Below are 72,089 nucleotides of genomic sequence, written 5' to 3' on the forward strand. Positions count from 1 at the left end.
GGTGAAATATTTTGTCGAGTATATTATGGAAGCTCAGTGATCTTTGTAGACCTACCTTCAAGACTGGGGAAGGGCATTAAATTCCTTAACAATTATCATTTATGATTTTAGGTTAATTTCTTGGACTGGAAGAAAGATTGATCCAGTAGGCATTGATTATATTCTTCAAAAATTGGCCTTTCACCATGCCAGGACTGCTATTCCTAAATGGCTTCAGAGAGGAGTGATGGACCCACCGGACAAGGTTCTGTCAGTTATTATCAAAAAGCTTGGTACTGCACTACAGGACGAAAAGGTGAAGAAAGGAAAAGACAAAGAGGAGCATTAAAAAAGTAACTTAACCTGTGAACAAATTATGATTGTGTCCGTTAAGTTTTATTACACTGGCATCTTTTTTAAGTACAATTTTAAATATGACTTTAAAATAATTCTAATTTTGTGGCCCTTATATTAAAAGTTTGTGAGTTAACCTGTTTATTCTAGTTCCACCATTCTGTGTACAGTGAAGTATTGCACGATAATGTAAATTTTTGGAAAACTAGATTAAATATAACAATTTCATTAGGGTCTATAACTGTATTACATGCTGTATAATTCCTGCATCTTTAAAATATTTGTAGAATAACTGTGAATTTTTTGTTATGGTCCATAACTTTTAGAAAAAATATTGATAATGTGATGAGGGTTATTCATCGCCTTTTCTTTTTTCAATGTATCCTTGGAAAAAGACCCATCTGTATATAGTTTGAGTAATTGTGATGCACCACTAAAATATTGTTTGTAACTATTGTAATAAAGTCACAATAATGGTTTCAGTCCATAGTTGTTTTGGGCTCTTCTTATCCTTTGATAATTTGCTTTATAATTATCACATTAAACAGTTATCACAGGTTCTCATAGATGATTATTATAAAATTTTAGACACACAAAAATGCTTGTAATACTTATGAAAACATAGCTCAGGAGTATATAATCAAGGAAAAGCATATCGGAGCCTTCGGAAATGTTCTAGTAGTAAATACACAGCTCTTTGTTTTTATTTCTACATTTTATTCTTTTGTGCATAGTCAGATTATATATAATGTATAAATGTTATATATTTGTTGTATATATATATATATATATAATGTACATGTATACATATATTAAAAAGAATTTAAAGGAACAGGAAGATCTAAAATAATCATTAAATCCCTAGCACCGAAACAAATAAAATAATATTCGTATATAGCTATAATGTTAATGGCAACTCAGTTGGAAACTTACACAAGTCAGTACACTTTAAAGAATGGGGAAACAGTAGAAATGAAGAATCTAGAGCTAGAAACACCTCAAGAAAGCTCTGGCACAAACCTTAGATCAATAAGGCACTGTTACCTCTGGCATATTAAACAACTAAAGCCCCCCGGAAAAGCCAAGATTCTTTGTCAAGGGCATAAGTCTAGTAAGGGTAAATAAGAGAAAGAAGGTTTGCTGTTTTAATATCACGTGGCTGTTTATTAACACAACTAAAACTCTAGATGGAGACCTAATTTTGTTTTCTCCATCCCATAGTAATTTGTCATTTCCCTGAGCTCTGAATCCTCCCCTACTTATCCCTAAAATCAATTGGGTCATTTCCTGGGAAGATTGTTGCCATGCCGAGAATACGTGTGCCTTCTGCACACTGAGAGCTACATGCCCTGAACCCATCTCCCTCCTGTCTGTTAGAGAGAATCTCTCTTGTTTTTACTTTTGGAACCTAATACATAGAGTATCCTCAGATAAAACTGATGGATGGCTACATCATCCTCAATTGGCCAATACTCAGTAAGGTTTTCTTGTATGTGTTTCATATGTTTTGCCTGTTTAGGTCAGAGTCTAGCAACTCAAGGGCAGAAAAGGCTTTCCACTCCAGTTCACAAAGCTTGCTCAGTGCCATGGCAGCAAACTCGTAGGAGAATTCTCACAAAAGCAGCCAATGCTAGAAAGCATTTTTGGTGCTGTTAACAAGCACTAAAATGAAAGTATTGTCAGTAGTAATTCCAGGTACACCCAGATTGTTGGATGTACCTCTGTATCTACATTTGAGGAATAGCTTTACGAGTTACTCTAAGAATACATAAAGATTGGCTGGTCAGATCATCAGATCACTCACCAAGTGCAATGGTAAGCGTGATCAAAATATACAGAGAATGCTTAAATTTTAAAAACGTACTTTTGCCAAAGAGGGGCCAAGGGATGGAGGCAGGGGTGGAAAGAAGAGAAAGGGGATCAATGGAAGAGTAAATATGGGTTCCGCACATCCACCAACACCCGATGAGGAACGTAATGGTTAGGTCCACCAGCACGTACCAAGAAGGATGCATCTCCAACTCACTGCACTGAAAGACACCTTGCCACTAGTCCACCTCAAAACGCTCCTTGCTTCAAACACGCCCCATCACTCTTGCCACCTTCTCAGGCAGTTCTAAAAGCCCTCTTTTGAATCTTTGCAAAAGATCAAAAACTGTGATGAATGCTGCTGTCCAGTCCCATCCAACAAGCTTGTAAAACATTCTGGATGTCCTCATTTGCCTTGTTCACCAGATCTGGCGCTGTGTGATTTCTGCCTCTTTGCCAAAGTCAAAACGACCATGAAAAGTAAAGGTACTAAATCAATTCAGGACACTGAGGTAGCCATGATGGCACAACTACAGACGCAAAAAAGAACTTCCAGAACTGCTTCAGAAAGTGACAAGGACGATAGGATAAGTGTGTTCAAAGCAAGGGGGATTATTTTGAGGATTAGCGGCAATGCTTTTTACTGAATTAATTTTAAAATTTAAACATTCACCATTTTCAATCCTGCCTTGTATTCTTTGTGTCCAATTCTGCAGTCTAGGACTCTTAGTATTCAGCCAGGGTTGTTTCCACCAGGGAAACAGTTGTCCCATTAAATTAGAATTTGAGCCTACCATTCTCATTTGGGTTTGAAGATGTCAGCTGGTTACACTGTTAAAAAGTTGTTGGATAGGTCAGGGATTTGGCTCAGTGGTTCCGCCGCCTGCCTCGCAAGCACCAGGTCCGGAGTTCAATCCCCGGTACGAAAAAAAAAAAAAAGTTGTTGGTTACAGTGACTGGTTCTATTCATTAGAGGGAAATAGGGTTGTGGCTGTACGGTGGAAGCAGGCAGAAGCATGGATGGCTCTCTTAGTCCCTCTAAATTAGCGGCAGAGTATGCAGAGCAACAATATGCGTGCCCGATAATATTCATCTCTCCCAGAAACAAAGTTTATGTTGGGGGATATTCTCCATGGGTCTAAATTTCTGCCAATCTTGCAAGTGAAACACTTAACTGCCCTTTCTCAGGACGGTATTTTCAAGGATATTTGTATAGCTGACAATCTGAAAATACCATTGTATCTCCCCTCCAGAGGCAAATTTCCCTACTGGAACACACAGTATCTCCCTCTATTGTAGAAGATCAGAGTTCCCTAACCTGTGTTCGGAAACACAATCCAGTGTGTGCACAGTATTCATGCAGAATACTGTATTCACGTGGAATCCAAGTGCTGCCTCCATGAGATTTGGGGGTATAAACATGCTGATGCTCATCTATGAATAAGAGATTCCTTTGTCTCCGACACAGAGATCTCATTCTTCTGCCAACATCCATGAATTTGGGGAGGGCTAACTTTAAAGCTTTCAAACAGACTAAAATCTCTTCACAGTTCTCCCCGTCACACTTCTTGATAGATTATCCCACTGAGGAAAAAGCCCCAATCATCTGAGATACTAAGAGAAAACTGATATGGAACAAGTGTCTCAAGAAGTACATCTTCTAGCACCCTCCTTGTAATTACCTGCAGAAAGGAAGATTCTACAGCCATCCAAATTTTCTTCAACTTCTGTCATGGAAGTTTGTTATGTCAAATTCTGTGACAAACATTTAAAGGTTACTTTAACAACTTTAGTACCAGTGCTTATTTACATGTGAAAGAAAATAAGTTATCCAAGCATTTATTGAGTAAAATACTGTTTATACTACTGTTAGTACTACTGTTTATAACTGTCAATTAGTCTATTCCTCCCAGTGAACTATCAGCAGTGGATACCATGCTCACTTTGCAGATAAAGAAACTGAGACACTGAGGGCCAGGTCATTCAACTAAGTTTATCTTTTTCCACATCTTTAGCAGAAGCCTTCTTAGCTTTCAGAATCCTATCTGAAATATCAACCCTTTTACCTATAAATATGATACATCCCCCCTTTTCTGGTGTTTTCTTTATAGCAGTTCTTCCTAAGGTACCACAAAATGTTACTTATTTTTTCATTGTCTGTTTCTCACACTGCAATGTAAGTTCCATGCAGGACAGGACTTTTATTTATTTTTTTTTCATGGTTGTATATCCCTAAGGCCTAGAAGAGTGGCACATAATACTCAATACATTATTGGGTGAATTAATGATTGGCTGAATAAATGCATAGCTGAGCCTGAATTAAAACACTACCCTAACCAAAAATCCAGGAAGATCTGTTACTGGACTATTGTACACAGAACTGTAACTGAAGTGACTTGGGAAAAGAGTGTTTTGACTCAATCTTATGACTAAAGACAAAAAGCCATTAGTCAGTAAATCTTTTTCTTATATTGGTATAGATGAACAAATCTCCAGCTACTATATACTCTAACAAATAAATTTTTAGATATAGCCAGATTTCCCATTGTCAAGAAAAACACAGGCAGTTAAGAAAGCTAAATAAATGCTATGGCATTGGATTGCAATCAGAGGAATAAGTACAAACTCATTTTTATGTAGATAGGAAGATAGAAATAGAAATTAATATACACAAATAACATTTTCCTAGCTGTCCTTTGGACAGGGGTACCAAGAAGTAAAAACACCCAGTGTCCAGATCTTAATATTTAAATCCTGTTCTTCAGTTAAGATAACCACAGCTTCTTGGCCAGTTTTAGGTCTAAGGAAGGGGAAATGCAAGTGTCTTATAGTATCACAAAATAAAGAAATCCTTTTATCAAAAAAGAGGAGAACATTTCAAAAGGATAGAGCAGCTTCCTGATGGTGAAAGATATCCCAATGATGAAAGTTGGATAATTCAAACAGCAAAATGAATGACTGCATTGGATTATACCCCATAAAACAGAGTAGAAAAGTTTATTGAGAGGTATCTCCTGAGAGACAGGAGGGGTTTCAGAAATGGGTTGCCACAGAGCCCCTTTATCAGGGGCAATTTATACAGCAAAGTCATAATGTGGGTACAATGTGGGTAAGAGTTCAGTGAGTCAAAAAACTTGAAAGCCTCAATAACAGATAAGATGAAGCAGAAGAATGAATATCTGAACCTGAAGACAGGTTTATTGAAATTGCCAAAAAAAAAAAAAAGGAATGAAGAGAGCCTTTGAGATCTTTGGGCCCCACCAGGCAGTACCAATGCCCATGCCACAGTTATTATAGGCAGCTAAATTAGACAGACATTAATATATAGTCAGAGAGGGACTGGGCTCTCAAGGAGGTTAGCACAAAGAATAAAGAGATCTGAAGTGCAGCTGGAAGCACATCTGAAGAAGACCGGGCCTCAAGAGAAAGATGAATTACCAGGCCTACATTCCTCCTTGAGGGCTAAGCAATAACTTTAGATTATACTATAATTGGTATCAACAGGTCCAGGAAAGTCCAGCTAGGCATCAGTCACCCAGGTGGGTGGTGACCAGAGCATCTGAACCCATCCCTTTCCAAAATGCCTCTGTTTCTTCCATGTGTACCCTTGCTACCTTACCTACTTCCCTATTGGATCAATATGACCCGAGGAGCTATACTTCTGATCCCATAGGTCTATTATAGTTTGAAGCAAATTTTCCCTCACTCCTTTTAGTCCTTGAGCCTCTAGTTCCATTCGTTTTCTCTCTTTACATTTGATCCTAATGAAATTACATTTTGTACTCAAGTTTCACTCTTTATACACCTTTGCAACATTTAAATGTTTTAATTTCCTATAATCAAAAGGCTCTAAATGCTAAGAAAAAGATGTAGACTGAATTATCGTTACAATTATTAATGGGAACTTGATCGCAATGCAATCAACACATCTTGAAAATCACTAAAGAAAAATACTTACTAAAATGCGTTGCTTAATGAGAGGAATGGGTCTGTTTTTCTTGAAATTTCACGTATTTATGGGTGGATTAACCTTTTACCATTTTAACAATGAGCCATCAATTCTTGCCTGTTTTGTTCCTTCTTTTTTAAAAATAAGATTTAACTCTTAGGAAACTGTATCCATATAAAAAAGTAGATGGTCAATAAAATTTTGTTACAACGTCACTCAATTCTCTGAATTCCTTCCCGGTTACACAGTAAAACTTGGCCAGTGATTTAGTATTTAAAATATTTTAAACAATCTTTTAAGTAACCTTTTGATTAGGTCGGTCCTCTTTCAATTTTCATGAAAGTGAAGAATTCAAAACAGCCACATTGGATTTGTCACCCAGACATGAGGCTCTGTTGTGCCCAGATTGTGAAGTCCCAAAGACCACCAGGAGGCCGTTTCCGATGTAAGCACATGAGGGTCGTTTATTCAAGCTTAAGCAGGGACTCTCAATTGTCACCGACACAGCGGATCGAGATTGAGAGCCCTGAGTCCCAAACTAGCAGGGTTTTTATTGAGAATACAACAAGCTTTGGTTATTAGTAGCCAGGTGATTGGTTAATACTTAATACATATGAAGTGTAGGGTTTTGGTTGGCTAGGCTTTGGGGGTCGAAGGGGATTACGTATTGGTTTTTGTAAGGGAGAAAGGGGCAAAGATTAATGGCCGATTGTCACATACTGATCGTTAGCAGACCCACTGACTAATGGCCGCATCTATCTTGTGTGGATAGTTAGCTCATTAACTGCTTATCTTATAGATAGTGTGCCTGGAACGCTCTTTCCCCGGGTACACAGGTGGTTGGGTAATAAACTCAGGAATTTCAAGTGGTGAATTCCTAGTTTAAGCACAAATTTGAGAGAACAAAGGAGACGGCTCCAAAATGGAGTCATTTTGGTCCCACAGCTCATTTGCTCTCAGTGCCGAACTTGCGTCCTTGAATGATTCCTTTGGCTCCTGGAGCCAAGCTTCTGCAAATCTCTGGTGTTTTCACGGGAAGGTCACTGAGGACAGGTCCTGGCCGGGGGATTTTCTCGGGTTGTAATCCGGACGTAAAGTGAAGGGTGTGCTTGGAACTGCTGTCACACAGGCACCTGAGGTAGCTCCAGACACCTGGGTAAGGATGCCCTACAGACAACTGTGGGGCAGGTAACCGTCCTCTTCCTCGTGCTGCTCCATGAAGATGGCCCGAGGCCAAGGGAGCGGTGCAGAGGCCCAACTCGGTGCTTTCACCAGACTTCTGCAGCTAGCAAGACTGCCCACGTGCTCAGAGCCGGGTGGCCAGTGAACGCAGACAACGTCACAGAGACCGCGAATTTGCGTCCAATCGAGTGTCTCCCCCCTGGGCGGGGCACTGGGTGGGTGGTGACCACGCAGGCGCAGGCGCGTGGGTGCGGCAGGGCTAGGGCCCTGGAGACCGTTGGTGACTGGACAGCAGGCGCCGGGGGCGGGCCTCTCAGGGCCACCTTTAAAAGACGCGCCTGGGCCTCGGATTCCAGCCAGAGGAGAGCGGTTGGCGCCCGAGTGTGCGATGGTGGCGGCAGGTGGCAGCCAGCGAGCCTGGGGTCTGAGGCTGGGCCTGGCCCTGGCAGGCACCCGTGTGCCCGCGGCTCCGTCCCCCGGACACGGAGGCGAGGGGGTCCTCAGTGAGTGGGGTGGCGCTAGAATTGCAGAAGCCAACACGTGCTGCTGCCGGGTCTCCTTTTCCTTGCCCCTGCTGCCGTCTCCCGCAATCCCGGAGTGGATGCAAGGGTTTCCCCAGACTGCTGCCTTTTCTTGCCTCGTTGTAGTCGAGTTTGGGAGAAAAGAGTTCAGTATTCATTAAAACTCATACAGCAAGCATGAAATCAGTTAGAGGGATTTGGCCTCCAGTTATGTGTGTGTAAAAGCTATCTATGGGAAATCAGGGTTTAGGCTTCTTTTGTTTCTCCAGAGTGTTCTTCGTATGTGTTTTCATTTTCCACCCATCTTATGATTTGTAGGTGAGAAAACTGGCAGCAGTGATTGGTTTCAGGGGTCGAGGGGCCCCAGCTTTGCTCAGACTCAGACATTGAAAAAGAACTTGCCCATTCAGCCAGTGGTCCAGATGGAAACTCCACCTGCAAGACGTTCCTCTGAAAGTGGCAGCCTGTCAGCTATGGCATCCAAGGTCACACGAGTGACGGGTATGCTTGGGTATGCTTTCTATGCACTACAGTAGTGCCTTAGTGCTTCAAGGTTCTGGGAGGGGCAGTATGTTCTTTTGAGCCCCAGGTTTAAATGTTTCCTGGATGTACTGTGTATACGTTTCCCTGCGGCTACTTCACAGCTGGAGAGGATCTGACTTCCGACACTGGGGGTCCGGTAGAACTCACGCTCACATAGTTTGTTACTACCTTCACTGCTGAAGGCTTCAAGTGTGTTTTGTCTTTTTGATGTGAGGCTTTAGAGAAAGGACTGGAGTTATGTGAATTTGTATTTCACACATCATTTAGCCTAGTATTAAGTACAGAGCAGGGACACATACTTAAAAATTCTATTGAACTTGAATCACACCAGTCGATTTGTGACCCCTGAGTATGGTGGCAGTGTAAAATAGTGGATGAGAGCCGGAAACTAGATTTTAGTGCCAACAGTGTCTTTTTCTGTTCTAGGCCTTAGTAACATCATCTGTAAAGACTTTGACATTGCTAAAATTCCATAGTTTTTAAAAATATCATTAATGATGTAATAATAGTATTGCTTCTTTGGAAAATAGCCTTAGTATGAGGAAAGACATACACAGTAATAGACTGTGCTTATCATGTGTGCCAAAATTATTCAACAGAAAAACACATATGACTAAGTTTATCTTCCATTTTCAAGGATTTAGTGCTTTTTTGCTCAGTTTTGAAACTAAATTGACAATGTAAACATGTTTAGGTAATTTTCCAGAACCATTGCTTTCCAAAAGTCTTTCATCCACTTCAAATCCTGCCCTTCCTCCAAAAGAAATATCCAAGAAATTTATAATGAAATACAAACGTGGAGAGATAAATCCTGTGTCGGCTTTACACCAGTTTGCACAAATGCAGCGGGTTCAGCTTGACCTTAAGGAAACTGTTACAACAGGCAAGTACAAAACTATGACAGTACTGGGAAATATTTTTCCTTTAGAAGCAGAACATTGAAGTGATGTTACCTTTGGTTATTGCATGGACTGGTAGGAATAGATAAATACCAGTTTGACAGATGTACTTAAACTTTTATGTTTCTGCATTAGGCCTTTGGAGCCTCTGAAAATAAATATATAAAAGTTTTATTGTCATCAAATTGTAGCTTTTGTGTGTGGTTGGCCAAACTGAAGTCAGTCTCCTGGATTATTTGGGGGTCTAAATACTTCTTGCACATAAAACATGCTTTTCTAGTGATATTAAGTATTTGGACTATGATGATCTTAAGAGGATTCTATGATTACAATGCCTAAGGAAAAATATCATTAAATATGGCCCTTGAAATTCAAGGGTTTGATGTGAAAAGAGCACCTCCGTAGTTGGTACTGTTTGTAGACTTGTCTGTTAGGGTTTCTACCATTCTCCTTTCAACTTTGCAACCTTTTTCATGGACCTGTGGAAGCCTATTAAAATGTAGATCAGTAAAATGTCTGAAGCAGCTTCTGATCTCTTCATGTTATGGCTAGTAATTAAGAAGAACTTTAGCCAAGTGGAATAAAAGAATGAGGGCTTTTAAGAGACATTGACAGGTTAAAGCTAGGGGTCAAAAAAGTCTTTAAAAAATCTTTGTGTGTATATGTACCTGCAAGTAGTTTGATTTCTTTAATTTTCCCAATAGTGTTTTGCCAGTATGGATCTTAAAGCTAGTATCTTTGCAGAGGAATTTAGACTGCTTGATTTTAGTAAAGATTGTCACAGTGATAGCAACTTTCAGTTTGTTGCTTTGAATAAAATACCAATAAATTTAACAGTTGACGAAAAATAGGGTCATTGTGTAAAAGGTGTCCTCTTTTTAATATAAAAGGTGGGCTTCATCGCTAAGTAATTTGTTAATTTTCCTGTATTAGTCTCAGAATGCCCCTGGAAAATGTAAGCTATTGGACATTGTAAGAAAGAAAAAATTTATGAAAGAAAATTTTCACTACTCTGAGCAAAAACCACTCAAAAACATGCCTCATTGATTATTAATGGCATTCATTTTAAATTCAAAGTGTGATTGTATAGGCAGGGTATTGAGACTAGGATATCAGTATTAACAAGTTCTGCATGTGATTTAGAATCATATTAATTCTTGAGAACCCTGATAAAAACTGATTGAAGCCAATACTTATCAGGAAATATGTGCCATATCTCCTACATGAGAATCAACTGGGTCCTCTGTTAAGTATACAAAATGCCCTCTGGCTTAGTAAGTGTAGATTGGAACACAGATCTTCACAAAGGAAGGAATTGAGGAAACTGATGTCTTAGATGATGGGAAGAAAGTAGTACCCAGATGCAGACAGGAATTTTTGATAAAACTTTGCTAAATGTTTTTAACCAAAGATTAGGCCTGTGGAGAAATAAGATGGTAAGGGTTTATGTGCCGTGACATTGTAGCTAGCTGTCCATAACCAAAGTGTGGATATTTAGGCTGTTAAAGTCCACGTACCAACAAGCAAAACTGAAATGAGGATCTGTAACCCATAAATTGATGAGATTATTCTATTTCATTTTTTATCCAAAAAAATGTGAAAGTAATTTTGGAAGAATGGACTTTCAGTTTAATTCCTTTTCATTGTTGTTTATATTTTGGTTTTCTTTTTGAGATCCCCCTCCACCTTCCCTAAGGTATAGTAGATTGTAGTTGTTTGCTGTGATTCCCTGATCAGTGCATGGGTTTTTCAAAGGAATTTCTTATGTTTTGGAATTTGTAAGTGTTAGAGTCATCCAGAGATTGGAGGAATTCAACTTTATTTATCCTAAAGTTTAAGGAAGAGAAATGTTACCAGAAGTCTCCTTATTTTATCTCTTTCTGGTTGTCCAGTAGATTGAGTGCTGAGCATTATATTAGAAACTCACTGTTACCCTCTGTATGTATGGCTTATGCAGTATTCTAAAGCTGTTTCTATTGCGCACCCTGAATCTGGAGCAAATGCAGCTATTTGAATCCTCAGAACTGGAACAGGGCCCCACCCAGCTTTGGTTTCAAACCCTGTTGGACCTACAGACAAACTGGTGTTTTAGAGTAAATTGTTTTCCAGAATTTTTGTTCTGGAATGTTTTCCTATATACAGACATTATTTTCAAGAATATACTGTGAATTATTGTCGCAGTCATTCTGAGTCCTTTTTCAAGGTAATGTGATGGGGCCATATTTTGCCTTCTGTGCAGTGGTGGATGGTATTCAATATAAGACTGGACTGGGACAAAATAAAAAGGAGTCTAGATCCAATGCAGCAAAATTAGCTCTTGATGAGCTTCTACAATTGGATGAACTTGAACCAAGAATTTTAGAACAATCAGGTAAATATTCTTGATTTAAAAGTATTGAAAAATGTATCGTTTTCCAAAGGGAATCATCTGATTTATATTAATGAAGTCACTTGGCAACTGTAAGATAGAAGTTAAAGGAGTTGAATAATTTCCTTCAGTTTCTCTCTGTTGATGTATTTAGTAGAAGTTAAAATGCTCTTGCATGTTACAGTATCAAAAGATAAAATCATGTTGGTAAACTGCCTAATTTATCAGATTATTAATGAGTTCAAGTTTTAAAATGTGCTTTTTTGGGCATTTATTAAATTCTTATTAAGCACAGAACCCTATCCATTTAATACTAAGGATTAAATTTGTGGGCAATTTTGGTAAAATGTGCCTGTGTTAAATTCAGTAAATAGCAGTTACTTGAAAAAATGATGGCCAAGGGTACCATAAAAATGTTAAGAATGTAAACCCCAGAATCCAATAGCTAAGGCTGAAATATTGACCCTGGCAGACACGGTATTTGTCCCTTCCACCTAAGTTTCACCTGTAAAGTGAGGACAGTGATAGTAACAGCTGTGACCTATGGCTGTCATTAGGATTAAATAAGTAATACATCCAAAGTTCTTCACCAAACCAAATGATGGCTGCTATTATTAAATATTAATTAATTTGAAGAATATGTCAACATATACAGTACCAATTTTGGCCATTATTAATTTCACGTTAGACCACAGTTTGGTTTACCTGTAAATGAAACAACTTTTTTTTAAACTATACAATTCTTTTTCATTTGTATATGTTTGCAGTACATGCAGTTTCCAATCATTGTGGGGAGGGGGAGGGGTACGTGTACATAATATAACCTAGTTTTTTTGAATACCTTTCCCTCCCTGCTTCTGTCTTCATCCTTTAATTCCCATTTCCTTCCCCATTTTCATTCTTATAGAAATTAATCTTAGCATATATTTATGGCAAATAACCTTTACATTCTTTGAGGTTGTTAGGTCCCCAGACATGGTATATCTTTATTCTACTCATTTCCTTTTCCACTCCCACTCAGCACTTGTCCTTCATCTCTTGGACCCCTTCTCATTTGAAAGAGATCCACACACAACCTTGTCTCCTTCCATTCATGTTTTATTTGGTTTGTTTGTTGCCTTGCTCAAATGAGGGATACCATATGGTATTTCAACTTGTGTGTCTAGTTTTTTTCACTCAATATTATATTTTCCAGGTACAATGTCTCAAATCTGAGGCAGTCTTTTTTTAAAGGAAAATATTTAAATTTGATATTAAGCAGTGACTGTAAATTCATTCTTTTTAAGTACAGATCTTCACTTTATTCTACTCTTGAGTTGGTTTTTTTTTAGTCCATTAACTTCATCTTTATTTTCATTTTTTTCCTAACACTTAAAGTCTGTATGTACTTTCTGTAGTTGAAATCATATTTCAAATATTTTTGTTTTGTTACTGTTTCAAGCAATTATTTAATAATCAAAAGTGACATTTTGCCACTACTCAAAATTTCTGAGATATAGTTTTTCTCATTGCTTTTCCAATGGTTTGTTGTATTTTGGATTTAATAGATAGTGTGTTTTACTAATTTTCATGTTATTTTCTACTCACTACTATTTTTGCAGTATTATTAATATTTTAGGGCCAGGTATAATTTTGTCTCTCGGAAGTGTTGGGATTATAATTTCCTTTTTATCTTTATCGTATTGTAATACTTTGATTTGTTGCTTACATGGTATTTGACCTACAGAGAGTATAACTGTGATAGGGAAAAGCTTTAGATAACTTAATAGATTGAATATTAAGGTGGTTGTAGAAGCACAATAAGTAATGTGTTCTATTAAGATTTGCTTTTCCCCTAACTCCTTGTTTAAGGTGAGAGTTATCTGACTCTTTAACCAGTAACTTCTTTAACCTAACAAAGTTACCATGCCAGGGTGAATTTACAATATATATGTGCCTGCCTTGTGCCTGTGACTTGTAAATAGGAACTGGAATTGTATTTACACATCAGAGACCACTAGGGATGAGATAATGGCTAAAAGGATATAACAAGGAAAACGCTGAACAAAGGGGGCAGGGATAGGACCAGACTGGTTTCTTGCGTTCCCGCCCGCTCTTCAGAAGAAATTTTATTATTTTATTGGAATTCTGTGTCTCCGTGTATTTCTTTCCGAGGTTTCTGCAACAGATGCACTGGTTCCACTCTGTTATAAAATATACCTTTTTAAATTCAATATAAAATTAGTTCTTTTGTCCTGTTTTACACATGTAGATAAATAAATCTGTTGGTCTTTTTTTCTAATACTAATAGTGCTGTTTTAGGTCGTTTGTGTGTTTGTCCAATAACTCTTAATTATCTTGTTTTGATTAAAAATGTTTTCTATAAAGTATAATATTAGTTTATTTTATATAATCAAAGAATATTTTAATAGAGAAGTTTAACGTTTGTATTTATTGCTTTAATCGTCTGATGTTACCTGGCTTCTTTGCTTCTTTCCTTTTTTATTATGTACACATTTTCTTTGACTTTTTTTTCTAAATATTTAAAGGCCCAGAAGCTCATCTTTCCAATAAAGTTAATTTTGAGTCCTAATTTTTATCATCTCATAATTTTGCTATCTCTGCTAACTTTTAGGTTTGTTCATGTTTTCAGCTATTCATTTTTAGGGGCTGTATTATGCTCTGCGTGAACAGTTACTCCCCATGTGGAGCTTAATGACTAGTGACTTATTCAGATTTTTTTTATAGATATCTTTGCCTGTCTAGAGTATTTAACAAATTAATGTAAAATATGGAACATATGACAAATAATAATATTAAGACTTTCCTTCAGTTTGTTAATAGAAGTCTTTTCTATATGATTATTTCATCAGCTATCAACTTACCTAGGTGTATTTTGTGCCCAGTGATATTTTCTTAGTTTCTATCCAGTCATAGAATTCAGTAGGATCAGTAAATCTGTCTTCTAGGAACTGTAATATGTACTGGATAACTAAAATTAAGTAAGGCCTGTCTTATACCCTCTATGAGCTAAAATACTTTGTTGAAATCAAGTTAAAATATACCTTGAGCATGCAATGTAATTATTAGAAGTGAATAATTGTAATTGGCTTTTTTTAAAAAAAATGCTTTTCCTCTGAAGGTTTTAAAAATGTTTGTCTATGTAGGGCTAGAAAATGTTTTCCCTGGGAAGCTACAAAATTTAATTTCTAAACATTTGTGTTTTCTCTTCTTTGTGAAAAGTAAGGTAGCATTTCTGCAGCTACCACTTTTATATTCCTTACTGTTTCCTCAAAAACTGCCAGTAGTACCTTAATTACAGTGACAAGTTTTTGACTAATGTGTTTTATTCTTGGTCTAGAGCCTGGAAATAATTTATCATCCTTTCCCCTGTAATGTGCAACAGTTTCTTCTTTCTTTGTTCTAAACAGTTAAAGGTGTATTATTCTTCAGAGGAGATATAGAAGGAAAATAAGAGTTGAGTATTTCTTCTCTTGGTTATCTGTTAGCCTTACATGGTTTGTTAGTCTCCTTATACTTCTTTACAACATACTTAGAAAAATTTCCTTTAGTTTTTCCATACTTCACTTTCAAAATAGTTTAGACTAAGTATTTTTCATGTATCTTCTTTCATATTTTTTATTTTAGGTATAATTTTTTATTAACTACATAAAATATTTTTCAAGAGTGATGTGATTTATAATGCTATGTTAAGTTGTGAAAATTTTTAACAAATGCTACAATGATGTAAGAATCTGGTTTTTATGTTTATTTTACTTGACTACCTCTTTTTTAATCATTTCAAAAATTTTCAATTGTACAATACACATAACAAAATTTACCATCTTAACTATTTTAAGTTACAAGTCAGTAACGTTGAGAACATTCACTTTGTTCTGCAGCTAATATCCACTCTTCATCTTACAAAACTGAAATTCTGTCGTTAAATAATAGCTGAGAAATGTTTGTACAACTTGTTTGCTCATTTTTCAACTGAGTTTGGTTGGGTTTTGTTGTTAAGAATTCCTCTGTGTCCTGTCAAACCCTTGTCAGATATGTAGTTTGCAAATACTTTCCCCATTCTGTGAGGTGCCTTTTTATTCTGTTGTAGTGTCCTCTGATATACAGAGGTTTTCAATTTTTATGAAGTCCAATGTGTCTATTTTTCTTTTATTTCCCATGCCTTTTATTTATTTTCTAAATATCTGTTTCCCCTTCTGTGGAAAGAAATCATTGCCAAATCCAATGTCATAGAGTTTTTCCTCTGTTTTCTTCTAAGACTTTTATAGTTTTAATTCTTACATTTAGATCTTTATTCCATTTTGAGTTAATTTCTGTATATGATGTTAGATAAGGGTCCAACTTCCTTCCGTAACACAGATATCCCAGCATTATTTATTGAAAAGAATTACCTCAGCACTCTTGTTAAAAAATCATTTTACAGGCAGGGGATTTAGCTCAGTGGTTTCTCCACCTGCTGCACAAGCGCAAGGACCTGAGTTCGATCCCTGGTACCAAATAAATAAATAAATAAATAAATAAATAAAATAGAGTTTAAAAAAAATCATTTTACCATGTTTGTGAAGGTGTCTCTCTGGGCTGTCTGGGCTGTCTTTGTGCCAGTCATACTTTTTTTTATTAGTATAGCTTTAGAATAAGTTTTGAAATCAGGATATGTGAACTCCCCAGAATTTTCTTCTTTTGAAGATTATTCTTGGCTATTTGTACATGGTGTTCTAAAATACAGACCACTTTGGACAGTATTGTTTTATTTTGTTGAGATTATCTGTGCATAATATACAAGATTTAATAACTTTAATTTTCCTTCTACTTGAGTCATACTGACCTGAGTAAATGGAATTAAATTCATCTTTGTCTGAGTTTTTTCTCAATTTCAGGAAGTATGTATTTAACTATAGTTAGCTTTTCTTCTAATAATATGAGTCCTAAGGCTACATTATTACTCATTCCTTGCTCATCATGTACATCTAACTAGTTTCTCAAAATTAAGGCCAGAGTAGTTCTTTTTTGCTTCCTTTATATGAATAACTCTTAAGAGAAATCCCTGTTTTAGTTGGGAATCTTAGCTTCTGGAGCCTCTTCATTTAAGTTTTCCTGGTCTTTTCTTTCCCTTTGGTTTAGTGTCATATTCTTTATACTTTGGAGACTGAATTGAAAAGCATTTGCAAGGAATGAGACTTAAAGTCATTTAAAACTTTGAATATAGCATTCCCTGGGAAAATAGTATTTAAAATAGTAAATTTTTATTCATTAATTTTAATAGCATATTACTTTTAATGTTTATACAGTATTATAAATATAGTAAGTCCCTGACTTACGAACATTCAAGTTGCAAACTTTCTCAGGTGTACTGTATAAGGCTCACTTTGTTGGCTTACAAATGAATTCAACTGATGAACAATTCTCGTGAAACAGATCACGTTTGTAGGTCAGGGACTTATTGTACAAAATTGTTCGTGTATATCTAGAAGAGGGCTTTATTTTAGCTGCTTTACAGAAGATTGCATCATTTACGAAGCAAGCCATATAGTCTTATAAGATTAGGAAGAACGGGCCGGGGATTTAGCTCAGTGGTGCTGCTGTCTGCCCCACAAGCACAAGTCCAGAGTTTGATCCCTAGTACCAAAAAAACCAAAAAAAAGATTAGGAAGAATGTACTTGCATAAGTAATACCAAAATAGAGAAGACTTTATCAGGGCTGAAAGTTAAGATTTAGATCTAGAATATCCCTGAAAAGCCTCATGTGTTTAGAGGTGTTGGGTGCTGAATTCATCCTCTGATGAGTTCATAGCTGAACGTATGGTTAAGAGATGGGGCCTGGTGGGAAAAGGCAGGCCATTAGGGGCACGACCTAGAAGTGTGTAACACTCTTCTCCCTTCTCTGGGTGCTCCTTGGCTGCTGAGGCATTGGTAGCTGTCCTCCACCCAGGTTCTCGTGCCACCGTCTTTTTGCCTTGAAGCCATCTGGGCATGGGCTGAAAGCATGAGCTAAAATGTGGGATTGTTGCTGTGAGTATACCTGATCACGTAGTTCAGATATCTTTGGAAGTGGTTCATGAGAGGAGCATAGAACAGCTTAGAGATGCCAACCAGAGATAGGATGCTATAAACTGAGGTTGGTTGGAGATTCTGGTCTGAGCTTAGAAGAGGAGAATGCTGACAGAAATGCAAATGGTCAAGGTCAATCTCAGGAATTTTCAGCTGGAAACAGGGCTCCATTGGCAGTTGGCCTACAAGCCATGTGTATTACAGTCTGGCAGAAAATTGGTCTTCCTTTTGCTCATGTCCTGAGTTTTTGCAGGAGACTGAGATTAAACGTGGTAGTCTAATTAATCTGGGAGAGAAAATTTCAAAGCTGTCCAACATCCAGGCTGTGGCATGGATACTGCTGGCAGCTTTTAGCCAGGTCTGTAGTGAAAATCAGGGGTAAAAAGCTTATGTGAAAAGTTTATAGTTTCATCCCAAAGGAAGTGCCTACAGGGTTGGGGCAGTGGACAATGTGGTTGGTAAAAGGATGAGTAATAAAAAGAAGTACTGTACTTTGTGTCAGGACAGTAGGAAAGATTACTGACTTAAAGGCATCTCAGCAAGAACCCACCCATCACAGACTGAAAGATGCAAAAGTGTAAATATTTGCTTTGAGGGGTGAGCCCCAAGATGTCCAGCTTATTCACAGCTGACTAGGAAAGCTTTTTCCAGTGTTCAGCCATCCAGCCATTCAGAGACCACTTCAGGCCTGTCCTGAAGTTGCCCAGCTACTGCTCCCACTGGTGGCAGACTTTGGCATCACCCATGTGGTTGGTGCTGGCTGTATGGGTGTACAAGAATGCAAGAATTACGGGCTCAGGGAGGCTCCTACCTAGATTTCAGAAAAAGGCCTAGGAGGCCAGGCAGTGTTCCCTGGAGAATGCAGTGTGTGAAGATGTGAGAGTGCAGCTGAAAGTGTAGCAGGGAACCCAGTAAGTTAGAAATGCCAGGGCTATAGACGATCTGCTGGGGAAAGCTGTGGAGCTTGGACAGAGCCAGCTCAAGAAAGAGGCCGTGAGGGCAGCAAGCAGCAGCGAGAGAGGGCTGGGGCCTGTGGAGCATCTCAGCACAGCTTGCCTGGGTGCCGGACTGGGACTGCAGAATTCAATGTCTACCCTGCGGGGCTTTGCTCTTGGACTGGTCCTTTCTATTCTGCCATCCCTCCCTTTCGGAAAGGGAGTGTGTACCTTACAAGGTTGATGTCGGGAGTATTTAACTTCCTTTTAGATTTCTGTCAGGCTGTGCAGCCAAGTGTTTGCCAGACTCACAGAGAAGCCTTTGGACTTAAACTTTTAGCAGTGCTTGAACTGTTTTTATACTCTGATGACCTTTAGAGACAGAGTACACATGTTTTGCATAATGAGGTGGACATTGGTTTTAGGGGTGCCAAGGCCAGGAAATGTTATGGTTTCCATCTAAAATGTCCCCCCAAAGCTTCATGAGCTTTGAGGATGATTAGATTATGGGGGCATTATACTCATGGGTGGATTTATCCACTGTTAAGTTCAGCTATGATGTGACGGGTCCTGGTTTGAAGTGTGCCATTGGCAGTGTGCCTTTAGAAGGTATGTCTCCCTCCCTGGCAACCCCCTTTGCTCTCTGTTTCATGGCTGCCGTTAATTGATCTGTATTTCTTCTGCCCTGGCCTCCTACCATTCTGCCTTGGAGCCAGCTGACTACGGACTAACTCCTCAAAAATCCCATGAGCCAAAACAAACCTCTCCTTCTCTAAGTTGTGGGTGCTGGGTATTTAGTCCCAGACTCTGACCAGAAAGCAACTAAAACACTGTGTTCAATGACCTGGAGTTGGTAAAAATCCACAGAAAAAGAATCACTCTTGGTTTATTGTTAGTCATAGTAAAGTGCCAGCTCTTTGGTATTGTAAAGTCTCATGTGTCTTCATGTTTGCTGTTGTTGTTTACAGGTCCTCCTCCTATCTCTGCAGAACCTGTTGTTTCACCTGAACCAGCGTATGTTTCAAAAGTACATTATGGTAGGAAAGTCCTTGCAATATTCTTTCTTAGATAATTAACCCAATTAAAAGTCTAATTAAATCATGCAGCTGAGTGTGGTGGTGCACACCTATAATCCCAGCACTTGGGAGGCTGAGGCAGGAGGATCGCCATGAGTTTGAGGCCAGCCTGAGATAAGTAGTGAGTTTGAGGCCAGCCTAACCTACGAAGCAAGACCCTGTCTGGAAAAAAATGCCTAACTATGACAATTTATGCTGACATTTTGTCATTCAACCTTTTCACACTTGGAAAGACAAAAATGTTTCCCTCTTCTTTGCTAAAAGATGAGGGAAGTAAGGAGTGGAGAGGAAAGATTAAAGGAAGGGGCGTCTCCTTATGAGAAGGTAGTTCACCAGTTTCATGAACTTTCATGAATTTCAGCCGCTTTTATGAGAATTCTTTGCTTTGTGGTCTTGTTTCCTGGTGCATCATGGTTATTGGGCATATTCATTTCAAGTAATGTAGCCACATTCCTTTAAATGCCAGTTATTCAATGCTCAGGCCCAAGAAAGGTAAAATTTCAGTTCGCATTACTAGTTACGTGATCTAGGACCTCTTGCTTCCCTGTGCACCTTAACTGCCTCATTTGTAAAATGACCATTTCAGAGTCCCATGTAGAGTGTAGAGATGTTGTGGGGCATCAGTGAATTCATACATGTAAACTACTTATCTCAGTGACTGTCACGCAGTACATTCTCACCAAATAGCAACTTCCGTATTGTATTACAGCCTTATCACATTCAATATTGGATGGTAGTTATCATATGCCTTTCCTGTCAAACTGTTAATTTCATGAAATGCAGAAAATTATTCCTAATTTCTACAGTGACAGTGTATTAGAAACGCTTCAGACTTTAAAGTTTAGGGTATTTGTAAAATAAAAAAGAGCCTTTCTTTCTTTCATTTTTCAGGCCTGCAGGTGAGGATTTGAAAAGTTTGTGCCTATTCAGCCATGGTCTTCTGTTATCTTTCTGAGATGAACAAAAAGGCCCTGTACGTTTCCATGGTTGCATGGAGCTAATGGACCAGACCATGGAAAATAAGCACATTCAAATGGCAGAATCCAACAGAAAAGCCATAAGGGATCAATAGAACAGCAATGATCTCTTAACATTCAGCCTCTGTGGACGTTTTTGCTCACTAACAAGGTTGAACCCCAAGGATTAGCGAACAATATAAATTGCTGTTACCCTAAGAAAACAGATCATAATTGGTGAAGAAAGAGTATGTAGTTTTTTAGAAAGTACAAGAATTGAGTCCAGTTTAGAAGAAGGAGAACAAATGTAATCCTTCAAACTTATGGGTCAAAATAGAGTTGGGTACTAAAAAGAGATTTGGGACCCACAGAAGTCTGTTGGGCAAGTTATAGAGGGAAACTTTTTGTTTCACAGACTGCCTGGTTTACCATTTGCTGTGTCTAACTGGGCTGTGTCTTCACTAAAAGCAATAGTTTGGCTCTGAATATAGGTCCAAGTTACTTGTAACCTGACTCACGTTACTGAGTATCTCATGAAAGTAGCAACTTGTAAAAAGAAATGATGTTAATTGGCATCATATACATCTTATTTGTACCTCATCTTCATTCCCAATAGTTTGATGGTATTTTATTCCAGTAACAATTAGTAGACACAAATAAGGAAAACAGTGTTGTACTTGCTTCTCAGTCCTTCACACACATTAAGAACAGATTTATTAACTATTTGATTTCATTACATGCACAATATTCATTATTTATTTAAATATTACATTAAGATCAGAAGGTATATGGTATGCTAGTTTTCTTTTTCTGTGTTTTTTGGAGGGATACTACGGGTTGAACTAGGGCTTTGCACATACAAGGCAAACTCTCTACCACTCGTCTACAATCCCGTGCCCTGTTTGTATATTAACAGATCCCAAATATTCTTTTAATTTTTTTTTTTGGTACCAGGGATCGAACTCGGGACCTTGAGCTTGTGAGGCAGGCACCAGAACCACTGAGCTAAATTCCCAGCCCCCCAAATATTCTTTGTGATGTTTCCAGTGTACAGTAAAACATTTTCTTGCAACACACAGAATTCTTGCAGATTACTTTTGTTCTGTATTAAAACACAAACTATAGACCACATGATTAAATATATAATGCATAATACATTTAATCTGTGGAACCTTTGAAAAGAATGAAACAGTGCTAATGTCTTTTTTTATGCTCAAGACCAAATAAATGCAAACACTGGTGTATAGCATGCCCCAGTTTTTGTTTATTAAAGTAATGCATTGTTTATAAATTGTTTCTCAAAATATCTATAGGAAACTTATAATAGCAGTTTTGCATCTGGAGAGGGAAATTTGTAAATGTATTCTTCATTTTATTGAAACAGGAATAGTTAAATGTAAAAAAGGAAAACACTAATGGAAGCTCCAGTGCCTCCTATACCATGAGTTCTGGTAATAAACAGAGCCATTAGTTTATTCTGCTTTCTCTCAGAGCTCTAACTTGTGATGACTTTTTGGTGCTGGGATCACACTCAAGGCCAGCGCTGTGCCACTGAGCTACATACCCCGACCCTTGGCCTTTTCCATGCTATTACTTTACCTACTTTGCCACAAATAGAGCATTAATATTAAGAAAGTGCAGGTTTAATAGAAACACGAACATGTAAATGGGCTGAAATAAGTTATACCCAATTACAGAATGTTACTTGATGTTACTCATTTTGTATTTTTAGCATTTGTGTGACTTTGAGGTTGTGATTATTAAGCAAGTAAAAAGAATTTCTGTCCAAATCATCATGACACATCTCAAATATATGTACTACGTGAGAGCGTGCTGCCAGTAACGCACCTCTTCCTGACCAGACCCATGATTCAGTGACATTCCAAAAGCCCCTACTAACCAAGCACATATTGTTCTCTGGTGATCCTAGTTATTTCCAACTATTTTAAAGCTCTTTCATAGTTAAGGAGTTTTTAAGAGTGAACATGAGACTATTTGAAGAGTCCAAATGCTTAGTACTTTGCAGAGGTTTTTGGTGGGTCAAATATTAAAGGACTGTATTTTGAGTGTGACAATGATTGGGGAAATTACTGCCACTCATTGGGATGTTGATCATCGTGCAATGTGTGGGACAATATATACAACAAAAAATTGTCTGTTGTCTCATGAGTTTTGCGTATCTTGTCGGACTAAACTCCACAAATGTAAATCAGTAGTCCTCTAGCAAGAGTATATAATATTGACATACCTTTTAATATGTTATCAAAAAGCTCAATAGCTTGTATTCTTTTATGCGAATACTTTAAAATTGAATACTTTAAACTTTCATTCATGCATAATTTAGAAATTTTCTTACATTTCCCTGTAAATCATTACTTTCATTGTAAGTTTTTAATAATAAGACTCACTAGAAAAAAATCACAATGTTCTTCAAATTCATATTGCCTTTAAAATTGTTTTTTTTAGTTCTTTTATTGGTACATTTTAGGTATACAATTCGTTTACATTTATCATTGGGTGTTTGTACCTGTACATGATGCATCTTGGTTCTTATTTTTTTCCCCATTACATAGGCGCCCTTCACCCACTCCACCCTTCCCTATTTACATAGATTTCATTTCCTTTTTTTTTTTTTTCTTTTCTCATAGTTTTTCCTTTCCCTCTTTTCCTTTCCCCTTCCCCTCCCTTCACTCCTTTGTCTTTGGACCTTTTTTCCTATTTCAAATTATCAATTATTCATTTTAATCATTTTAACCCTTGTTTACACTATAATTTTTTTTTCTAGATGGGAGACATGCCCAATATTCTAAGATCTCACAGACTGTTAAAGAAATATTTAATCAACTAATTTCTAGTCACTCAGAATATCTGAAATGTACCAATTCATTGGCTGCTTTTATTGTTGAAAGAGGTAAGTCCAAATATTTGGGATGTGTTTATACAAAAATTAGTATCTTAATGATCTGAACTACATTATAGTAATATTTTTGTTAACTATCTTTGGCTCTGTTGACAGTGGTATACTAATTTGAAGTGATTTTTTTTTAGCAGATGATGAAAACAAAACACTTTTATTTAATGCAAAAATGCATAAAAATTCACATATGTTAGAAAAATAATAGGGTTTAAATCTTCTGAAACAGGTGAGACTTCAGCTGAAATTTTAAGTGTTGATAAAGCTTTGGTGCATAGAGGAAAGGAAAACATTTTTGGAGAGAAGAAGGCATAAGAAAAAGAGAAGAGTGGAAAACTAATTTTGGGACAATGAGGACATGAATTTATTACTAGTACACAGTAGTATATTTGCAGGAGCAATAAAAATACAGTTAGATTGATAAGATGGTAGCAGATTATTAAGTGCCTCATCAGTCAGTCAAAAGTTAGGTTTAGTAAGATTGATAATAATCTATGAAAGGTTTCAGACAGGGAAGGCAACGCACTGTAATTATTGGAACATGAGCATCAGACAGCTCTGCAGCTTAAATTACTTTGGGCTATTTATAAACTCAATTTGTCTGTGCTTCAATTTTCTTCTCCATTTTTAAAACTACAGATAATAGCAACAGTAACCCTTATGTAATGGGATTTCTAGAATTCAATGTGATAAAGTAATTAGCAAAGTACTTGGAGTTTAGTAAAAGCTTAACAAATTATGTTTGCAGTGATTCAGGTAAGTTAAGTTTTAAGTAACAATTGAGAGAAAATAATTTTTTAACAGATTATAGGACTTGAAACCAAATTTTAAAAAATCATCATTTAGGTGGTTTTGATGAACTGTTTATAGACTTTAGATGAACATGAGCAGAAAGGAAATAAATTGTATTTTTTAAAAATTGATATGATAAAATGAAGGTGAGAATGAATGATAGATAAAAGAGATGAGTAAAGTAATAGCATCATTTAAAGTTTATATTGAGTAGCATTTGTACACACATAGGGGTTCTGCAAGTGGATGTGAAGTTAGGTGGACAAGAACGTGACTAAGAATAATACGTGCAGTTTTAGAAATTGGGAGCATGAATGCGGGTTGGGAACCCCTGAATGGAATCCTGACCATTCCTGGAGTAATGCACAATCAGTACATATTTAACGACTGTCATTAGCTTTTATTGCCTTACCTCATCATTTTTAGTTCCATCTGTACGAAGCTGTGAAATCTGAGTGTCCTTTTCTCCCTCACCAGCAAATCTATGTATTTTCCTGAATTTGTATCCTCCTGTACTGTAACAGTAGAGCAAGGATCTCCTTTCCTTAATTCCTTAAACTTTCACTTAAGTTCAAATTCAGTTCCTCTCACATCCTGCTGAATTTCTTCTTTTGATTACCTCCTCTTTTCCCTGTATTATTAAGCTTAACTGTCCCACTGAAGCACTGCAGATCAAATAACAGTTGAGAATGCTGCATTCTTGCTGTAATATTTCCCCTTAAAACTCAGAGGTTACATCACTATTTCATTCCAGAATTTACAGTGACAGTGTGTCATTCCACATAAGGAGGTTATTGAGTTAGAGTCAGCATTCTCAGGACCACATCCCTCTCACTGGGATGAAAGCAGAATCTGTGCTCAGGTGTCCTTGAATAATGTATGTTTGCTGTCATCTTTCCAGTAGCCCCTAAAGCCTGGCTTCCTAAACTTCTGTCTCACAAATAAAAGCAAACTTCCTTTAAACCCTTGGCACCCTCCAGCATCAATCAGTAGTTGTTGTATACTTGATTTAGTGATCAAACTTTTTCAAAGAAATTGTTTACATCATCTACGCTTTACTCCAATTTAGTTGTTCTTCTACTTCTTGGAAACCGCTCTTCTCAGTACTACCCACTGTCTGCAAGGTATAAAATCCAGTGAGAGGATTTTGTTCTCTATTTACTCAACTTTCAAGGAAAGTAAAAGTTTTACTACACCTCTTTATATCACACCAATGCTCTCCTGGTTTACTTGCCCTGCACCCTGCTCCTTCCACAATGTTGGCCATAAATTTGAAGATACAGTATATTATTTTTAACTTTAGTCACCATGCTATACATCAGGTCTCTAGGACTTACTCATATCATATAGTTGCGAGTTTAAACCCTTTAACCACCTCTCTCCATTTTTCCCACTTCCTAACCACTAGTAACCCCTCTTTTAATCTATATTTGTTCTTTATAGATTCTGCGTATACGTAAGGTCATGCAATATTGTCATTTTATGTTGATCTTATTTCTTTAGCATATCATCATTCATGTTTATCCATGTTGTTGCAAATGGCAAGATTTCCTTTTTAAAGTCTGAGGAGTATACTATTATATTAGTATATTTAAAGTGAGATATTTGTGAATATATATGTGGGAGTGCATATATAAATGGATATATATGTATATACTGATATATCAGTATATATAAGTATCAGTGTATATAATACATGTGTGTGTGTGTGTGTGTGTGTGTGTGTGTGTTTTGTGGTACTGGGCATTAAACCTAGGGCCTTCACAATGAGCTACATCCTCAGGCCTTACTTTATTTTTTATTTTGAGATAGAGTCTTACTGCATCATTAATTTTCACAGGCTAGGCTCAAACTTGTAATCCTCATGCCTCCACCTCTTGAGTAGCTGGGACTATAGATATGGCCCACCATGGATATATCACAGTTTCTTATCCATTCATCTATTGACAAACACAGGTTTCTGTTGTTTGGCTTTTGTGAATAATGCAGCAGTGAACATGATTTCAGGTATCTCTTCAGGATCTTAGTTTCATTTCCCTGTGTGTATACCCAGAAATGTGATTGCAGTTCCATTTTTATTTTCTTGAAAAATCTCCATACTGTTAATCCATAATAACTATCCCAATTTACTTTTTTCCCAAGAATCTATAAAGGTGCCTATTATACACAGCCTTGTGAAAACTTATCTTTTGACCTTTTGATGATAGCATCTTATGACAAATGTGAGGATACTGTAGTGTGGTTTTGATTTACAGTTGTCTAATGATGAGTGATGGTGAACATCTTTTTATACCCTTTGCCCATTTTTAATCTTTCTTACAGTAGTAAGTTGTTGGATATTAAACTCTTATTAGATATAGAGTTTGCAGATGAATATCTCCCATTCTATTGCTTATTTTTTCATTTTGCAGTTATTTTTCTTTGCTATAAAGAAAGGACTGATTGTGAAATGTAATGCCAGGTGGTTTTTACTCCCTTACTTACGATAGTTTTCCCATAGTGCTTGGTAAAAATCCACAAACTCCTCTCTTTCTCTGTCTCTCTGTCTCTCTCTCTCTCTCTCTCTCTCTATATATATATATGTGTGTGTGTGTTAATATATAATCACATGTTATTATATATAATTATATATTAGAATATATATTAGAGCATAATAGAATGTACATGTTCTTTAACCTTATCTAAAAACATTTCTTTCATTCCACTCACTGCAGCAGTTATACTGGTTTTTCTGCTGTGCTTCTGCTGTTTCTTTTTACTTGGAACACCTTTTCCCTTACTTCTCATGCTGCTCACTCTGCACACTGCAGCTAAATTCTTAACGCTGCTTATTCTTCACACTGAGACTTTCAGCTAATTTGGAAAAAATTCTGAAACTAATGTGCGTGAAGTAACCTGTTTGCATTCTTCACATCTTCATAATTGTTTTTTTCGAAGCACTTAGAAGCATGTATGGTTTATTTAGTGTTTTTTTCTTTTTTTTTTTTTGCTTTTTGAGACAGGTTCTCCCTATGTAGTTTAGGGTTCCGTTGAACTCACTATGTATCCCTGCCTGGCCTCAAACTCACAGCAATCCTCCTGCCTCAGCTTCCCATGTATTGGGATGAAAGGTGTGCACCACCACTCCCAGCTGTTTAGTCTTTTTTCTGTCTTTCCTGCTAGAAGCTTCATGAGGGCATGTCTTAATGAAATCTCTTAGAAGGTCAGATAAATCTAAATGTGTAAGAAATAGTTGTGTATTTAAAAGCCAAGGATATATGGTGATTCTGTTGATTGTGCTAAAAATTAAACAAAGCACCAATGTAAAAGACAGCTTGCCTTTCTCATTGAGATACTACTTTTTTGTTTTTGGTACCAGGGATCGAACTCAGGTCCTTGCGCTTGCGGGGCAGGTGGTGGAGCCACTGAGCTAAATACCCAACCCAAGATATTGCTTTTGAAAAATTTGATCTTGAAATAATCTTTTTGAAATTGTGGAATTATATATCCATCTCTTTGGTCAATACATGTTACCCAATTGAAAATGATGGGATAGTGGGATTAGAATATAAGAAAGAGGGTTACAATAGCTTGCTACTGCTTACCTCTTTTTTTTTCTTTTTTTCCAGCTGGCCATCATGAAGTTGTAGCTGTAGGCACAGGTGAATACAATTGCAGCCAGTGCATCCAGCCACATGGGAGAGTGTTACATGACACTCAAGGTGTTGTTACAGCAAGAAGATCTCTCCTTAGGTAGGGTAACGAGTGCATTTAATGCCATCAAAAAGTAATGTTTCCAGTCCAAAGTCCACATATGAATGGTTTGATTTATCAATGGAATTTTACTGTTCCTTGAACCAAGGTTATCACAGTCTCTTACTTGTCCAGTTCATCCAATTATCTTCATGTTACCTTTGGAAACATAGTAGTAACTTAAGTGTCTAGTGTGTCAATATTAACACCTTCCATTATTAAGTGCTTATAAAGTAAGTTCTAAGAGTCTTACAGTTTTATTCAAGATAGAGATACCATCTCTTTTTTTACTGGCTGAAGTTATTGGAAAATATAGCTTTAGATTTGCACCAAGTAAGCTTGATCATTTTTCACCTCTGAATTAGATATAATTATTCAAAGACAGCATTAGAAACTGACGTTTCCATTTGTGATGTCCATGGGTATGGTTTGTCATACAGCAGAGTGTCAATAAGGTATTCTTCAGTCTGACAGATATCAAAGAGAAAAAAAAAAAGGGCTGAGGTAAGCATGCCTAGTTACTTTCTCCAAACTCATCTATCACTCTGCTTTTTGCAAGAAGAATTAGTAGCAGTCAAGGGAAAAAAATAGGATTGTTACTCTTTGGCAGTCATTGGCAGTCCCTCCTTATGAAAATATAAACTGTGGGAAGTGAATGTTATCTCCTACAATATCCAGTTGCTTTGAGCTTACTTTTTGTCATACTTCTTCTTATGGAAATTTTCAAATGCATCTGGGAATAGGATAATAAATTTCATCATCCAGCTTCAGTGGTTATCACCACTCTATTCTTTATATTTAATCTCTGTATTGCCACTTTTTGCTGTTGACGTTTTCTTCTTTTTTGGTACCAGGGATCGAACTTGGGTCCTTGCGCTTGAGCACCAGGCGTCGTCGAAACCATTGAGCTAAATCCCTGACCCCTGTTGTTAATGTTTTCTTTGTTGGCACATTTAAAAACAGATTTTTTTTTGGTACTGGGGATTGAACTCAGGACCTTACGCTTGCGAGGCAGGCGGCAGAACCACTGAGCTAAATCCCCAGCCCTGAAAACAGATTTTGACATTTTACCTGATCTCTAACAATAAGGAAAGAATCCTAAAATCTAAAAAAAAAAGTTATTGGAGTAGTCTGTATGCATGCTACAATTCATTTTCTTCCCATCCTCCTTGGTACTAATAGAATTATTTGACCTCTTTAAAGGCTACCTCCTTTATATTTATTTCTTCCACTGTTTGACACATTTATATATTGATATTTAATTTTTATTACATATTTTTGTTGATGAGAGTGAATAGAATGAATCTTAAAGTCATGTTTTCTTTAAATGAGCAAAGCCATATTTGTCCCTGAATTGATTAGTTGTAGTCTTTCAGCAGATCTGCTTCACTTCTTAATACAGTTTGTGTTTATTATATTGCTTCCATGCACTTGTTTTTTTTTTTCTTTAAAGCCACTAAGAAACAGGAGCCACTGTTGATAATGATGGGATTATTGTTGATGTATTACTGGCAATTTGTTTGCTTGGATGGGGAGGAGGCATAAAATTAAGGGAAAAGCTGGCTTTGCCCCTGGGAGGCTGGGAGTACAACTACCTGAGGAAGAAGAGATGAGCCAGTAGAGAAATGGGTCTTTTATAGGGTATGATAGTCAAAGCCTTAAATGCGAAATAAAAGTGGATTAGTAGTCAAGCAGTGGTGTCTTAAGGCTGATCTTAAGGGGAGACTGGCCTCCAGTTGAGGTCTTCTTGAAAGATTTGATTATTCATTAAGCCTGTATTATTTTATAAGTTCTCATCAATATCAAAATTTTTTATATATACATAGACATTGCTCACGACACATGGATGTGTGTTGCCCATTAAGATGCATTTTTATGTGTTTTATTATAACATTTATTTTAGGTACTTTTATAGACAGCTTCTACTCTTCTATAGCAAAAATCCTATCATGATGGAAAAATCCATATTTTGTACAGAACCAGCTTCTGATCTTCTTACTCTGAAAGAAGATACCAACATTTACCTCTATATGAACCAGTTGCCTAAAGGATCAGCCCAGATTAAATCACAGCTGTAAGTATTAAGGAAGCTATTTTTAAAGGCAGCAGGTTGATCATTGCTCATATTCTGAATCCCTATACCAAATAGAACAAAAACTGTATGTGTATCCAAATTCCCCCTTCAGCTGCAAGTTGTTGTTCGTAGCACATAGGGCACCACAGACCCTTTCCCCTTGCACTCCACTCAGCGTGATCCGTGACTACTTGTTAAAAATCCCATGTACTATAACACTTTCTTTTCTATGCTATTGTAAATCTTCTTTCTGCTTTTAAGATTTCACAAACTTTATGGAAGTATTGCTGTATGCACTATTCATATTTATGACCAAAACTTCATTGTTTAGAAGAATAAGTAGTATCATGTAGCATAAAATTTAAACAATGCAGACAAAGAAGTAAATGCACAAAGAAGAAAGTAAAATTCACTTCAAGTTCTCTCTTTCAGAGAGAACCGTGGGTACTATTTTGATTAAAATTTTTCTAATAATACTTTCAAAAATAGACATATTTCCTAAAGAAGATTTTCAAGAAAAATAATTTTAGTTTTTATTATTTTAACATTTTGGGGGGGTGAACATTTAATAAAAACTGCTAGTTTTTGTCTTTTTTTCATTTCATCATTTTGTAGTTTTAAAAATTTTCACACAGAGGAGGGAAATAATTTACAAGTTATGGTAAGGACAAAAGTGAGTTTTTCATTTTATTTTTAAGGGAAATATAAACAGTGGTAACATAGTGAAATTATCTATAATGGAGATGTAAATATGACTACTTTCCGTTTTGTGTTAATGTTTGAAACAGTCTATCCATTCTATGCTGCTTTGTATTTGCATCTGTTTCTGTTAACTGGAATTGAATAGATACTGTACTATGAAATTAAACACGGTAGAGGACAGTAGTGGGTACATGTGTTGTCGGTTATAATTTTCAAAAGAAGAAATTCCTTTTCTTCTTTCCCTAGTAGTCTTAATCCAAATTCTGTATCTGCATTTGAAGCCAGTGAAGAACTGAGTCTGCACGTGGCTGTGGAGGCAAAATTTATCTTCCTGTTTACTGTCCCGCCAGCGTTGTTGATAAAGTGAACAGTATGTCTACAAGTGACAAGTTGACAGGGTGGGAAGTTCTCGGTGTCCAGGGAGCACTGCTGAGTCACTTTCTCCAGCCAATTTATATCAGCAGTATACTTGTTGGTAAGTGGAACCTCAGTGCTTCTTGGCCCCTTTCAATAAATTCTCATATTTTCAGGTTAAAATTTGTTTTTGCATACATGGAACTTTGAGGATAAAATAGAAATCCACTTTTTGGTTGAGCTTTTTGTTTCACACTTAGTATGATAAAACTTGCCATTTTACCAAAGGGTGAAGAATTAATATTTCTACTGAATTAGGTGTATGCTGTCTTGAACTTCTGTTTGCATAGTATCTATTCCCCCGTCCCTTTCTTTGGGGTGAAGATGCTTCCTTCAACTTCTTAAATCTAAAAGTTTCTATTGTATTGTATTTACTCCTCTTTGAAGCATGGAAAGTATTAAATGTCTATTTTGGTTCTTTTCTTAATTTTTTCCTTTTAAGTGGCCCAATGAGTAAGAAGTGACTAGAATGCAAAATAAATACATAAATTATTAATTTACGTATTTTTTTGACAGAGGAGATATTTCAGAAAGCTGGATCTATATTTGGATGGTATTCTAGATATTATCTCATTAACAGTTTTGGGCTCATTTCTATAATTTTCACATGGCCTTGTTGAAATAATTTACTACTGTCACTTGGCTTTTTTTGCTTATTGTTAATTTTGAAATGAATCCATTGACAAGCTTTAAATCCCTGTTTGGGTAATATTTTTGTTTTTAGTGCTGTTCTGGATTTTTTTGTTTATTTTGCTTTGTTCTGAATATACCAATCTCAGGGATTTCTCTCATCGGTATTTCTCTTTATTGGTATTATTTCTCCTGTTCCATGTACATGCAAGGTATTAGAAAAAGGAAAATAGTTATTATTTATTTTTCTAAGGTTATGCTAATTTTATTTGTGTGGGCAATATATTACTTGAGTCATAATTCAGAAGACTCAAAAGGGCATATTCAGTGAAGAATCTCCCTCCCATCTTAGTGCCCCATGCACACATTTGACTTGTGTAGAAACATACCTGATTGGTTTTTTTGTTTTTATTTACGTTAATAGTTAGGTTTTGCTTATGGAAGTATAAGTATTTGATGTATATGTTTTTCTGTATTCTTTTTTAATTTCCAGTTTTTGTGTCTTTTAAAATATTTTATAATACACCCTCAAAAGTGACTGTTTCCTTCTCTGCTTTTTCCAAATGCTATTATTAATGAAGAACCACTGTTTGGCTCATTTTTTAAAAGACTTAATTTGATTACCAAAGTTCTTGTTCACTATGTTTTCTACTAGCCAGTTTGGATCGTCTCTAGATACTTTAAACTTTTCTGACTCTCTTTTTAAAGGCTTCTTTGTTCTTAATAAATGCCTGTATGCTTTCTATGCTTTCTCTAAAATCATAGCTTTGATAAGTAAGGCTTTCTTTGACTTTATGAAAAGACATTTTACTGTTTGTCATTTGTATGATGTAACTCCATCTATAGTTTGTTTAAATTTTTTATTGGTATATGTTTGCAAAACATAATTACATTCACCCTGGAGAGTTGGTAGCTATACATATAGCATCTTGGTAATTGTTGCTCCTCCTCTTTCCCAGCCTTGCCTCTCTCTCCTTCCCCACACACTGTTCCCATCTCTGCAGAATCTACTTCCTTTTTTCTCACCATCTCTCTTTTATTTTGCTCTTTAAATCATTTATATTTTGTGTGTCTTACATTACAGAAACCATGCAATATTTAACTTTTTCTGTCTGATTTATTTAACTTGGTATTATTGTCTCAAAAATCTATCCATTTTCCTACAGATGACTCAAATTTATCCTGTGTGGCTGAATAGTTAGTATTCTATTGTGTATATATACCCCATTTTCTTCACTTGTTCATCTGTTGATGGCCATGTAGACCACTTCCATGATTTAGCAAAGGTGAGGTTTGCTGCTATAAACATGGGACTGTGTCACTGTAACGTGATACCTTTAACTCTTTCAGGGTGATACCCAAAAGAGATATACCTGAATCGAATACAGTTTCTACTTTTAGTGGTTTTATACAGACTGTCCATAACGATTTCCATTGTGGTTGTACTAGTTCTACAACAATGTAGAAGGGTTCCCTTTTCCCCATAACCTCACCAGCATTTGTTGTTTTTTGCATTCTTGATAGTATCCATGGTGACTGTAGTAAGATGGAATCTCAGTGTTGTTTTGATTTGTAATTCTCCAGTGGCCTCAGATCCTGAACATTTTTTCACGTACTTATTGTTCACTTCTACTGCTGAGAAGTGTCTCTTCATTTCAGTTTGCCCAGTTTTGATCAGATCTTTTTTTTGAGTTCTTTATATATTCTGGATATTATACCTCTGTCTGAGGAGTCACTGGCAAAATATTTTTCCCATTCTGTAGGTCATCTCTTCACTTTGTTGATTGTTTCTTTTGCTGCACAGAAGCTTTTTAATTTAATATAATCCTGTTTGTTGATACTTGGTATTATATCTTGTGTTACTGGGTTTCTAAATTCAGGAAGTCCTTGCCTTATGTCTATGTCTTCAAGAGTTTAATATTTGTGAAGAAAGACATTTTACAATTTGTCATCTGTATGATGTGACTCCATTCTATAGTACTTTTCTTAAACAAGTGTTCTTTTCCTTTAGTGGTTTGAAACAGGAGCTTAAAAATTAAATCTGGTCATTTTAATTGTCACCTTCCACTAGCAACATAGAGCACCAAGTAGCAATAAAAGTAGTTTGGCTTTGGAAAAAATGCTTTTGCTCTCTTTCTTGGCATCTTTGTAGGACACACCTAATACTAATTATTGGTAATCTGTCTGGTATTAGCTAAGTTCATTTTAATATGTTTGAGTGTGAAAAATATGGATCTCTGCACATCTTACAATCTTTATTTGAAGTACAAGACTTATGAGGCTGAGGAATATACATTTTTAAAAGAATATCACCAGGTGATTCTGAAACAAGTAGTTGTATCATACGTTGAGCAATGCCCACTTAAAGTATCTGTACACTAAGAGTATTATTTTGGCAGCTAAAATAATCTTTAGAGTTAATTGAACTTTAGCAGTTATATGATAGAACTTTTTGCCTAAATATGTAGACTTCTTATGCCACTCTGAATAGAAGATCATCTGGGCCCAATGTAAAAGCATCTACTAATGTGTCATGTACCAACTCCACACAAGTCATGTAAACATGATGTACTGCCAACAATACTAATAAAAATACATAAATATAACACAAAAAAGACAGCTGGTGAGTTCTACTAGTTAAATAGCTACAAATCTTTAGAAATGCTTTCTTTATGTAAAATTGAAATTTACTTCCCTTTAATTCTGTACTGACAATATGGATTAAATCTAATTCTTTGAAGATAACAATCCTGTCCCCTTTTTTTTGGTTCTGGGGAGCAAACTTAGGACCTTGTGCTTGTGAGGCAGGTGGCAGAACCACTGAGCTAAATCCCCAGCCCCCTTTTCTTTTAAGTCTTATAAAGTTTTTCCAATTCTTATTTTGAGTCTTCAAAACCTGTATTAATATAATAGAATATTTATTAATGGAAAAAGTATTATATTTTATTTCATTTTTTGATGATGATAAAAAATGAATCCAAGCCCTCTTCCATGGTAGGCAAGTTGTCCAGCACTGAGCTACGTTCCCAGTCCATGTATTATATTGTAAACTTTATTTTACTTTTTGAAAAGTTGGCCAAAGTAAATTTTATGATGTATATATCCTTAAAATGTTCATTTAATCATTTTTATAGTGGTCATCTTTTTCCTTTTAAAATTTAAAATAGCAGGGCTGGAGATGTAGCTCCATGTAGAGCTCTTGTCTACCGTGTGTTAGGCCCTTGTCATGGCTTGTGTTTAGATGCTGCCCCCTAACAGCACCATGCAGTCAAAGGTGGGGCTTTTTCAGAGGTGGCTGAATCTAGTGTGTGATTGATTCACTGAGCAATGCTGGACATAACAGTGCTAGGACTAAGGGTGGGTGATTACTCAATCAGTGCACTGATTGGTTTGTTACCACCTTAATCTAAGTAGCCTGGATATAATATAATGGACAGAAAGAGGCTTGTCTTGTCCCTTGCTTGCTTGCTTTGCTACCTTCTGCCCTCCATGAACTGTTTCTCCTCTTTGATGCCGGTCTACTATGCCACCCTGCCTTGGAGTCAGCCAATTATGGATTCAAATCTCTACAAACTGTGAACCGCATAAACCTTCCCTCTCTTAACTTTGAGTGTCAGATATTTTGTCTCACCAATGAGAAAAGTAACTAACACAGCGCTGTATTCAATCCCTAGAATGACAAAAACATAATAATAGTAATAAAATATAATGAGATTTAGATTTATGTTAAAAAGGAACTTAGAATAGACAGTGATCAAGAATAATCTTCAAAAAAATTTTGCTTTACATGGATCTTGAAAATTATTGGATTTATATTTGCTTTCAAGCTTTCTAAGGTACATTTTTTAAAGTCAGTTCCTCTCTCTCAATATGTAATACTGTTTGTCCAAAGATGGGTATTTCCATTCCGAAGTCCTTTTCTGAACTGATTTGAAAGTATAACTGTAGTGTGAGGAATGCTACATGCTAATTCTGTCATAGCAAAGGAGTCCATTTTAAACACAGTTCATGAGCTTTTATGAATCAGTTGATAACCTTAGAGGTTCTGTTATTGAATTTTATCCTTTGTTTTCAGAACAGTAATATGAGGATCAGAATATTCATAAAATACTTGCCCAAAATCACTCTGTTTGTTTATTGGCAGAGCTTGAAATCATATCCAATCAATAACTTTATACTGTTGTTTATGATACATCTTTCCTCTATAAACTGCTTTCAGGTATCCTATAGTCTTTGATTAGGTTAAACTTTTCAGCTTAAAGTTATTTCAAATCATTTTTAATAAATCAAATTAAAATTTCCCAATTCTATAAGTTTAGAGATGTATTTCTCCAGGGACAAGATTTAGCCTCAAGATATAATCAAAGTCATACTCCAGATATAGTAAATAATTAAAGCATTTATACATAGTGAAAAAATAACATTTTCAATATGAATAGATTTGATTTTTTCTATGAAGGTAGCTTTTATACTTCACATTAAGACATCTAAGTGAAACAATTTGATGTTTAAAGAATCTTATGAAGAGCTTGACTTTTAAAATGTTTTTCATTCTCTTAGTATTTCTTAAGATTAACCAGTGTCATTATTTCAATATAAAATGATTGCATTATTTGAATCCTTCTGTTCATTAGAGATACAATAACTATTCCTCCGATCTTTTTTTTCCAACTATTTTACTGTATCCAAGTATATCTTTAATTTGACTAGCCTTCCAGCCTGCATTTGTCAGTTTTTCTTGATTTGGAATAAAAGAATGCTTATAAAAATGTGTCAGAAGCAAGTGATCTACTTTTAGGATGATATTCTAATGCTTGGACAGTCATAATGAGTGTAAGTTCTGATAACCATCGCAACAATTCAATTGTTGGAGAAACAAAATTTTATCTGTAAAATGTGTTTATACAAACACATGGTTATATATATATATATATGTATATATATATATATGTATATATTTGTGTGTGAATGAATGAGTGAGTGAATGCATGAATAATAAATAAATGTACCCACACACACTTTTGCAAGAATAAGAATTTCTGGTCTTCTTAGGAAGAAAGATGTGCTTCCAAAAAAATTTTTTTTTAAGTAGAAAAGAGCACTCCCTGATTCTATTTTAAGTTCTTTGCAGTTCACTATTTTATATTAGTAATCTCTTTTTGAGATCTCTTCTTCAACAATTGCAACTGAGAATTCAAAGCTTTTGGTGTTGGGCACAATTTTAACCAGTCGCGGTCATACTTAGAATTGCTTTTTTGTGTGTGTGTGAAAACTGAACACTGTGGTACTACAACACTTAGAATTTGTGGCCAGTAGATGTGAGGAAATAATACACTTTCACCAACGGTTTCCCAGTCATATTTCCATGCTGCCTTATGTGCAGATTTCATGTGGTCATCAGAAAATCAAACAGAACGAGCCAATTCTGTCTGGTAGAGCCATGTAAAAGGTCCCAGTTTCTTTCTGGGCCAACACTGACCTTTTGCTTTTACTTACTAAAATCACCCATTATTTTCTGGAATCTTTTTAAAATGAGCATTCTGTCATTACCTTGTCCTGGTTTTTGTGAAGAATATGGAAGTAGCAGCTAAGAGAATACAAGAAGGAAAGAGAAGGTTGAATAAAGGATAGAGGGAAATGGGATTTGGATGTTTCCAATTTTTATTTCTATCTGTTTTTATTATTATCTTTTGATAAGTGAGTTTGAGTGTTTATTTTGTGTTTTCTAGGTGATGGGAATTGCAGTGATACTAGAGGCTTAGAAATTGCGGTAAAGCAGTGTGTTGATGATGCACTCATGTCAAGTCTTCCAATGTTTTACTTAGTCAACAGGCCTCATATTAGCTTAGTGCCCTCTGTATACCCATTTCAAATGAATTTGGAATATAAATCTCTGAGTATGAACTGGGCACAAGGGGACCTTGCTCTGGAGATTGTGGCTGGCCTAAATGGGAAAATCACTGAAAGGTAAGAATTACTGATTTATTTAAAAATTATACGTTAAGCAAAGGAAGGCATTTTAATCACAATTTTTATTCTTTTTTGGATACTACTGAGTTTTAAACAATATGTAGTCTTAATTGATTTGGAAGTTATGTTGCAGGTATCACACACACTTTCTTTTTCTGATGAGAAAACAGGCCTGGAGAAGTTACTGAAGTCACATAGTGAGTGGTGAAACCAGTGTTCAAACCCACAGAATCTGGCTCCAGAACCAGGTTTTTTCAAGATGTCATTTTGTGACCAGTAGCATTAGGATTACATAATTTATTCTAAAAATTCAATTTCTTCTACTGAAACTGAATCTCTAGGGATTTGGACTTGGCAATCTGCATTTTTATGTGTATTCCCCAAGACTACTTAATGTAATGTAAGAACTACTTAAAGTAAGTATTATGTTACTTTATACTGCCTTCTTATGCAATAAACCTGTTCTATGGGTGGTTTTTTCTTTTACAGGTAAACTGAGTCTCAAAGTAGATTAGATATATTGCCTAAGGTCACTCAAATAGTAAAGGACATAGCTCTGACTCTGATCTGGACATTTTGTATCCAAAGGCCTTGTTCCTAACACAGTGCTCTATTCCTTCTAGACATTTTTCTAATATCTCTATGACCAATTATCAAATAAAAGCTAAAACCTTTCTTTTAGTGTGAACACACATTTATAATGAGGTAATGAATAATGTTAAATGCTTTTAAATTGTTTTCTCAATGAAAGGACAGGAAGGATTAAATTAAGGCAACATATAGCTGCTTCTTAGTGAACCCAGTCAAGCATAATAATAATTATTTCAACTAGGATGACGACACTATTTGTGCTTTGGGATCATGTATCAGACTCAACAACACACATACAAAATACATTTGCTATAAATGACATTTAAAAGCTGTTTGCTGAAGACATAAAATAATGGCATAACAAAGATGAAATTAATAAATGTGAAATAACTAATATTTTTATGACTAAATATTTTCTGAGAGTACAAACAGAAAAGAAAACAAGAGGTGTAATCTAAATATTAGACAAGATCCTGAAGAGGATTACAATAAGGAAAAGAATATTTCAGTAGTATAAAGGGTATAACTCAAAGAAGCCAGAACAGGTATGAAAACATACGCAGTAAGTTACATACTATCAACAGTTATAAAGCAGAAATTAAAGATGATGAGGGGCAATAGAAACTACTGGCAAGACAGTAATTCACTCTTTCAGTTGATGGTAATTCAAGTAGACAAAACAAGAAAGGGTATAACCATTTGGAAAAAATATATATTTGATCAATTTATTTAAAACTCTGTACCATAAAAATATAAAATACAGTTAGGTTTTCAAGAAAGAACAGAAATTGAGAAAAATTGACTATTTGTTGGGCCACAAAGGAAATCCAAAAAGTAGGAGCAATGTAAGCAATATTCTTTGGTTATGATGAGATGAAACTATAGACAGTCAGAGTGCTAGAAGCTGTTTTCCCTGGAGTAAAAAGTTCTCTGAGTTCTACCTCAAAGGAGAAATGTAAACTTATAGAATATTTAGAAAACAAAGATGTTGAAAATATCACCTGTCAGAAAGCAAATGGGAAAGTCAGCCAGCCTTAAATTTTACGTTAATAAATAATGGAAGTAAAGTAAACATCATGAAAGAATAAATAAAATACAAATGCAAGGGAAGGGAGCCAGGTCCAGTGATCTGTACCTGTAATCCCAGCACCTGGGAGCTGAGGTAGAAGGGTCACAAGTTGGAGCCTAGCTTGGGTAACGTAATGACTTAGCAAGACCCTCTCTCAAGAAAATGTTTAAAAGGACTGGAGATGTAACTCAATGACAAGGTTCAATCTCCAGTACTGAAAGAAGGGAAGTCAGTCATACCTGTTTACAAGTGGATCTGAAATGTTCCGTTGTAAATAGCTTTGAAGCTAGGAAGCAGGAAGGATTGGGAAGTTTTTACAATCTGTGAAAACTAATGAAAAGATGTAGCAAAAATAGAAAAAAACACTTCATGATCTATGGACTCACTTTTATTCACGACACAAATTGCATATACACCTATCTAATGTATATATATACACATCTACATGTACATAGAGATCTGTGTAGACATCTATGTGTACATCTCTATGTACATTTATGTGGAGAGTTGTGAAGGAGATATGTATGTTATTTTCATATTAAATTAAAATTTGGTTGCAGAGAAAGTACTGTACCATTGCATGAGAAATTCATTTATGTATATACCCATGTAACCAGCACCCTTGTCAAAGTATATTGCATTGTTATCATCCCAGAAAGTATTTCCATTAATTGATATCACTGTAGATTAATTTTGCTTTAAAAAAGAGAAACGTACCAACTGTCAGCCTTTAATTTTTGATGTAATATTATAATAACAAACTAGGATAAATTAGCTTCAGAAGGTAATTAATGCTGAGAATGATTTTTATGTAACAAGTTTCAGTATTGGTACATAATTGAGATGCACAAATATTTTAGTCTTTGATTTTAATCCTTACAGTTGCCAATATAATCATTGAATAATGGTTGATGAATGTTTCATTCCTTTCTACTTCAGTTCCCCATTTAAAAGTGGTGTGTCAATGGCAAGTCGGCTTTGTAAGGCTGCAATGTTAAGTAGATTTAAGCTGCTTGCCAAGGAAGCAAAAAGAGACTATTTCTTTAAACCAAGTACATATTATGCAGCTAAGGTAAGGTCCTTAAAGAACAAAGTTGATCATAGAAATAAAAACAAAGACAATGTAGTGGTAATTTATGTTGATTTTACATAGCAAAAGTTTATGGACTAGTTCCTGAATGTAAGATACTACCATGTAATAGTTCAGTTAATTTTCAAATGAATAATGCCAGAAATTGAATATATAAATAAGTGTTGCTGCTTAAAATAACCATCTTGTGTGGTATATACTTATTCTGACAATATTGTCGAAAAGCTTTTTTCTCATACATAGAGAAACAATATGGTTATAAATATTTTTATGTGTATAACGTTGTGTAAATCATAGAATATTAAGTATCCTAAAACAATAGCCATGTAAGTTCTTTCCTATCTTAAAGTTGTTGAAAAGTTTAATTCCAGAATTTAATTTAGACTTAACTTAATAGGTAGGGTAGATAGCTTTTTTCCCTCTTTAAAGTATTTGTGTTTTCATACAAATAATATATGTTTCAAGTGGAAAATTTAGAAGATTTTTTAAAAATAGAAGGTAGACATAAAGACATAGGTGCAATCCCTAGCACCATAAAACAACAACAACCCAAAATATATAGTAATTTCACATAGTAATCAAAGGTAATAATCTTTTAATGTGAGCATATTATTTCATCTTTTGTGTATATAGACTTTTGAATGGATATATTTTAAAACATTAAGATCATACTATATGTTTTCAATCTTTTTATTAAATAAGACATGCACAAACTTAATGTTGTTACTGAATATTAAATAGAAATTTTTTATAAAGTAATTTTAATAATATAACATTTTATGAAAGTCATTTAGTTCTACTGCCATCTTAAAGTTCAAACCTTAATTCCAAGCTATAAAACGGTTATATTAACTATAGGTGTTTATATATATATATATATATTTATTTATATATATATATGTACATTTTTAAGTATTAAAACCTTTATTATAGGCCGGGGATTTAGCTCAGTGGTTTTGCCGCCTGATGTGCAAGCGCAAGGACCCAAGTCAAGTTCTATCCCCGGTACCAAAAAAAACTTTATTATAGAGCATTTCAACCCCTTTATGACACCAAAACCAAAAATGATCTAAGTAAACTTTTATACTTAATAATATGTGGATAAGTATATAACTGGACAAGATGCAGGGTATGGTGACATCTGTAATTCCAGCACTCAGGAGGGAGAGGCTGGAAGATCAACACTAAGTAAATAGTGAGTGCAACGCCAGCCTGAGCTACAAAGCAAGATCTTTTCTCAAAACAATTTTAGAAAAAAATCAATGAAATCAAAAGTTACCTCACTTCAAAAAGTCAACAAACTTGATTCCTAACAATCTAGACTAAGCAAGGAAAAAATGAGGTAAAAATGATCAAAATCTAGAATGAGAAAGAGTCCTCACTCCAGACCTTTAAGAAGCTAAAATAATTGTAGCACAACCTTTTGTCAATACATTAAACCAGTTAAATTGGTGTTTTGTAGAAAGACATAAATTACAAAACCTGACTCAAAAATAGACTATCCAAGTAGAACTTAATCAATTAGAGAGATTAAACTATGAAAATTATTTCCCCAAAGAAAATCCCAGGCACCTATATGGCTTCATGATTAATTCTATCAAACATAAACAAACATAGTACAAATAAGAAGCTCTTTCAACTCATTAGAAGGCCAACATTACCCTGTTATCAAAACTAGACAAAATCATCACAAGAAATGAAGACTTCAGATCAGTATCTTCCACGAAAATGAATGTGAAAATTCTTAACAAGATTGGACAAACCATATCCAGGAACACACAAATACAAAAAAAGATTATACTCCATTTCCAAAGAAGTTTAATCTGAGAACATAAGGTTGATTTGACCTTAGAAAATTATTTGGTATAAGGAACTAGAGGGATAAATTCAAGTTCAGAACTCATATAATTATCTTAAAATATATACAAAATGTATTTGACAGAATCTGACCCCCATTCACGATATAAATGTTGAACAAATAATAGAAGTGAACTTCTTCAGTTTCATAAGCCCATCAACAGAGAACCTACAGTTGATATACTTAATAATAAAGGACTGAATACTCTTTTCCCCTCACCCAAGGTTATGGAAGAAGTCAAGAATGTTGGCTCTCACCACTTGTATACATTATTGTGTTCATTCTAGCAAGAAAAAGGGGCAAAAATGTATCCATACCAGAAAGGGAGGAGAAATATTTTCCTTATTCTCAAATGATATAATTTTATAGGCAAAATATCCCTTGGAATCTACCAAAAACAGGCAACTAGATCATATTTGAATGTAGCAAAGTCACAGTAGAATAGGATAAAAAATAAATTGTGTACCTGTATCCTAGGAATGGACATTCCAAAACTAAAATTGTTTCAGGCATACAATCTCAAATACACATACACACAGAGAGGAATACATTAACAAAAGAACTGTAAAACCTGTACACAGGAAATGATAAAAACAGTGCTGAAAGAAATTAAAGAGAACCTCAATAAAGGGGGGGCTGTACCATATTATGGTTTGGAAAATACAGTATTATTAGGATACCAGTTCTTTTGAAATTATAGCTTCAGTACAAAAGTCAAAATCTCTACAAGTTTTTGTGTAGAGATTAATGAAACAATTATAAAATTGATGTGATTATCTGAAATAACAGAAGAAAAATTTTGAAAAAGAGCAAAAGTTGGAATACTTAACTTAATTTCAAAACTACACGTACACCTTGGCAGTATCACAGGTTTGTTTCCAGACTATTACAATAAAGTGAGTCTCACAAAATTTTTGGTTTCTCGGTGCATATAAAGGAAGGCTAGGTTTACACTAGTCTATTGTAAGTGTATAGCAGATCACCTCTTCAAAATCACCAAAGTACATAACTTAATGTTTTTTTGCTTATCCATAAGAGCAACTTGTCATCCAGTTTTGTAAGATTCTAGCAATTCATTCACATTCTAAGGCTTCCCTTCTAATTCTACTACTTTTGCTATTTCTACCACATCTACAGTTACTTTGTTCAGAGAAGTCTTGAGTCCTCAAAATCATCCATGAGTATTAGTTTTATCATAAGATTGTTTTTTTCTCAAAAGATTATGGGAATTTATCCACATTTTCAGGCTGTACTTGTAATTCTAGTTCTCTCGCTGTTTCTGCCACATGTGCAATTACTTTGAGGAAATCTAGAACCCTCAAAATCATCCATGTGTGTTAGAATCAACTTCTTCCAAACTCCTTTTTTAAAAAAATTAATTTTATTGGTACTCTTTTGATATTCATAATGATCACATTCATCATAGGGAATTTGTACCTGTACACAATATATCTCAATTCTTCTTTTTTCCCATTCCCCTCCCTCTTAAATCCTGGTTCTCTCCTTATTTACAAAAGCTTTGTTTCCATGTTTTTCCCTTCCATTCTCTTTTTTTCCTTTTTCCTTCCTTCCTTTCTCATGTGAACATTTTCTTCCTACTTCCCAATATCTGTCATCCATTTTGGTCTTTATTTGCATTTTTGGTTTCTCACACAAGAGAAACAATGTGATGTTTAAACATACGTGTACAATTTATGTCACTTTAAAGTATGGTCTCAATGTGTATTCGTTTGCCTAAAACTGTCTCAAGTTTATCCTTCTTTATGGCAGAGTGGTACTCCGTTGCATATAAGAACCACACTTTCTTTACTCATTCATCTGTTGATAGACATCTTTCCAAGATTTAGCTGTTACAAATTGTGCTGTGTGTGGTGCTTTGAACTCTTTGGGGAAGATACCAAGAAGGGGAACAGCTGGGTCAAATAGAGCCTCTTGTTTTAGTTTTTTGAGGAATCTCCATACTGCTTTCCATAGTGGTTTACCAGTTTATACTCCCACCAACAGGGGAGAAGTGTTTCTTTTTCCCCACAGCCTCACCAGCATTTGTTATTGGTTGATTTCTTGATGATAGCCATTCTTTCTGGAGTGAGATGGAATCTCAGTGTTGTTTTAATTTGGATTTCTTGAATGACCAGTGATGTTGAATATTATTTTATATATTTCTTTGCTATTTGTACTTCTTTATCTGAGAAATGTCTGTTCATTTCAGATGCCCATTTTCGAATTGGGTGTTTAAATTTGGGGTGTCTGATTTTTTTGAGTTCTTTATATATTCTATTGTATATTCTTTATGTATTAGTCCTTTGTCTAAGGAATAGCTGGTGAAATTTTTTCCCATTCTGTGGATTTCGCTTCACTCTTTTGCTTTGCAAAAGCTTTTTGATATGATATCCTGGTTGTTGATTCTTTGTAATATTTCTTGTGGCATTGGAGTTTTGTTCATAAAGTCTTTGCCTATAACCATCTCTTCAAGAGTTGTACATAGTCTATCTTCCAGCAGATTAAGTGTTTCTGTTTTAATATTTAGATCTTTGATCTATTTCAATTTTAATTTAGTGCATGGTGAGAGATACGGGTTTGGGTTTAATTTTTGGTGTGTGGAAAGCCAGTTTTCTCAGCACCATTGATTAAAGAGGCTCTTTCTTCAGTGAAGGTGTTTTGTCCCTTTTCAAAGGTAAGGTGGCTACGTGTGTTTGTTGTTTCTGCATCTTCTAATCTGTTGCATTGATCCTCAGATCTGTTTTTTTTTGTTTTGTTCTGTTTGGTTTGGTTTGGTTTTTTTCTGCCAGTAAAATGGTGTTTTTATCACAGTAGCTCTGTAGTATAATTTCAAGTCAAGGATTGTGATGCCCCCTGCCTTTGTCTCTGTTGTCCAGAATTGCTTTTGTTCTTCTAGGTCTCCTCTGGTTGCTAATGAATTGTAGGATTGTTTTCTCTAGTTCTGTGAGGTATGCTTTTGATATTTTGATTGGAATTACATTGAATCTATATAACAGTTTTGGAAGTATGACCATTTTCACTATATTGGTTCTGCCTATCAAGAATAAGGGATATCTTTCCATTTTCTGATATCCTCTGTGATCTTTTTTAGAGTATTATAGTTTTCAATGTAAAGGTCTTTTACTTCCTCCATCAGGTTGGTAGGTAAGTCTTTCATTATTCTTGATGCTGTTGTGAAAGGTGTTGTTTCCCTAATTTCCCTTTCAGTGAGTTTGTTATTAATATACAAGAATTCTATTGATTTTTGAGTATTGACTTTGTATCCCGCTATGCTACTGAATTTGATTATTAAATCTAGGTGTTTTTGGTGTCTTTTATGTAGAGTATCGTGTCATCTGAAATAATGATAATTAAACTTCTTTCTTTCCTGTCCTTATTCTTTTCATTTCTTTCTCTTGTATAATTGCTCTGGCTAGTGTTTCTAGAACTACATTGAACAGGAGTGGTGATAGTGGACATCCTAGTCTTGTTCCTGATTTTAGAGTGAAAGCTTTCAGTTCTTGACCATTTAGTACAATGTTGGTTTGTCATAAATGGCTTTTATCAGATTGTGATAAAGACCTTCTATTCCATTATCTGTAGGGTTTTTATTATGAATAAGTGTTGAACTTTGTCAAATGCTTTTCCTTTGTCATTGAGATGATGATGTGGTTTTTGTCTTGTATTACTTTTATTGATTTGCATATGTGAAATCCTTTTAATGTTGTTTTTTGACCTCCTCTCATGAATCCCAAATGTTCTTAATGACATATAGAACTGTTAATCCTTTTCTGAAGGTTTTAAATGTACTTTTCCCAGGTCTATCAGGAATCCCCATCTATGGAAGCCTCATTAACTGTTTCTTTTTTTTTTCATATATTTATTGGTACATTTTAGGTATACAATACATTTACATTTATCATTGGGTGCTTGTACCTGAACCTGATGTATCTTAGTTCTTATTTTTTCCCCCATTACCTGTTACCATTAACTGTTTCTTAAACAATAAGACTTAAAAGTTGAAATTACTCTTTTTTGCATGGACTGCAGAATAGATGTTATGTAGGCAGCATAAAAACAACATTCATTTTGCATCACCATCAGAATTCTTGGGTGATCAAGTGGGTTGAGAGTGAGCAGTAATATTTTAAAAGAAATCTTTTTTTATGAGTCAGAGATCTGAACGTGGCTTAAAATCTTCATTAAACCATGTTGTAAACGGATGTACTATAATGCAGACTTTGTCGTTCTAGTTACAAATCATGAGCAGACTACATTTAGTATAATTCTTAAAGACCATTGGATTTTCAGATTGATAAATGAGCATTGGCTTCGACTTACATAGTTGCATTCAGTCTCTAACAGAAGTCAGCCTGTCTTTGAATTCAGTCACTGACTTCCCTACTTCCAGTTCTAGATGGCACCTTCTTACAGTATAAGATGATTTCATTTATGTTAGAAATCTGTTGCTTAGTGTAGTCACATTGACCAATTATCCTAGCTAGATTTTCTGGATAATTTGTTGCAGCTTCTATACCTGTACATGGTACTTCACGTTGTACTTCAGTGTTACAGAGTAAATTTCATGAACCAACTTCTAGTTTCAAGTTTTCTGCTGTAGCTTCCTCATTCTCTAAAGAGAAAAGGTTTTCACCCTTCATAGAGTTAGGGCCTTGCTCTGGAGTAAGCTTGGTTTAAGGAAATGGTGTGACTGGTTTGGGTTTTCATCCATACTACTAAAATTTTCTCTACTCCAGCAGTAAGATAGTTTTGCTTTCCTTTTCATTCATGTGTTCACTGGAGCAGTTCCTCAAGTACTTTTGTTTTGCATATACAACATGACTGTCAGGCCTATCTGAGCTTTTCATGTTTTCCTCGCTAAGCTTAATGATTTCTAGCTGTTGACTTCATGAGAGATGTATGACCCTTCCTTTCACTTGAAGACTTAGAGGCAGTCATAGGGTTATGTATTGGCCTGATTTCAGTATTGTTGTGTCTCAGGGAATAGTGAGGCCCAAGGAAAAGCAGAAAGATGTGGAAATAGCCAGTCAGTGGAACAGTCAAAACACACAGCATTTATCAATTAAATTCACAATCTTTTATTGTATAGTTTTAGTGCCTCAAAACAACTACAATAGTAATATCAAAGAGCATAGATCAGTATTAACAGATATAATGAAAAAGTTTAAACTGTTGTAAGAGTTAACAAATGTGGTACAGAGATATGAAGTGAGTACATGCTGTTGGAAAAATGTGTCAACAGACTTGCTCGATAGAGGACTACTGCAGACCTTTGATTTGTAAAAACATATAATATCTGGGAAGCTCAATATATTATAGCACAATAAAATGAGCTATGGCTGGCTAAAGCAACAGTAAGACAATGTATTGATATAGTAATAAGCATGTAGATCCATAGAATGAAAATACCGCCACAAACACATGGTCAATTGATTTTATACAAAGGTGTCAACATAATTTCATGGAAAAAAAGAATACCCTTCTCAACAAACAGTACTAAAACTGCTATATTAGTCCATTTTCCCTTACTGTAAGAAAATAACTGAGGCTCAGTATTTTATAGAGGTTTCTTGAGCTCACACTTTGAAAGCTGAAATTTCAAAACAGCATAATGCTGACTCTGATGAGGGCTCCATTAGCTGTATCACACCAGACAGAGTGCATTTGAGAAAGGAGACAGAAACAGAGACAAATATCGAACGGCAAGACAGGAAACCAAGCTTTATTTTTTCATGACAGCCTTCTCCTGAGAACTAACCAGAGTTCCATGAGAGTGATATAAGCTCTTTCTGCAAGCAGTGGCTTCTCAGTAGGCTCCACCTCATAAAGATTCTACTATTTAACATTCCCACACTGACAGTGAAGATTCCAGTACATGAGGCTTTGGGGGACAAACTGAAACTAGACCTACATCATATCAGAGTCATATTCATGGGTAAATACAGCAACAACAACAAAGAAAACAAAGTTAGATCCTTATGTTGATCACACCCAGAGATTAAATTTAAATGGATCTTAGATTTAACTATAAGAAATAAAAGTTCCAAATAAATTGCTAGAAAATATATACATTTTTAAGGAAAGATTTCTTAGATGTGAAATCAAAAGCATAATCCATAAAGGAAAGAAATTGACCATTTGGCACTAAAATGTAAAACTTGCTTTTCAAAAGTCATCATTAACAAAATGAAAATACAGACTACAGACTGGAAGAAGATTCTTGCAAACCACATATTTGACAAAGGACTTGGATCCAGAATATGTAGACCTTAAAATATCAGTAATAGGACAAGGAAACAAATTTTTAGAAGAGGCAAAGAATATATACAACTGTTCAATGAACACATTAAAGATGCCCAGTCCTATTTAGTCTTTAGGAAGATGAGAAATTAAACCACAATGAGGTGGCAATATACCTACTGAAATCCTAAGGGTTGACCATACCAGGTATTATTGAGTTTATAAAGAAACTGGATCCCTGTTACATTTCCAGTGGAAAACAATTTGATGTGTTTATTTACAAAGGTAAACATAGAAACAGCATGTGGTCTAACACTACCACTGGGATTTGTGGAAAACAAAAATGTGTACACACAGACTCATATCTGAATGTTTGTGGCATCATTATCATAAGTCAAAAACTGGAAATATATGTATATGTTCATAACCTGGTAAATCCTTGAACAAGCTGTGATATATACCCATAAATTAAATATTAATCAATAATAATTGGGAACAAACTACTGATCCATAAAGCAACGTGAGTAAGTTGGAAAACATGCGTGGAGGTTTTTAAAAGACATTGCAGTAAAAGATACATTACGATTACCCCCCTCAGGTACCCATTCACTTCAAAACACATTTATTTCATTGTTCTTGCCCCTTTCTGAAGTAGCTCTGGAATTGGTCTTTCATAACTACCTTTGGTTGCACTGTAGTGGCTACCCGAATGTCCTAAATCAGTTTGAAGCTTTACTTTTCATGGTTATTTTGACTTTGGTGAAGGAAGAACTAGAAATTGTACAGTGCCAGATCTGGTGGATGAAGTGGATGAGGATACACTGTGATATTTTATTCAACAGAAATTGTCATAAACATTATGAATCAGTTGGGAACATTGAGCAGCCACAAAAAAGACCCAGAAGAAGGCTTCCAGAACTGCTTCAGGATGTGCCAAGAACAATGAGATGTGTGTTCATAGCTTAATGACAGTGTGTCTTTTACTGTAAAAATGTTATTTCTATTTAAATAGTCATCATGTTTTCTATCATACTTTGTATACTAAGTGAAAGAAGCCTGACACAACAGAGTACGTATTGTATTAATTGGTTTATCTGAAACTTTAAAACTAGAGAGAGAAAGTAGATTTGTAGTTGTTGGAGCTAGGTTCAAGGACATGAAAACAGATTGACTGCAGGTGGGCATAATGGAGCTTGTTAGAAGTAATGGATTTGTTTTACAAACTATAGACTTACATTGGGTGAATTTTATGGTATGTTAATTATACATCAGTAAAGCTACCTTAAGAAGCCATATGTTATTTTATAAAATCTATGTTAATTTGTGAACATGAAACAATATTAATGATGGCTACCTAGGTTTTGGGATTATAGGTACTTTTTATTTTTTTTGATTTTTCACATTTTTTTGGTAATGAATTATATATTTGCTCTTTTGGTTACAAATGTTAAATAAGCAAAATTGCCTTTTAGAGTGTAGGGAAGAACATTTTTTAGCTTTAAATATTAAAAAAGTAGGAAATCCAAAATTTTTTCATTAATTTTTAAAATGTAAGGTTAAATAAACAATATTAGGGCTACTTACTATTTAGAGGTCAAATTCTACTGATTTGATATGATTTGATTTTTTTTCCTCTCTAGAATATGTCTGGCTCCTATCAAGAAGCTAAAACTTTATTGAAATCCTACTTACAGCAACATGGCTATGGCTCCTGGATTGTGAAATCTCCCGATATAGAGCAATTTAATATGTGAATTAGACAATTCCTTGTCATATTAAAAATCTTTTATTTTTTGTGTGTTTTGACTGGTAAAAATGTTTTTAAAATATTGGAAGTTTTCAACTTTCAAAATCAGAGTCTTGTACCAGCATTGTCTTGAGTATTGCTAAAAATTAGTACATCTTCATGCCAACTTACATTGAAACATTAGGGATTTTTAAACATTTTTTTCATTTGTTTTTGAAAAAGAATTACCTGATTCAATGTGTACACATTTTTACTTATTTTTACACAGACATAAAATCATTACTCTTTTGCAGTTTAAAAGAGAATTCATTTTGTCAAGATTTTGCTTTGAAATCTTGTAATACACATGGCTGTAATAGCCAACATTGTTTCTGATATCATTTAAATTTTCTTTTAATTAAACATAGAAACCAGGAATAAAAATAATTTGTATTCATTTATTCAACAGGCATTTAAATGCTTAGTTTGTTCCACTCACTATGCTAGATAATAGTAATACAGTAGGTGAAAGATTCTCAAATCAAGTTCATGATTGCAAACTGTACATACAAACACAGAAAAATGTTAAAACCATATTAGGTAAGTCATTTGGTATAATTAATAGAAGAAATTCATATATGTTTTAAATAAGATTGCCCACTGTCATCAATCCTACATGATCTACTTGTACTAAATGCTGCTTAGTTCTTCATAATTTAGATTAATGAGGATTTCTAATTTATAGGTAAATAAAACTTTAACTTCATATTGATATTTGTTTATCCAGCAGTTACCTAAAAAGGAAAGTTTACTCTTCAGTTAAGATATATATCATTAATTAAATTATGAGTTTACCCCATATTTTAGCTACTTTAGCTTCTTTACCATATTCCTTGCCATTCTATCAGAGATATATTGAACCTTACTGGTTTCCAGGGTTTGCACTCTTAGCTTGCATCTGTACCAAATTTATGAGTTTTATGCTATCCAATGTAAACTATTATAATCTGATAAAATTGGTGTAGCTTGCTTTGCTGTCTGTTCTAAAAGTATACCGTAGTAGAGTTTAGTTAATGAATGGCAAAGTTTTTCTGGAAAGACATACTTATGTCTTTTAGTGGTCTAGACTCTATATAGTACTTAAAATATTAGGATGAACCATGTGAAGTGGCCACGTTTTGTAAATTTAAAAGGATAAAATATATGCAGTATCATGAGCATCAAGAAAAATATATTAATAAATTTCATTTGTCTCTAGTATGTTTATTGCTTATTTATCCAACTAGTATTTTCTTGTTAAATATTTTTTAATCTTTTTACTAGCCAATTTCCTTTTGTGGCAGATATCCAGTTTTTATTATTGTTTTACTATTCCTGAATAGTAAATTTGCCTTTTAAAATACAAGATATTTTCTAAGGTCTTAAGTTAGGCACTACCATGGAAATTAGTAAAATGCAATTTCTTAACAAACATAATGGGTTTTTTAAAGAAATTTGTAATTTTGAGGAGAATATAAAACAAATATTCTCAATTGTTTTACAGACAGAATCTGGTAAATAGCACTCACTCATATATTCACAGAAGGTGCTTATCTATATGCACTCAGTTGTATCTGATGTTTTGGTTTAAAGAGCAGAAAGCTTCTTGGCAGAAGTACCAACAAAATAAAGGATAAAGGAGATGGCACCTACTAGAAAGAAGGCAGTCATTTAGTGGCAGGATCAAGAGTTGGACACGAAATGACATTGACTGTAACTTGTAAATTATTTAAAAACTATCATCTCAGGTCTTTATCTTTGAAGGATGAAGTTTATATTAGTGATTTTCATTCTTTCTTCAGAAGAGGGGCTTGTCTTAGTTACTTTCTCATTGCTGGGACAAAATACCCAACACCCACAATTTAAAGGAGGAAAGGTTTATTGTGCATCACAGTATGTAGAGGTTTCAGTCTATAGTCAACTGGCTCTAAGGTAGAGCAGCTTGGCACATGGACATGGCTGAGGAGAAACAGTCCACAGCAGAGCAGGCAGGAAGCAGTGAAGCAAGCCTCCCCTTCCCTTTTATCTCATCCAGGCTATAAGCCTTTTGGGGGGATGCCACCCACACCAAGGGTGAACCTTTCCATTATCCACACCCAGAACTGTGCTAAAACAATCAGTGGGCTAATTTAGTATGAATTTAAACATACTGGTATTTCTGTTCATTACAAATAGTATTCATATTGATAATTAAATTGTCCTTTTAGTTGGTAGGACCTTTTTAAAAACATCTTTCAATATTTTTCTCATAGTTACTGTTTCTGATATTTTAAATGGTATTTTGTGTATTTCTCTGTTGCTGATATATAGATGTAATTAATTTTTATATTCATCTGATAGTGGTATTACTAAATCAATTCTATAGTTTATTGTAGAGGCTTTCAGATGTTTTTCTTTTCTTTTTTTTTTGGTACCTGGGATCGAACTTACGTCCTTGCACTTGCGCAACAGGTGACGAAACCACTGAGCCAAATCTCTGGCCCAATTTTTTTATTTTTAGGTACTGGGGATCGAACTCGGGACCTTGTGCTTGCAAGGCAAGCACCAGAACCACTGAGCTAAATCCCCAGCTCCTTCAGATGTTTTCCAAAGTGCAATCCTGTGTGAATGATAGATTTAGTTCTTCTGTCCCAATATTTACATTGTAATTTATCTTCCTTTGTGGTACTGTCCGTGACATGTGAATAGAAGTAGTGAGTGGTCTCCTGATCTTATATGGAAACTTTATGTGTTAATTTCTGTCTTATGAACATGATTCAAATAATTTTAGATATATTATTTTTGTTACAGTAGAATTTTTCTGCCTCATGATGTGCAAGTGTTTCTCCAAAGACCCCTAGTTCCTTATAATAGAAAGTTGTGTTTTAGAAACCAGTTTTGAGGCTAAGTATATGTAGATAGTAGATTGGTAATTTTCCTCCTAAAGATTTTTTTCCCAGAGCACAAATTTTAGATACATACATTTAAGATATTTGTTTATATTTAAGTTCATATTTCAGATTCATGTATACAAGCCAAGTGTGGTTGCACACACCTGTGGTCCCAGGATTCTGGGGAGTTGAGGCAGGGAGATCACAAATATGAATCTGAGCAACTTAGTGACTTAGAGCAAGACCACCTCTCAAGGGGTTGGGATGTAGCTCAGTGTGAAGGCATTAGATTCAGTCCTCACTATCAGAACCCCTCACCCCCTAAAAGAAGAAACCAGTTCAAGTTAATAATGTTTTTCATTAAACTTCTTCACTCTTTTCTCCCATACCAAAATTTCAGTTCCTATTCATATAAACAAAATACTTAATTTTTCCATCACACACATACACAGACATTTCAGAATAACAGTACTATTAGTACCATCAGTAATATGATCATTGAAAAAATGTGAAATTATTTTTGTTTTCAGAATATATGCAGGCTCATATGTAAGATCTAATGTAGTTTACAATAACTTCTGTGTAATTATGACTCCAACTGAGGACAGTTAAGATTTTATTGAATTTGACTTTTAGTACTTTAAAATTGAAGTTCTGAAGTTATATGAAAATATGAACATGCTTAGCATCCACAAGGTCCTGGGTTCAATCCCCTGTACCAAAAACTAACAAATCTGGGAGTCATCTCAGTAAGGTGGAAGGCTAGAGTGCTTGGCATGCTTTCCTCCACAACAAAGGACCAAAACAAAGAAAAAACAATAGCTATTTCACTGAAACAAGCAAGGCAGAGTCCCAGAATATAATGGGGGATGTGGTAGAGATGTTGCAAAGCAAAGAGATACATGATGGCATTATGAGGAAGAGAACTAAATGTATCACTTAACTATCATCTGGAGATTAAGCCTAAATCAAGAGGACTTCACATAGGAAAAGCATAAGCAGACTTTCAACAGTCTACACTGAACAGCAACATCTAAGCTTTCCATTAAATTGAGTAACTCCCAAACTTCAGTTTCCTATGGCTTTCATTGTAAATGACACCAGCATATTCTCTAGGAAAAATTTAAGACATTTAAACCTGAATATCTGCTTTCTTTGACATGAACAGCTGAAAACACTTGGAAAAGTATTTTCATACAACTCCTTTACTTCTTGTCACTTTCAAAAATAATGCATAAATCTAAGAGGGCTTTTAACATGATCTTTCAGTCTTAATATAGTTCCCTAGTTCATCTTACTCCCATTTTCTGAGGTATTTTGTACTTTGTCCTCTGTCCTTGCACCTATAAATGACCTCCACTCTATCATTCTCAGTGGATGACTCTTCTTGCTATTTCTTTAAGAAGAATAGTCTTATAGAAAAGGAGATCATATACTGTAGTAAATCTGCATGTTTCCATAAATCTTATTTTCTGTTTGGTCCCTCTTGAAAATGAAATCCTCTTTTCATGGCCAGTCTTTTCCTTCCTTCTTGTGACTATCTTCTTTCACCAACTTCTCTCCTGCAATTATGTTCCTTGTGCCTTCATTATAAATTTCTCCTTCCCTACTGAATATTCACATTCGGCTTTAACTCTAATATCCATCATTAAAATCAATCTATTGACCACAAATATCCACATTATTATTGCTCCATTGTCTTCCTTTGTTTCAAAAGATTATATAGAGAATATATATATAGAGAGAGAATCTCTCTCTCTCTCTCTCTCTCTCTCTCTCTCTCTCTCTCTCTCTGTATCTCTCATTCCCAATCACAGCCACACGGTGAAATAAGCAGGAAAATTTAACGTAAAGAATTATTATGTCACAATAAGAGTAAAGATCTAAGAAAAGTCCAAATGGCTGAGACAGAGTGTCCTACTTTGTTTATGCTGCAATAACAAAAATACCATAGACTCAATGGCTTATAAACTAGTTCATTTTATGCAGATTCACTGTCTTGTGAGTGTCCACCTTTGTTCATTAATGCTGTCTTCTTGCTGTTGACTTCCTGTGGTACAGAGGCAAGAGGGCTCTCCCAGGGCTTATTTGTGAGGGCACTAGTCTCAATCCCAAGGGTGGTGCCCTCATGACCCATTTGCTTCCCAAAGGTGTCACCTAATACTATCAAATTGGGGCTTAGGATTTCAAAATATAAATTCATAGAGTACACAAAGATTTGTACAACAGCAGAGAATATCCAAGAAAGACAAACAGAAGGGCAGCTCTACCTAAAGAACTCAGACTCAGCTGAAGAAGGTGAAGTTGCAGCTTCACTGGTTTTTTGGAGAGTAGACTCAAAGTTGTATGGAAAAAGATGGGAGCGGTGGCACAGGCCTGAATCCCAGTACTCTAGAAGGCTGAAGCAGGATGATCACAAGTTCAAGCTCAGCCTAGGCAATTTAACAATTTAGGCTCGGGAGGGGGCAGGTTGAGAATGTAACTCAGTGTAAAACCCTGGGTTAAAACAGGAAAGAATGAGCAGGGCTTCAGGAGCACCAAGAGGCCAGGACCACATGTCAAGAGTGCTACCTAAAGGTTATTACTCCAAGACTCAAGGGACGCAGTTAAGTGAACAAACACTCAAATTATCAAAAATCTAGAAGCTGAGGAGAAGTGAAAGAGCATAGAAAAGCTATTAAATAAAATAATTGCCTGAAAACTTCCCAAGTCTTGGATATGAACATCCAAGTAAAGCAAACCTGAAGAATCCCAGGTAGGTTTGATTAAAAAAAGAATGCTCTTGGGCTGGGGGTTTAGCTCCATGCCCTCACTCCTGCCTCCTAAGTGCAAGGTCCAGTGCAATCCCTGGTTAAAAAAAAAAAGGAGAGAGAGAGGAGGAGAAGGAGGAGAGAGAGGTGAGAGAAAGGAAAAGAAAAGCAAGAAAGAAGGAAAGGAGAGAAAGAAAAAGATAGATCTTGACTCTGGCATAATAGTCAAATGGTCAAAAGTCCATGAATTTTATAAACAGCAAGTGAAAAACACCAAGTCACAAGTGCTGGGGGACCAACCTAACTACAGCCCATGAGAGGATGGGATAATATATTCAGAGTTCTGAAAGAAAAACTATCAACCAAGAATACATACCCAGGAAAGCTGTCTTTCTGAAATGAAGGAGAAATACTTTCCAAGACAAGCAAAAACCGAAGGAATTCATTGCCACCAGATTAGCTGCACAAAAGATGCTTAAGAGATACTGCATCTAGAAACTAACTACCAAAATAAAAACATATGAAAGTATAAAACTCACTAGAAATCATATACACAAGAGAATTAGATGTTATCAATGAAAAGGAAAAAAGTTACCAATATAAGAAACTACTGGATCACAAAGATAAACATCAAGAGAAGAACAAAGGATATTCAAAACAACCAAAAGAAAATTAGCAAAATGGCAAGAATAAGTCATTGCATCTCAATAACAAATTTTGAATGTAAATGAATTAAATTACCCAATTAAAAGGTACAGACTGAATGGATGATTTTAAAAAGAAAACCTTATCCAGAAATATGCTGTCTACAATAAACTCTTCACCAGTAAAGACACACACAGACTGAAAGTGAAAGGATGAAAAAAGGTAGATGTAAATTGAAATCAAAAGAAAGCAGTAGATATACTTGTATAAGACAAAATGTACTTTAAAACAACTTTTTAAAAGACAGTGGAGATCACTATACAATGATCAGGAAATCAATTCAACAAGAGGATGTAATAATTGTAAGTGTGTACCAAATTATATAAAGCAAACATTATTATATCTAAAGGGAGATAAACTCCAATACAGCAATAGTGGGGGGGACTTCAACATCCTGAATGTCAGTGGACATACTACCCCAAAAATAACTCAACCAAAAACAACATTATACTATACTCTAGATCAAGTGACCTAATAAGTATTTACAAGTTATTTCATTTAACAGCTGCAGAACACATATTCTAATTGGCCCATGGAATATTCTCTAGGACAAACCATATGATTAGGACACAAAACAAGTCTCAATAAATTTAAAAAAATTATGATATGTTCTTCCTGACCAGAATGCAATAAGAGTAGAAATGGACAACAAAAAGAATGTTAAAAAGTATACAAATAAGTGGATGTGATATACAACATGATATTGAATAAACAGTGGGTCATTGAAGAAATAAGGGAAATTAAGAAGTTCTTGAGATAATTAAAAATGGAAACACAACATACCAAAACTCATACAGTAGAGCAAAAGCAGTACTAAGAAGTCTATAATAATAAGCACCTATATTAAAAAGGAAAGATTTTACCAATTACAACTAATGAGACTAAATCAGTAATAAAAATCTTCTCATCGAAGAAAATTCCAGGACCATATGAATTCACTCCTGAGTTTTACCACACATTTAAAGAAGACCTAATGCCAGTTATTGTTAAATTGTTTTTTTAAAAAAAAATAGAAGGAATTCTTTCAAACTCATTCTACAAGGCCATTACCCTGACACCAAACCAGAGGACACAACAAAAAGAAAGCTACAGATAAATATCCCTAATGAACATAGGTGCAAAATTCCTGAACAAAATACTAGCAAAACCAAAACCAAATCTAGCAGCAAATTTTAAAATGCTACTCACTATGATCAATGGGCATTTATCTCAAAGGTGCAAGAATGGTTCATTATGCACAAATGAATAAACATGATACACCCCTTCAGAATGAAGTAAAAAAAGTCCCATATGATGATCTCGATAGACATACACAACATATTTGATAAAAAACAGTATCTCTTCACGATAAAACAAGTATTGAAGGAAGGTGCTTTGACAAGTATAGAAGGAATGTGCTTTGACTTAATGAAGGCTATTGTTATGATGTGGATCACAAATGTCCCCCCAAAGCCTCATATACTCCTAGGCAGGGCTTTTGGAAAGTGATTGAATCATGAGTTTGGAGTTGAATGCCATTTTCAGAGGTGGGTTTGTCAGAAGAGGTGGAACACTAGGGGCATGATCTGGAAGGGCACATCTGCCTCCCAGCTCCTCCCTTTGTTCTCTGCTTCCTGGCCACCATAATGTCAGCAGCTTTCCTCTGCCCATACACTTCTGCTATGGTGTTTCTGTATTTGAGCCTGCCTAACAAGGACTGAAACTTCTCAACCATGAGCCTAAATAAACCTCTCCTCCTTCAGGTTTTGGTTGTCAGATATTGTGTCCGACAATATGTGTATAACAAACCCATAGCCAGCATCATACTGATTGAATAAAAGCTGAAATTGATTCTTCAAAGTTCAGGAATAAGACAAGAATGCCCATTTCTGTCATTTTTTTAATTCAGTATAGTATTAGAAGTCATAGCCAGGTGAATAAGTCAAGAAAAAGAAAGGGCAACCAAATAGAAGAGGAAGTGGCCAAATACCCCTGTTTGCAAACCTAAAGACTCCACCAAAGTGGTTAAAACTGATAGGTGAATTCAGTAACATTGTAGGATATAAAATCAATATATAAAAATAAGTGGCTTTTTTTATACATCAAAAAAATTACTGAGCAAAAAATCAAGAAAGCAATCTCATCATAGTAGCTACAAAAGTTAAATACCTACAATAAACTTAAGGAAGTGATCTCTACAATTAAAATTATAAAACTAATGAAAGAAATCGAAGAGGACATTAGAAAATTGAAAGATATCCCATGTTCATACAATTCCTATAAAAATACTGAGAATACTTTTCAGAGAAATAGAAAAGTCACTTCTAAAATTTGTATGGAACAAAAAAAGGCTCCACAAGCAATTCTGACAGAAAAGAGCAATGGATCATTGAAGAAATAAAAAAGGAAGTATTACAATGCCTGACTTCAAAGAATAGTACAAAGCTATAGTACCCCAAACAGCATGGTACTGGCATAAAAAAAGACACAAACCAGTTGAATAGAATGGAGAATCCAGAAATGAACCCATGCATTCTGTCCTACTAATTTTTAATAAGAGCAATAAAAGCAATAAGAAGAGATCAGAGAAAATCTCTTCAACAAATAGTGCTGGTGTATCAATATGCAGAAGGAAGAATCTAGATGCCTGTCTTTTGCTATACAAAAGTCAGTTCAGGATAGAGCAAAGACTTAAATGAATGATCTGAAACAGTGAGATTACTAGAAGAAAACATGGGCAACACTTCAGGACATTGGTCTAGGCAAAGATTTTTTGGATATAATTCCTAAAGCATAGGCAACAAAAGCAAAAATTAACAAATGGAATTACATTAAACTAAAAGCTTCTTTATAGTAAAGGAAACAATCAGAGTGAAAAGTCTACCTACAGTTTGGGAGAAAATATTTGCCAACTATTCACCTGAGAAGGGCTTAATTTCAAGACAATTTAAGGAGCTCAACAACAGCAAATAGTAATAATAATAATAATAATAATAATAATAATAATAATAATAATAATAATATTGATAGCCTGGGTAGATATTCCTCAAAAAGGACATATGAGTAGCTAATAAGTATGAAAAATGCTGAACATCATTAATAATCAAGGTAATACCACAGTGAGATATAATCTACCCAGTTAGAACAACTATCATCAAAAAGAAAACAGACGCTGGCAAGGATTTGGAGAAAGGAAGTTCCTCAAAACCTAGAAATAGAACTAATGTATAATCCAACAGTCCCACTACTGGATATATATCCAGAGGAAATGAAATCAATATGTTGAAGAAACATTTTCACTTGCATGTTTGTTATAGCACTATTCACAGTAACCAAGAGATGAAATCAACCTAAGGGTCCATGAACAGATGAGAAAATGCGGTATGTGTACACAATGAAAGCCATAGAAAGAATGGTATTTTTATCATTTTCAGGAGCATGAATGGACCTAGAGAACGTTATTTAAGACAAGCAAATCAGCCAGAGAATGTAATAGCAGTTACCAACGAGAACTTGGAAAATGTGTGTGAAGGGGTGGGGTAGGCATAGGATAGTTCATAGGTACAGGGTGCAGTTGTATAAGAGGAATATATTCTAATGTTCTGTAGCACAGTACACAGTAGGATAACTATGGTTTACAACCATTAGTTGGATATTTCAAAATATCTAGTAAAGAGGATTTTGAATGCTCCCAACACAAAGCAATGATAAATTTGTGAGATAGATATTCCAATTACACTGATCTGATCCTTACATGATATATGTGTCACAAATTTGCATCAACTAAAATTGAAATATAGTAAACTATGTATGTTTTTATAAATTGTATAATGGCTATTATACAGAAAATCTGTAATACATGGTACATGCAGAGAAATCTAGTTTTATCTCTATTCCTTCCATCCCAAGAGTGCACAGTTACTCTCTTCGTCTTTCTGTATAAGTGTATACACACTTTTTAAGTATGTACATGAAGTTTTCATATATATAAACTATTTAAGTTCCTTATTGTTTTTCATATGAGTACATATATGTGTGTGTGAGCACAAATTCATATGAATGCATATTTGAGGGCTTTCTTGTTTCTTTTTCCTATTACAGTGTTCTCACAATAGTTTTCAAAGTTTAAGAGATTAAAAAGCTTGGAGGCTGTGTGAATAGCCTGAGTATAAGTAATAGGTAGTGATGACCTAGAGTAAAGGTTGTGACCAATTACAAAGGACAAGATAAACTCAAGCAATGGTTATTGTAACAAAATAGTGGAGATAATCACTTTTAAAAACAGGCAATGTTTATGTTGACACAGTTTTGGGTTTTTTGAGACAAAGATTGCTTGGTTCTTATCTTTTTCTGTGCTGGCCCGAAGGAGAAGCTGTTTGCTAACTGTCCCCCTCATTTCCCTTTGCTACCCTTTCTGCCTATAATGGACTGGGCCAACTTGCCTCAGTGTCCTCCCTGATTATTTAGCAGCCACTCCCCTCCAGTCTGCTCAAACAGGAGTGCAGCTTGCCTGTCTGCCTTGATGCCCTTCCCCAACTCCAGTCACTTCTGGCACTGTTGCTGTCTCTTTGAAGATGTGGGGCAGGGCACCCTAATGTGGCTAAGCTCAGGGAGGGATCTGGACCCATTATTAACACCTCCACCCTCCTCAAACCTCAGTAGGCTGTGATGAACATACCATAGCACTCCTACGTATTCCTGGGTTTCAGCTCTGCCAGTTTTCCCAGAGACATGACACCTGTCAATCAAATAGCTTGTGTCAGACCACTCCTCACTGAATTGTGGCCATGAGAGCTGCAACTGTGCTGGAGCCCCCCCCACTTGAGCCAATCACAAGCTTGCCCTCGCACCAATCACCAAGCTTGAATTGGAACCATTCACAGTCTATATTTGGACCAATCACAGGCTGGCAGCTGCTATATAAGTAGCACTCCCTGTACATTTCTCAAGTTAGTCTGGGGAGACTCCTTCTGGTGTAGTGACCCCGCCCCCATCCAGTGCTCCTGCACTCCTGTTAACGACTCGTTTTCATGATAATTAACTTGATAAAGACTTTTTTTAATTTACAAAAAATATATGAATAAAGACTCGCTCCAATGGTTCTATAAATCTGCTCATGATTTCTTAGGTAGTGTGAGCTCAGAAGGTCCTGACCCAGAATTTTTATCCTGAGTAGTGTGAGTGGTCATTTCAAAAGAAGAAGTGGGCTGTTAGCCCTGAAGAGATCCAGAGACCAGCAGCCAGCTAACATCCAGGACAGAGACGAACATCTGGCAGACTCTCCTGATGGTATCCAACACAAGCTGGCATTGAACAGTGGTGGCCAGTTTCAGCAGAAAGCAACAGCCATTTGTGGCATCATTATCTGGTGCCTTCCAGTGGCATCAGAGCCACTAGCAGAGCTGCACTTTGCTGATTCGTGATTTCTATCGGAGTTGAGCAAAAGAATCCTCAACTGAATGGCAACCGTTTCAGCCCAGGGTTGCTTGACCCCATTGTCTTTGGCCTTGTAGTAGGCAGTACATCTTAATGGGAGAGTGTGGAAGGAAGCTGCTCACCTCATCACAGATAGGAAGCAAGACAAAGAAATGGAAGGGTTAGAGGTCTCAGTATCCCATTTGAGGGCATTCCCCTAATTACCTAAATTTCTTCTACTAACCCTTATTTCCTAAAGGTTCTGCCATTGCCTGTTAGTGCCATGGGCTGTAGACCAAGTGTTCAACACATGGGCCTTTGAGGGACACTCAAGATCCAAACCATAGGAACCACCCTTTGAAAAACATCACCCAACAGAATAACAAAAAGTTGGTAGTACCAGAGTGGAGATTGGCCACAGTTGAGGAAAGAGTGGGAGATGAGTACTTGACAATGACTGCATCCTGTTCTTTCTAGCAGCTAGGTGATGATAATGATACAGTTGCAGTCAGGCATTCTTTAATGTTCATTTATAATATTGGGGAGATTTTCTGAGTATGCACAAATTTACAGTGGAGTCACCTAACATTAATCAGTGACTTGTTTTGGAGCATAGTTTATGTTAGGCAGGTCCAAGAATTGGGTCAGATGTGGTTAGGGAATGTATGGTGATGTGAAGGCGTTACTGAAAAGGCTGAAGCCAAAATAGGAGAAATAAACTAAGTAAAGGATTAAGTAAAAGTTTAGTAGATTCGTTGAATAAGGAACACGTTGTGTTCAGGGTATTTTAAAGTTTGAGTTCTTCATAATTTATCCTGTATTTTGTCATGCTCCCCTCCCTCACCTCCAGTTATTAGCAAAATACTGTTAGAGCTAAAATCATCATGTGTAGTGGAATATGAATGAAGACTGGTAGTATTCAATCCATTCAGCCTTTGTGAGGGCTGTGAGAAGCATGTGACAGCTAGAGCCTGAGCCAGTCAACTTTGGCCTCAAGCAGCCCATTATTTACTCCACTGTGTAGAAATGCTATTTTCTTATCTTGCCATGGCACAAGAAACATTAAAAAATACTGCTCTAAATTTTGTCATAAAAATTTAGTGTTGATTTTCATGTATATAATAAGTTCCTACAGCACAGTTATATCTATTAAAGAAACTTACAATTTGGGGGGAGGAGGGTCTGGAAGTATAGCTCAGTGGTAGAGCACTTGTCTGGCATTCATGAGCCCTGTGTTCAATCCCCAGCACCACAAACTAAAGTAAGAAGTGTACTTGGGAGATGTATTTTACTTATTACATGAGATGAAGTGACATGACTGAGAATTATTTTAAGGAAGATTTAGGTTAAACTTGTGAAAAATAATGAGTAGAATATTTACATGAAATATATACAGATGCTTTGAAAATATTGATGGGGACTGGACATAAATATAGTCAAGCTTTGTACAAGAGTTAATGAAGGAACACTATGACTTTTGAATACAAGTTTATTTCCTTTGAGAATGAGGTGAAATTGATGGCTCCTGGATAAAGGTAATTGTTCTTTGATGGAAGAAAGAGCAAAGAATACTGTTAAGTAAACAGGAAGCATGTGAATTTCCTCTTCAGAAAACTTTTGGTCCTGATACCGTCCTATAAATTAAATTGACTTAAAATGCAACTTACTGTTTTTTTCACTTCTTGTGTTATACCTGTGAAAATATTTAGTTTTATTTATCTTAACAGTTGTAAAATATAAAAGGATCATCTTTTCTACCAAAACATTATTTGTTCCTGAAAATAATATACATATTTGTACAGTCCCCCACAATCAATCTTTTAACTTATTTATTGCTTCTTACCTCATAATAGTATCCTGTTCTTACATATATTATGTCTTTCCTGTTGTACTGTCCTTGCTTATGTTTTGTGTTTTAGGTATTTGTTTTTTCTTGCTTTCATTCTTCTTCTTTTTTTTTTTACTGAGAATTAAACCCAGGGCTTCTACACAGAGCTACATCACCAGCCTCCTCCCCACTTTTTAAAAGTTTTGTGACAGAGTCTGGTTGAAGTTTCCTAGGTTAAACTCAAACTCAGATTCTATTGCCTCAGCTTCCCAGAGTGCTAGAATTACAGGCCTGCACCCCCATGCCTGCCTACTTCTGCTACCTTGCTTCTGTTTTTTTTCCTCAGCTTGGCATAATGAGCAGCTCCATACCACATCTATTTATCTAAAATTCTTCCCACTGTATGGATAGATCATATATAATTTCCATGAAATTGTCTCTGAAACCTCCGAGTTTTAAATATGTGATCTCTCTTTACAATCTCATATGCTGTATCAGTTTCTTCTCTCATATTTTTACATGTCTTAATACTGCTACAAAATTATAAATTTATTCATTTTGCTTATTTGTCTCCAAGGTAATGATTTTCCAGGAACAATGAGTTGATGAATATTTACTTATTGAAAAATATATATCTATATATATCTTCCCTAAGAATGAAAGTATAGCTATCCTTCATGTTTAGAAACATTTAAATTTCCTACTACAGAAGCATGAAGCATTTATGAGAACTTTAGATATAAATTCTTATAAATGAGCTGTCTTCTCTGATAGTTTACTATTAAAATTTTAATGACTGTACCTCGTGTATAACCCTACTCTCATTAAGATTAACTTATTTTATTAGTCCTTTCTTCTGTTACAGCAAAATACCTGAGATTGGACAACTTTATAAGAAAACTGATTTATTTAGTTCATAGTTTGGAGGTTCAAGCTCACAGCACCAGCATCAGCTCAACTCTGGAGAACATCTCTGGGTGGATGCTGTCCTAGTAGTGACCTCATGTGTAGGAGGAAGAAATTGCATCACCAGACAGGAAGTATAGCAGCAATCCAGGGGTCAATCTTAGGCTTTTGTAACAACTTATTCTCATAAGAACTAACTCTGGGGTCCTTTCCTCTTGAGAGCATTAAGAGAATGTCCTTAATCCCTCCCATGGCATGAACTGAATGTCCTTAATCCTTCCCATGGCACGATCTCCCACTAGGCTGCACTTCTTAACAACTCTGCACAGAGGACAACATTCCAAAACATGAGCCCTTGGAGGTCAAACTCAAACCATATCCAAAACATAGCAGTTGTATTTTCCAAAGCTGGAAACTTCCTGGAATATTAAGGAAGTATTATGATGCCAAGTTAATATGTCCTTCTGCTTTTGAAAGCAACTGTATTTTAAGAAACTTATTTTCAAATAATTATTGACAAATAAGATGTTCCAAAAATAACACAAATAGATCCTATGTATATATCACCCAGTTCCTTCAATGATACATTTACTTAAAGCATTTATATTACATTAGTAAAACCAGGAAATTGACATAGGCACAACACAACTCAACCTCAGGCTTTACTCAGATTTCACAAGTTTTGCCATCATTCCTTTGTTAAGTATATAGTTTTATGAAATATTTTCGTACATGTAAATTTATGCAATCACCACCACAAACTGAAAAAAAAAGTGCTCTCCTACCACTAAATAACTCCATCATGTTGCTCACTAGTCATACCCTCTCTCACCACCTCTGGAAACCATTGAAATGTTCTCTCTATATATACTTTTGTCATTTTGAGAATGTTATATAGATTTATAACCTTTGGAAACTGGTAGTTTTTATTCAATATAATAACCTTCAAATCAATCCAAGTTGTTTCATATATCAATGATTTGTTTTCTTATTGCTGAGGAGTGTTCCATTTTATATATATAAATTTCCTAATTTCTCTCATCAACTTTACATATTTTCTGACATATATGTGGTATTTGCTGTGATATATGACATCCTCTAGGGTTCCCCATGTGTAGGTAACACCATCTGTTAAAACAAATCATACTATTTTCTTTTTCTGAAGTGTGTATACATTTTTTGGCAGACACTATGTGTGTGTGTGTGTGTGTGTGTGTGTGTGTGTGTGTGTATGTATGTGTGTGCTTAAGGACATTTGAGTTCTTTCCATTTTTGGCTATTATGAATAAAACCTGTAAGGCACATTCATATATTTTTATTGTGGTAAAATCAACATAAAACTTACTCTTTATTTTTAGGCATACAGTTCCATACTATGAAATATATTCACTGTTGTGCAGCCATCACTGTTACCCATTTCCAGAAGTTTTTGTGATCTCAAAGAAAAATTGTACCTTCATTAAACAATAACTTCCCATTCTCTACCTCTCCAGTCCCCTGGTAAGCTCTGTTGTCTGTCTCTATTCATGTGCTTATTCTACATAATCCTTGAAAGTATAACATACAATATTTGCTCTTGTGTGTATGAATTACTTGGTGTCTTAGCATATATTTAAGGTTTATCTATGTCATAGCATGTGTTAATGTTTCCTTCCTCTTTTAATTCCAAATAATATCCCACTGCATGCATATAGTACATTTTTGTTATTGTTTATCAATTCATCTGATGATAGACATTTGAATTGCTTCTCTCTTTGGCATTATATATATTCATATGTTCTGTTGAATTGACCTGATAGTATTTATTGAAAAGCTGCCTTCCCTCTGCTGAATTAAATATATGTATCTGATATAAACATATATACATCTTAATTATTATGTCTTAATTATTATGTAGCTTTACAATAAATCTTGATGTTTAATAATATGAGCTCTCTGGTTTTATTTTTCTTCATCTGTCTTTGAATTTTAAAATTTGTGTGTGTATGAGTCTGGTGATCAACCCCAAGGCTTTGCGTGCTAGGCTAGCGCTCTGCTACTGTGTTACATCCCCAGCCCTATCTTGGATATTTTACCATATTTGTAATTCTATGCAAATTTAACACTCATTTTGTTGGGTTCATACCTTCCCTTACCCCCACACATACCCCTATATAAAATCTACTGAAATTTGGAATGATATTTTATTAATTCTGTAGATCAATTCAGGAAGAATTACCATCTTAAAGAGTATTAAGTCTCATAATTTAGGAATGTGCTATATCCCTTCATTTGCTTAGCTCTTGATTTCTCTTCATGATGTTTTGTTACTTTAGTTGAAAGGCATTATTATTATATTGTATATTTTATATTCTATTTTATATCATTTATTATATTAAATTATTATATTTATTTATTATACTTATTATTTGATGGATGGTTTTTGGTGCTATTGCAATGGTATTGTTTGTAAATATCATTCTTTGACTTATAAAAATACAGTTGAGCCAGGCCTGATGTTGCATGCCTGTGATCTCAGTGCTCTGGGAGTCCAGGGCAGAAAGATTGCAAATTTGAGCCTTACTTGGGCAACTTAGAGACTTAGGGATACCTTGTCTCAAAAACATAAAGACAGGGTGGAGGGGGGCTAGATTCAATCACCAGTCCCCAAAAACAAAACAACAAATATGCAGTTGACTTTTATGTATGCTAATGTTATTACTAGTAATCTTACTAAGTTTACCCATTATAATATTTGTGGATACAGATTCTCTGCCTATTACATAAACTATTAATAATGATAAATTTATTTTTTCCTTTCCAATCTTTTCCTTGTTTCTTACTACATTCATGTAAACATATACTATACCATTGCATAATATGATAATGAACTTTCTTCTCTTAGTGTTCATTTTAAACTGGGGAAAGTGTTCCATATATCATCATTGTAGTATTACTAATATTTTGTAGAACTTTCTGTCCAAGTAAAGAAAATCCCTTCTAGATTTTTCTGAGTTCTAATTTTTTATTTCAGTTTCTTAATTGACTTGAGTTGATTTAGAGAGTATATTAATTGCTTTTTTTGTTAATGTGGTGAATCACATTTTAAAAAATTAAACCAATCTTGAATATCTGGAATAAATCCAGTTGGTCATATATATTACCTTTTATAGGCAGTACTAATTTTTACTTTGCCAATATATTATAACTTTGTGCGTGTGTGTTTATCAAATATTGGCCTATAGTCCCTCTATTATGTTGGAACCAAGTTTATGCTAATCTAGTAGATTAATTTTGGAACTGTCCTATCTTTTCTAGACCTTGATTTTTTGTGTAAGATTGCTACTATTTATTTCTTCAGTATCTAATTCCCTATTAAGACCATCTAATAAATTTTCCATTTTATATACTTTTCAGTGCTACAATTTCCATTCTAGAACTTTGGTTTGTTTTTATACTTTTGTTCCTAGTTTCAATTTTTATAGTTTCTGTTTCTCTTTTGGAAACCATATTTGTTTCCTCATTGTGTTCACATTGTGCAGTGAGTTGTGAACATATTTAATTAGCTAACTATATCATTTCTGTCATTCTTAAATCTGCTTTTTAGGTGAGTTTTTTCCAGGTCATAGTTCACATTGTCCAGCTTTTTCACATGCCTTTCATTTTGAGTTGCACTTTAGATATAATTAATATTTTGTTGTTGAGTTTCTGCAGTTTTCTGCCTTAATTTAGAGATGCTGGATTTTGTTCTGCAAAGGAATTAACTTACCGCTGGATCATCTTGAGTCTTTCAATGCTTGCTTTTAAGCTTTTTAGGGCAGGTTATGCATAGCCTTCACTCTAGGAATAGATTAGCCCCACTTCTAAAGGGTGGTCTTTCAAATTCCCAAGGTAATCAGCATGGTTTCCCTGGCTTACTGAAATGTGAACATCTTCTATCCAGTTACAAGCTTCAGTGGTTATTTAGGTTACAATTTTTCAGTGCATATTATTTCTGTTAGTTCCTGTTTGTCTGGCATTGTAGTCTCACACCTATGTCGGTTCTGGAGTCTCACAACTATATACACACATTTCTTTCTTTTCCAGGAAAAAAATCAGATGTTTTCTACATATATTTCTGTAGCTTCTTCTCTAGATAGTGCTCTTCTTTCAGGTACTGTGTTCCACAGATTTCTACAAGGTTGCTTTGCTAAATGTATCCCAATCCCTCTCTTCTATCCTTTATATACTAGTCAAGATTGCTTTTCTTTTCTGTGGGGACTGCCTTTGTGTCTGTTTCTTTAGGTATCCCAATTTTTTGGCTGCCTGTTGTTCAGTACCCCACTTTTGTAATTATTTGCAGGAGGAGGGCTAGACTGTTACCAGTTGCTCTGTCAAGGCTGGAAGCAGAAGTCTGAGTCTGTATATTTGGAAGGCATATTACTATTAGATGAATCAAATTTAGAATTGCTATTCTTATTATTCTTATTGATAAGTTCATCATTATAAAATTGTTCTCTTTATAAATTTCTTGCTTTAATGGTGTGTGTGTGTGTGTGAACCTACGTTCCTCTGTATTTTATTTTTATTTTTTATTAGAATTTGCATAGTATACCCTTTTCTTTTTAAGTCTTTATCCTTTTATTAAAAGTACATTTTAAAAATAAAAATGGGTTTGAGCCGGGGATCTAGCTCAGTGGTACCGCCACCTGCCTCGCAAGCACAAGGTCTTGAGTTCGATCCCTGGTACCAAAATAAAAACCCACACACAAAATAAAAATGGGTTTTATATATAGTTAGGTTTGGGTTTTAGTTTCATCTTACAATCTTTTTAGTTGGAGTTTTAGTTTATTTATATTTAATAGCACAGCTAATGGAATTTGGTGTAAGTCTTCATTCTTAGCTATTTGGGTTTTTTGTCTCATTTGTTCATTTCATTTAGTAATTCTTTCTTGATTTATTTTAGGTTCATTTTCTCCTTTACTTTTTAGTTGTACTGTCCTTTTACAAGTTATCTTAGATTGTAATATTCAACTTTGACTCATAATAGATTACCTTAAATGCATTGATTTATCATGTCCCAAACAGTGCAAGGGTCCTAATGTCATTTGTCATTTTTTGCCCTATTACTTTATTGTCAATGTTTTATTTGTGCATGTATTAAAATACAGTGGTACCTCAGTTCACAAACTTAGTTTGTTCCATGATTCTGAAAAAGATGCCCACATTTGTGTTCATGCAGGAAAGATGGCTGCAGTCATATTTATTACCCAGTGCAGAGTTCACACACAAAAAACCCCACAAAATTTTGCCAAATGCTTCTGTTTGTGAGCCATATTGGTCTCAAACAAAGGTGTTTGTGAACCGGGGTACCACTGTATTACAAGACATATTCTTGTTAGTTACTTGTGTTCCTTCTAAGATTTTCTTCATTTCTTTTTTTTTTTTTTCTGTTTTGTGTTTTCATCTGGGATTCTTTTTTCTTTTGGCCAGTAGTTACTTTTTTATTATTTCTTATAGTTTAGGTCTACTTCAGTTCAGGTCTTTCTTAGCTTCTTCAGTCAATTATGTCCCATGCAGCATGTTCTCTTGAAGGGAGGAAACCTGAGCAGTACAAATGCTTGGCCGCTTTAAGAATGTACAATAAGAGGGTCTGCTAACCCTCTGTGCCCTATCAAGGTGGACTCATGCTAATAAGTCACTTCTCACTTGACCTCCATAACCCTCTTCTTCATGGCTCACAGTAGAATTTTAGGATCAGTTCACAAACATATCTAACACCCACTCCCAGAATATCTAGATATTTTCCATCCCTTAGTCCATGATCTTCTTGGTAAATATCCATTCCAAAATGGCTTGGGGGAAATGTTACAGTAGAAATCTGTATCAGTACCTTCCTCAAAGTTATCCAGACATCTCCCTTAAAGCAGGGATACCAGGTCTATGCAATGGCTCAATTCTGGGAGCTGGAAACAAAAAAAAAATAGATGCCAGCTACGGCACCTTGCATTCGTACCCAGCAGGTAAACCAGCAGGAAAACCTGGTGATTATTTTATACAGATTTTGCAATCAGCCCTCATTGCAGACCTCTTCTGTGTCAAAACATTGATTAGTGCTCTGTCTAGTAGTTTATAGTGGCAATTGCCTTCACCTAGTTTCTGAGGTCTAACTGCTACCACCTGAGTTTTTTCACTTCGGGATTCCATTATTCTCAGTGTGGTCATGGGGACCAGTTTCATTACATCACCATCTACTAGTACTTTTGACGGAGAGGCCACCACAGAATTCTGTTAGATATCTTATAGTGTTCCTGTTACATATCATATAATGTTTTCCTAAGTGGTAACAGAAGATTGCACATAATATATTCATTCCAACATTGTCATTTCCACAGTCCTATGAACTTTTTCTTTTATAGGGAAGTTCTGTATTTTAGCATCAGCACAAAGGCTATTGTAGAATCCAAGCCTCTACTCAGCCAACTATTAATATCATTTTCACCAAATTCTGAATTACAGGTAGCCACACCTATCTCAATTAAATAAATGACCGATCATGACTTTTCACATCTCTTGCTCTAAACACCTTCATTGTACCAGTGGTGTTGAGACCTTAACTCCTATTTGAGGTCTAGAGGTGATGAGAGATGGTAGAGATGAGTTCAGAGGAAAATTATCTTCAATTTTTGAGTCATTGGAAAGTTTTAAAGCAGGGAATTTTTTCTTTAAAAGGATACTATTGAATAAAAGGGATTGCCTTTCTCAATAGGAAACAGATGCTCAGAGGTCTGTTTCCTCTGTGTCTGACAAAATATCATCATGTCACATCTCAGACTCCTCCTACACCATCTCTATTCTTAGTGTAAGATACTTGAAAGGCTTAAACTTTTAATTCACACCACACCTTTGTAGACCTCACGTCAGATCTCAGCTTTGCCCTCTGTCATAGCTGCCTTGTGACTGCAAAAGAGGAAGGACTCCTTAGAAACTGGCAAGGGAGACTTCTGACTACCCGAATATGTTCTTAATTGTGCATTCATAATTTATGATTTTCTCCCTTTGCTCTTTGTCTGGAGTCTCATAGGAATATAGATGACAATTATAATTCTTATAGCTATTGTTGTTTTGCAACTTAATATCACAGCCATGTGCTCTCTTAACACCTTGCCTTTGTCTGAATTTCATCGCATGATAATAGGTTAAGTAACAAGGATGCCA

General features: G+C 35.3%; 1 pseudogene across 1 annotated transcript; it reads left to right on the forward strand.

Moving 5' to 3' along the window:
- The first annotated feature begins 7,543 nt into the window (after positions 1–7,543).
- Positions 7,544–50,493, forward strand: LOC101707801 (adenosine deaminase domain-containing protein 1-like; annotated as a pseudogene). The gene is made up of 12 exons (XR_015447935.1): positions 7,544–7,776; positions 8,113–8,295; positions 9,032–9,220; positions 11,440–11,607; positions 19,556–19,624; positions 23,405–23,530; positions 27,934–28,057; positions 29,961–30,131; positions 31,080–31,308; positions 37,607–37,844; positions 40,447–40,579; positions 50,336–50,493. The product of XR_015447935.1 is annotated as an adenosine deaminase domain-containing protein 1-like (transcript).
- The last annotated feature ends 21,596 nt before the right edge of the window (positions 50,494–72,089 follow it).

Source organism: Heterocephalus glaber, unplaced genomic scaffold, assembly GCF_053883595.1.
Source record: "Heterocephalus glaber isolate CG9 unplaced genomic scaffold, H.glaber_assembly_v1.0 deba00001781, whole genome shotgun sequence".
Taxonomy (NCBI): domain Eukaryota; kingdom Metazoa; phylum Chordata; class Mammalia; order Rodentia; family Bathyergidae; genus Heterocephalus; species Heterocephalus glaber.